The following is a 72,089-nucleotide window of genomic DNA, read 5'->3' on the forward strand; positions in this document are numbered from 1 at the left end:
ATCCCTATAGTGCACCCAACAACTAGCACCGAGCCCCTGATGTAGCCATGCACCCAAGCCTAAGGCTCAATGGTGCCTTCGGCCCAAGGATGCCTAGATTGGTGCCCAAACCCTAGTTCCTAATTTTGTGCAAAAATCTTTAATTTAATTATTTTTTAAATTATTTGAATTTAAAAGTTTAATTATCTTATTTTATTTTATTAGAAAATAAAATATCTTTTAGTTGATTAAGATATTTTAATATCTTAAGTTTAAATAATTATTTGAATTTGATTCTTTAATTATTTAAATCAACTAAATTAAAAAGATGACAAAAATGGTTATTTATTAAAAGATTGTTTCTAATTTATAGGTTGGGCATAACAAAGTTCCTAAAGATTAGCAAGAAAGCCTAAAGGAGAGGAGGAGCATTCTTGGAGAGTTTTGAAAGCTACATAGGCTTAGATTGCAATTTTATTTCTAATTTTTCAAGGGTTGTAAATTTTAGAAATACCCAATAGTACTCGGTTCATCATTTATTGTTTATTTATGTATATATTGTATTTATTTAAAAAATATTCATTGATGTTTGATTGATTACATGATCATGCATTAGTCAATTACATGCCATTCATGAAACCCCACACAATTTCTCATTAATCATGCATATTTTAGAAACATGTTCATCAAGGATTGTCCTATTTGTTTATATGAATTATTTTGGAGAAACCAATTGCATGTAAAGTAATCAGCATTAAATTAGTTAAAATTTGGTAACTCACACCATAATAAAGGCAATAGAATTTATAGGCCTTTAAGATAACCAATTTTATGTAAAAAGCGTTTTAGTAAAGTTAGATGAATGTAATGGGTAATTCTTTAGATCACATTAATTATAGAAGCAAGCTCTTTTATAATTATGAATTTTGTAATTAATTGCATTCATAGGGTTACTAATAAACTAGTAATTAATTTGGAATTAATTGATTAGTTTAAAACACATTAAATCTAAAATAGTAAGTGGGAGAAGGTGAACATCTCAATGTGACCTATGGTCTCCATTATTAGTACAACACCGTGGGTTATGAATAGGGCCTCGAGGCGGCTTTGTTTCCGTCCCCCTAAGGAAGGTTTCTAGACATATTAATACCAAGGTTGGCTTCTTACGAAGATAGGACGGAGTGAAGTATTTTAGGCTTGACTGACCCTAAGGCAGTACTCTCTAAGTTAAGTCATGAATTCCAGAAGAATGGGTTACACTTACAAAGATGCAATTAAGCTTTTGGTGGGGAATTTTAGGGAAGTTGAAGCTGAGTTTTGAGGAGGTGAAGGCCAAGCTGGTGAGGAGGATAACCTAGGATAAGATCATCCAGCAAAGTTAAGGAATTCTAGTTTAAGTTCTGTGGTTTCAGTTGCTGTTTTGTTGAGTTTCTGAACTTTAGGTTCAACTATGGTGAATTCTTTGTTTAGGGGTGCATGTGATTGGGTTATGTGTGTTCGGGATGCTTGGGATGAGTTAAGGATGTTGGTAGGCTTATTTCTATGTTTGGTATAAGTTTGGAAGAGTTTTGGTAAGGTTTGGCTTGGGGAAAATCGGAGGAAAAATGCAGGAGTTGCTGTGCTGTGACTAGCGTTGTAGCGCTAGTCACTGGGCGCTATAGCGCTAGGCCATGTTGTCTGGGGCATTTTAGGCTCTGTTTGTAGCACTGTAGTGCCTTCCTTAGAGCGTTGTAGCGCTACCCTATTTCCAGAAAAGGGATTTTGGGTTATTTTCAAGGGTTTTTGCCCGGGGGTTCGGGGTTTGATTCCACCACCCCGTTTGGTGGAATTAGGGCTTCCGAGGGCTCGGGATTGGTCCCGAGGATAGGTATTAGACTTGAGGTTTTGTGGTGATTTTTATATATGGTTGTGACTAGGTGTACACTAGGGCTCAAGAGGGATCATGCTTGAGGATCAATTGAACGAAGCTAGCAAATCTAAAGGTAAGAAAACTACACTTGATTATGTGTTTGTGATGGGACTAAGAGCTCCCGATAACTGTATAATGTCGTAGATGGTATTACGCCTTGAGACATGTGATAAACAGCCTAAGGGTGCCATAAATTATATTCGCGCACAAGGCGCGGCTCGGCCACTAGTAGCCGAGGACAGCTTAATATTCACTGAGCTCGATATAAGCGGGCTGGAGTCATTGGGATAAATAGAGGGTGCGGCTTAAGGGCGTTAACCCTAGTTATCATATGTGGATTGGTTTTTGATATGGAATGATATACTTGGTATGCTAAATACTTGGATAACATGAATGCTTAAACTGTTGAGTACATGCTTATGCGGTATGAGATATCTGGTTGTCTGTTGATTAATTGTGCTTTGTTATTGTGTTTTCTGAATGGGCCTTGGCTCACGGGTGCTACGTGGTGCAGGTAAAGGAAAAGGAAAGTTGGAACAAACCTGAGATGGAGAGCTGCGGGGCTGAATGTACATAGTCAGCTGTTCGGCCGCCACGATCGAGGAATGGAACAGGACGAGAAGTGCTTATCCATCTGTTTTTCCTTAGAATGGCTAATCACTGTATTTAAATCTTGAATCTTTTGTAAACTATCTTTAATTACTGCTTTTGGGATCCCATGTAAAAAGAAAATGTTTATTTAAAAGAAACGCGACTTTTGAAACCAAAATCTTTTAACCCAAGCTCAACTATAGTTTCAGTAATACGTTTCTAACTAAATGACTTGATTAACAAGTCTTGCACCTTTATAAAGACACAGTGTAACGGTCTTGGCTTTCCAGGGTGTTACAACTTGGTATCAGAGCGTCCTAGGTTTAAGGGTTCTTGAAGACTGGCTGGACATGTCCATTCACCGCGAAAGCCAAGCTCGACTCAAGGTTTGGTAAATTGTGTATACATGACTATGTGCTTAAACAATTTGAATGAGATATGATTGTTGATATCTGCCTGATTAATAGGGAGCATGAGATACTGATAGGGCCTGGCCCTTGACTATTGCATGATGGTATTGAGGCATGCTTATCAGCACTGCTATGCATGTGAATGAATATATGGATGAATATTTGGATAAATTGCTATATCTTGATTGCTTGTGAATGTTTGGGGTTCTAATGGTGGATTATGGAAGGATTATTACCCTGTCATCATAGTCTGATTGCCGAGTCGTTGATTGTAGTTTGACTTGGATAATCATGCGTCCGAGAAAATCTATGCGACTAGTCGGCAGGTCTGAGACTAGAGATGATGATCAGGGCCAGACCCCTCTGCCAGTCCCTGAGAAATGGTAGCAGCTTATGGCAGACATACAGGCTTGGCTACAGAGCCAAGATGAACAGATCCGGATTCTACGGCAGCAGGCTCCATCTGGGAGTGTTGCCCCTATTGTACCACCTGCAGTGGTACCTGTTGTATAGCCGGTAGAGGTTGGGAATAGATGGGAGCCGTTGTATGAGCGGTTCAAGAAACAACACCCCCCAATCTTTGAGGGAGGACCAGATCCACTGAAGGTTGAGCAGTGGATGACCATGATTAGTACCATCCTGGACTTTATGAGGGTAGAGGGTTATGAAAGAGTGGCTTGCGCCACATATATGCTGAGAAAGGATGCCCAAATCTGGTGGGAGGTGGCATCACAGACCAGGGATGTTACTGCTTTAACTTGGGAAGGATTTAAGGACCTATTTAGTCAGAAGTACTATAATGTTGCCATTAGGGCAGCGAAGATAAATGAGTTCGTGGGGCTGGTTCAAGGCAACATGACAATTACAGAATATGCCCTAAAGTTTGATAGACTTGCAAAATTTGCACCAGATCTTGTGCCTACCAACGCAGCTAGGCAAGACAGATTCATTAGATGGCACAATGCTATGATAGCCCGAGATGTGAGAATTAAAACAGTACCTGGAGGGACAACTTATGCCCAGGCTGTAGAAAAGGCTCTTACTTCCTCGGAAGTAGAAAATAAGATATGGAGGGAGAGTGCAGTAAGGCGGGAGGGACGCAGGGTGGTGCCTCCATATTCTGGTTCTGCTAGGGGCGTAGGCCCCAATGATTTGAAGAGGAAGACTCCTGATGCTTCGATCGCTCCTGGTCCTGATAGGAGAGGTCGGAGTGCTCAGGGTGGCTGTCACGGAGGCAGTGATGCATGAAGGACTTATCCTAAATGCACGAGGTACAGAAGACGCCATCTGGGCGAATGTCAGGCTAAGGCCTGTTATGTGTGCGGGGTGGTGGGACACCTCAAGAAAGACTGCCCGACAATGAAGAAGGGAGATACGGGGAAGGTGAATAGCTTGACTCCAGCTCGAGTGTTCACTTTGACGCAGGCGGAGGCCGAGGCTAGCCCCTCGATAGTGACAGGTCAGCTTTCTAGTGCTGCCTCTCCTTTTATTGTATTGATTGACTCTGGTGCTACACATTCGTTTGTTTCTAGTAAGGTGATTGATAGACTATGTAGACTTAGTGAGTATTGTACTTCAAGGTTTGGGACTATTTTGCCTACAGGGGAATTGGTAGTATCTAGGAGATGGATTAGAGCACTGCCAGTGATAGTTGATGGTAGAGAGTTGTCAGTAGATTTAATTGAGCTGAGTATGGAGGACTTTGATATGATTCTGGGTATGGATTGGTTGGTTAGATATGGAGCTACTATTGACTGCAGGAAGAAGATGGTGACTTTTGAGTCGGAGGGCGAGGATCCCTTTGTTTTTTTGGGAGCGGTGCATGGACCCCACGTACCCAGGATATCAACGCTGAGAGACAGAGTTCTGTTACAAGGAGGGTGTATAGGTTTTCTCGCTAGTGTGGTGGATACCACCAGGGTATCGCTAGTAGGACCGGAAAAGACCAGATTGGTTTGCGAATTCTTGGATGTGTTCCTTGAGGACTTGCCGGGGTTGCCACCGCGTAGAGAGATTCAGTTTGTCATTGAGTTGGCGCCGGGGACAGAGCCAGTGTCGAGGGCACAATATAGGATGGCACCAGTATAATTGAAAGAATTAAATATACAGTTGCAGGAGCTTCTGGATTTGAGGTTTATCAGGCCTAGCTACTCGCCGTGGGGTGCTCCAGTTCTATTTGTGAAGAAGAAGGATGGGACTTTGAGAATGTGTATAGACTACAGGGAATTGAACAAGTTGACTATCAAGAATAAGTACCCCCTGCCAAGGATTGACGACTTGTTCGATCAGCTGCAGGGTAAGCCGGTGTTCTCGAAGATTGATCTTCGATCTGGTTATCACCAGCTGAGGATCAAGGACGAGGACATACCGAAGACTGCCTTCCGAATGAGGTACATGCACTATGAGTTTCTGGTCATGTCGTTTGGCTTGACCAATGCCCCAGTAGCCTTCATGGACCTGATGAGCAGGGTGTTCAAGGACTTTCTGGATCAGTTCATTATTGTCTTCATCGACGACATCTTAGTGTACTCTAGTTCAGAGGCAGAGCATGAGATTCATCTTTGACAGGTTTTGCAGAGGTTGAGGGAGCATCAGCTGTACGCCAAGTTTAAGAAATGTGAATTTCGGTTACCAGAAGTGACATTCCTTGGACATATCATGGGCGCAGATGGGATTAAGATGGATCCATCTAAGGTAGAGGCAGTTAGGGATTGGCCGAGGCCAAGGAACGCCTCGGAGGTGCGGAGTTTTCTTGGTCTAGCGGGTTATTACAGACGGTTTGTGGAAGGCTTTATCGAAGACAGCTACACCGATGACAGAATTGACATGGAAGAATTTGAAGTTTATTTGGTCAGACAAATGTGAAGACAGTTTCCAAGAGCTGAAGCGACGACTTATCTCTACGCCTGTGTTAAGTCTTCCTTCGGGCGAAGGGAAGTTTTTGGTCTATTGTGATGCATCGAGGTTGGGTTTAGGCTGTGTATTGATGCAAAATGATAGGGTCATAGTTTATGCATCATGACAGCTGAAGGAGTATGAGCAGTGGTATCCTACCCATGATTTGGAGTTAGCAGTGGTGGTATTTGCAATGAAGATTTGGCGACATTACCTATATGGGGAGAAGTGCGAGGTGTACACTGACCATAAGAGTCTGAAGTATTTCTTCACATAGAAGGACCTGAACATGAGACAGAGGCGTTGGTTAGAGTTGGTGAAAGATTATGATTGTGATATTCTTTATCATTTGGGGAAAGCCAACGTAGTGGCAGATGCATTGAGCGGGAGAGGCCCAGGTCAGTTGTACAGTTCCACCCAGATCTCGAGAGAGCTAGCTGATGAGATGGTCAGAGCAGGGATAGAATTGGTGGTAGGCCGGTTGGCCAATATTACTCTGCTAGAGCAGATTAAAGAGGGACAGTTGGTAGACGCTCAGTTATAGGAAGTCCGAGAGAATGTCTTAGCGGGAGTAGCTAAGGACTATTCTGTTTCTGAGGTTGGTTTACTTTGGTATCAGGGGCAGATTTGTGTTCTAGCTGATGAGGGGATCAGACAAGAGATACTGGATGAGTCTCATACGATGCTGTACTCACTTCATCCGGGTACCACGAAGATGTACCAGGATCTACGGATGTTATATTGGTGGTCCGGGATGAAGAAGGATGTGGTGGAATACGTAGCCAGATGCTTATACAAAATTGACATCTAACCATGACTTCCCATATAAGATTGATTTACCAAGAATCCTATCAATTATAGTCACTTCCTTGCTCCAATTAAAATCTTTTATCTGAGATTCACTAATTGCTAGTTGCCTAAAAAATGCATAAAAAATATAGTCCGATGTAGTACAATTTTGAAATGAAGGCGAGCAACTATGACAAATAGCCTTCCTTCTCAAATAATAAAGTGCTACAGAAATATGCTGCAATATGAAAAATGAGGGACAAGAAAAATCATAAAAAAGTATAAAAAGAATAAAAATTTTCATAAAGTATAAAACAGGATAAAAAAGAAATTTAATCTTACAATATCATCAAGGAGGCCATTCTTGTCATATAGATCATGGAACCACTTCTTATAATCAATGCACAGATCACTATATAGAAAACCAGGCATTGTTGCATAAAATGGATAGAATGGTTCTATTTTAGACCTACAAAAAAAAAAAAACAAAAACAAAAACAAAAACAAAAACAAATGGTATTAATATATAAAACAATATAATTAACATAAATACTCAATAAGTAAACCAATTTACCTATGCTTCTTAAGACCAAGCTTATATCATGACATAAATCTTTCTTCCAACTCCATTGAAGGCATATCATCAAAATTGCTCTCAAAAGGAAATCGTCCAATGAAATGTGCTTCCTTTTTTCTTCGTTCATTGGACAAAGCCAAAACAATTGCCAACAAATCATGGGTGTATGGAGAAGAAACAAATTTGCTTGGTTTCCTTCCCCTTTTCTTTCTTGAGTATAATTTCTTAACCTCATGATTGTCATTTGATGATTGAGATAAAATATTTAAAGTTGGAGTAGTCTCAAAATCTTTGTCATCGTCAATATCAATTTTGTTTGTTGTAAATTCTTCAAGATCATTTTGAATTGGTTCCACATTGGAAACCTAAAAATCAGAATTAGATAAACAAATTAAGAAAAATAAACGAACATTTTGTAAAAAGATAAAGCACAAAATAATAAAAGGTTTTTCAATTTAAAGATAGGTTAAAAATCATACCGGAATAATTGCTAAAGGACCAACACATTCTACAGTGTTGAAGTCATTCATACTTTGATACAAATCATCTTCACATAAGGATTTCCCCTCTTGAGAAGAAGACTTCCCATCTTTGCTCTTCACCTTCTCCTCTTCTCCTTCTCTTTCTCCAGGAACTTGCTTGTTTGCATCATGTTTCTTCATAAAAATCTCCATAAAATCAAAGAATTGTTTCATTCCCTCCTCAATATCATTCACCTTTGTTTTAATATCAGCAATATCTTTTTTCATTACAATATTATCTTCTTTGATTTCCTGAAAAAATTAGAAGGGAAAAAATATATAATGAACAATACAGAAAAAACTAAAATATATAAGAAATTGCAAACAACATATTTTCAAAATGCAAACTAGACAATAAACAAAAACAAGGACATAAGTTGGAAACAATAAAAAACGAACCTTCAACAATGAAATAACTTCTTCATTAGAACTACTTGAAGTAGAACTTTTTCTCTTCTTGGTTTTCGAATTATGATCATCTTCTTCTCTCCCTCTTTTAAAACTTGAAGAGACAGAAAGCATAGCATGATGAAATGAATTTCTTTCATCATTAGAAAATGTTAAAGGGGCATAAACCTATACATAAAACAAAATAAAAAAAATTAATACAACAATTCTAAAATAAGAGAGCAAGATAAAAAAAAAGAGATAAAAACAAATTTTTACCTTTGATATTTTGAAAACTTTTTTCCAAATTGTCTTTAAGTGACAATTCTTCTTCCCTATCTTCCAATTCAAAATTCTGGGGATTTTTGAACCAATGTGAATGACAAACGATGATGCCAACAAAGGAATAACCTCAAATCCCCAAACTTGGAAGGCTATAGGGAAGCCACATAGCTCATATCCTGTCTTTAATGAATCTAAGGCACTTGTGAGGTATTTTATTGTTTCGTTAAAAGACTGGCGACCCCAAGGATATGCCTCAAACTTTTCTTCATCATCAACTAAATTAAAAAAAAAATTGTCTACCAACCTATCACCTCTTTTACTTCCTAATATATTTTCAACCATGTATACTTTGACTAATTTAATGACATCTTCAGCATCAATATCAATTCTTCTAGAATTAATGAAATCTTTCAACTGATTTCTTGAAATTGATGATTTTCCAGAGAAGTATTTAACAAGTAATCTACTATTATCATTGCTAACACTCATATCAGAATGAATGTCATAACAATTTAAACTTGTTATAATACCGAACTCTTCAATGCCAAATTTTGTTTTGTTACCTCCAAAATTTAGATGCAGCTCATTTCCATTAGAGCTACCGTCCTCATGAAGAAGAAGAGCATGCATGATCATATGGGATGGTTCAAGCGATGCATCCAAATCCAAAATAAACCCAAAAGACAAGATTGTTTCAATATTTGTAGTTCTTCATTACTAAGAAAACTTTAAATGCACCCAATATCACTCCAATAACATTGTGCTCGAATATTAGAATGCACAAAAAGTAATTTATCTTCACTTAAAGTACTGCACAGACAAATAAAAAAATGAAAAAACATATAAGTTAATTATATAAAGAAGCATTATAAAATATCAACAAAAAATAAAAAATAATTGAATTTACAGATGATAAAACTTTTAAATACGTAAAAAACCATAAAAAATACTTACTTGAAACATATCGTTTAATTTTGGATGAACAATTGATAATGACTTCTTATCTTTGTTAATGGAAGATTTTCAAGACATTTCTGAAATATGCAAAAACAAAAATAAACAATTAAAAAAAATAACAATAATAATAAAAATGTATCTAACATTACTGAATAAATAATGCTCAATTAAAACAACTTCCTTGAAACATTAACAATAATATAAATTTGTTAATAGAAAAATATCAAAATTAAACCACATGCACAAGTATTCATAGAAGCACATAAAATGATTTGAACTACTTAATTATTCTTTATTTTGCATAATAAAACTACTTGTACAAATGAACAGTAAGAAACAAGTCATCAATCTATTTTCATATTTTAAACAAAAATTATATAATGATATTGGAAATAGGATTTTGGAATCATTAGTATAAGTTGGAAAACTATGGGATTGCGTCGCAGCACAATAAATGTAGCGCTGCGGCGCTAAAGGGACAGAAAAAAATGGGTTTGGGCGCGCTACGGCGCTCAGGGGACAGAAAGATATGGGCTTTGGACGCACTGCGGCGCTCAAAACACGGGGATAACCTACTTCGGGGTGCACTGCGGCACTCAGGGGACAGTAATAAAATGGGCTTTGGGCGCACTGCGGAGCTCAAGAGACAAATGACATATGTGCTGGGGCGCGCTGCAGCACTACATGAATAGATATCTGTTTTACAACCTAAAATACTACAATTTAAGCTATCTAAAACTTGGGGTTTAAATGTGATTTTTTTCATTATATTTGGATCTGCAGAACAAAAGTAGGAAAACTTGAATCTTCTGGGGTTTTGAAATCAAGGGGATAATCCCAGTCATGAGAAATAAGAATGAAGCATATGTTACTAAAAAAACACCTTTACTCTCATATCTAGAGAACTTAGGAGATAATAGTTCTAATTGTCTTCATTATAAACTCCCCTCTCTAGTAGAGCTAAACCCAATCAATAACAAAGCATAATGGTGCCAATTCTTAAGATATATAAGTGAATCCAAAGCACCCAACTAGTTGGAACTGCATCAACTCTTCCATATTTAAGCCTCAAAGCCTCCTATAAAAATAAGATTCCCAAGATTTTAATTATGTAAACAAAATAGGAATTCAGGAACACCCTACTATTAAATGAAAATCACAATCAAAATAAAATCCTAAAGAAAGGTCAAGATCTAATTGAGATTAAACTGACTACACATTAAATTTAAATGCTCTAACAGTTGTCTCTATTATCCAAGGAACTCAGATAATTTAGCTAGCCTCGGGACTAGTTTGAGACAATCTACCTAGAATTCCATTTCAAATTGGCGCAAAGTTAGATCCTAACTCTTCCTATGTGGTTGGTTCCCAATATTGTCTGAGTTTTCATCTGCATTGGATGAGAGTTATCATTGGTTTGTCGATAATAGTAAGGACTTTAATAACCCCCTTCCCACAGGGCTCAAAAGCAAAAACCTACAGTCTAGCCAAAGACTGGTTCTTATTTTTATGCTAATTAAGCCTTGAAAATCAAATTTTAAGCATTTAAGGCTCATGGCTTAAATTTTAAGTTTAGTAATTTAAATCTAAAGCCTTGACATTTAAATTTGTAAAGATTTTGGTTTACATTTTATAAATTATGCTATATAATTTAAAATGATAGTTTAAAGACACTTGCTTTAAAATTTAAACCGAGGGGTTTAAATTTTAAGCATAGAGGTTTAAATTATAAACATAGTGGTTTAAGATTTAAGAATAGAAGTTTAAATTTAAAGTTCAGGAGTTTAAAATTTCAACAAAGTGGTTTAAATCTTAAGCCTAGTGGTATAATTTTAAGTCATTTAAATTTTAATTCATTTAAGCCTAGGGGTTTAGATTTAAAGCCATCTAAGCTTAGAGATTTAAATTTTATCCTAGTAGTTAAATTTTAACCCTAATGGTTTAAACCATTTATATCAATCTTTAAGTTGAAAGCTTCAATTATTGGGAATCTATCTGTAATGGCCTAATAAAATCCCCAAAAGCCAAATGACTATAAAACTATTTTTTTTTTCTACTAAGATTTTAAAGGCATTTCTGAATAACATGCAACCTAAAACTTGGGGTTTAAATGTGATTTTTTCATTATATTTGGATCTGTAGAACAAAAGTAGGAAAACTTGAATCTTCTGGGGTTTTGAAATCAATGGGATAATTCCAGTCATGAGAAATAAGGATGAAGCATATGTTACTAAAAAAAAACCTTTACTATCATATCTAGAGAACTTAGGGAGATAATAGTTCTAATTGTCTTCATTGAAAACTCCCCTCTCTAGTAGAGCTAAACCCAATCAATAACAAAGCATAATGGTGCCAATTCTTAAGATATACAAGTGAATCCAAAGCACCCAACTAGTTGGAATTGCATCAACTCTTCCATATTTAAGCCTCAAAACCTCCTCATATAAAAATAAGATCCCCAAGATTTTAATTATGTAAACAAAACAGGAATTCAGGAACACCCTACTATTAAATGAAAATCACAATCAAAATAAAATCCTAAAGAAAGGCCAAGATCTAATTGAGATTAAATTGACTACACATTAAATTTAAAATGCTCTAACAGTTGCTCTATTATCCAAGGAACTCAGATAATTTAGCTAGCGTAGGGACTGGTTTGAGACAATCTACCCCGAACATATATAAATTATAAAGTTATAATTAACTACATTTCATCTATTCATATGAATATGCAAAATGCAACATGGCAAAAGTAATATTTTGATAGATCCTTTGTAGTTTCACTAGCTAAAGTTACAAGATCTATCTTGTCCCCCTTCTTCCCTACTAAGCTTTTTTAAAAGATGAATATATATTAAATGAAAGTTAGTCTCTGTAGCTGTTAAGAAATCCAGTACATCTTTGTTTATATAGGTCAAGGATAAAGTGTGGTTATTATATATTTGATAAAAAAATTATAAATTTAAATCTCATCTGTTGGATCTCATTTCAATAGTTGAGATTATCAACTAATAAGTATAATTAACTACACAATATTCTTGTCATATATCTCTACTATATATATACACACACTTGCATATGCTCTTTCTTATTAAAAATATCATCAATAGCTATTCTAAACAAGGGTACCAAAAAAAGATCCATGATATTAGGTTATGATATGGAATCAAAATTTAGTTTTTGTGTGATGCATTTTTTGCTTTTTCAAATTTTAAGCTTTTCACACGTTGGTTATTTCAAGACTCTTCGAAGTGTTAATGATGATGAAAATAAATGTGATGCTGAAGTTAGTTGCTCCATTGTGCCTTACATGGAAAGGCCTGGGAGACAACTTGGCTGTAAAAGATCTATTGACTTGTAAAAGATCTATTGACTTAAAAACTGTTAAGAGATTTATTTGGTTGAGGAATTTCATCAAATAAATGGAGTGCAATATATTAAACAAGTTTATTTTACATACCTTACAATAAGATAAACTAGGTGCTTCGAAGAGGCACTGCAATGGTGGAGCACCGCTGAAATCTTTGCAAAGACTTTCATCTAAACAAACAATAAAAAACACTATATAAGCACATAAATTATTCATAGAAAATCTAATGGAACTTTCATCAAAGAAATAGGCTGCAAAGAATTGAAAAAAACTCATTTATATACTTCAAGAAAAGCAAGCTTCAACAAACACTTGAAAAAGAGGATCGGCTCTGTAGTTGGGGAAGAACTTCAATCGTTCAATGTCGTTGCCGTTAGGATCGGGGGTGAGGTTCGGCGCCGGAGACAGAAAAGGTTGAAGATGGGTATGGGGGAAAATCGCCAGAGACGGGGAAGGTTGAAGACGGCAGAGAGAGATGAATATCAAACATGAAAATAGAGAGAAGGTAAGGGAAAAGTGAACATATACCGCATAAATGCATAAATAAAATTATAACAATGAATTGAAATTAAAAATGACTGTAAAAATGAAAAAAAAATATGGTAACAAACAGCATATTGAGTAATTTTCCTATTTTTATTTGAATATAATCAAATTTTATTTATAAAATTAAAAAAATATAAGTCCTAAACCCCTTTCTCTCTCCCACCCTACCTGATCCTCTCCCTCTCTCTCGTTTGGTCTCTGCTAGCCCCGAACGGCTGCCCTCCGATGTTCGCCGCCGCCGCCGTGCAGACACCGGACCAGGAGAACCATACACTACAGAAACTCTAGCCCCGCGAGCCCTTCGTTGTTGTTCTCCGCCGCGAGCAGAAGCCCCGGGTTCGTATGTCGTCGCCGTGGCTTCAGGCCAATTTCTGGCCTCCTCTGACATCGTCTCAGGCGAAGGGTAGCATGGATAAACTCAGGTTCTTAAGTTAGAAGATTTGATTTATTTTACATCCTAAAAGTGAAGACTAGAATTTTGTTGTTTCCCTCAATAAACTAACAATTATTCAATTTATTCTCATTGGCAATAACAGCAGTAGAAAATGATAGACTAGCTTAGAAAGTCTTAGAAGATCTTGTGATAGATGTTGATCTTGTTGTGACTGAGGTGGTCATGCCCTGTTTATCTGGTATTGGTCTTCTAGGCAAGATCATGAGGGCAAAAACTTGAAAGGACATTCCTGTAATTAACACTTATAAGATTAATTATCTGCAATTTCTAATTTTATACTACATGAATTCAATCTAATGAAGCTTAAAGCTTTATTGAGTTCGCAATTTTTTTTTTGTCTGGCCATTCTGTTGCCTGATTTCCTTCTATAATTGTCTTAATTAATTTTCTAAAGCCTTAACAAATTTATAGAAATGTGGGGTTTTTTAATTTTTGCCAACCAGGGAAGAGACATAAAAAGAAATTTCTCCTCACTAGCAGTGCTTTAATTACTACATTTTTCTTCTTTATAATAAAAGGTAAGGTTTTAAATGACTTAAGGAAACAGTAGAAGGAATATTGGCCCATGTACTAATTCAGCTAAATGATCATTCAATCAGTGGAATTCTTGTTACTTTTATAAGAAGATTGTACGCCCTGGTTTTCCCACGGGCTGTTTAGCAGGACGAGCCTCAGACTAAACATGATTTAGTCCGAGGCTCCCACAGGCCGGAGGCTCTATTTCCAGGACGGGCCCTTGCTAGCTCGAGGGGGTCCTGTTTCCAGCTCGCACTTGTTGCCCCAGGAGCAGGGAATAACATCCGACGGCCACGGACGGATAAGCTCGGGTTATGAACTGCTCCGGTAGCGAGCTTCTTAGGAAGCTCCGACCCTATGGGAAGTCAACACGCAAGATAAACGTGCACATTCCTGCCATCACGTGTCCGATATCCCCCTGACTTCTCGGACACGCAGCAGGAACGTGCGTATTCAGACACCCACGAACGAGTTGGGCCGTGCGGCCCAATATCTCCTTCCATACTGATTAGACCACACTTGTGTGTCAGGTTTAGGAATTAATCATGAATATCACAGACTTGATATGACAAATGGTAAGGTCACGGGATGACCTCCCTACCAACTTCCAGGTGCCTTCTCCTATAAATATGGAGACCCTGGGAGTTGATAGGGGTTGGAAAAAATAGTCTTTGAAGAACTATATACTTTGTAAACCAATTACCCAGAGAATATCAATAATATTGACTAGTGGAGTAGAAGGATTTTAACCTTCGAACCACTTAAAAACGTGTCTCGAGTCACCTAGTTCTTTCCCCAAAGATTTCCTATCTGTGACGGTTCTACTTTTAGTACTAATCTCTTTCTCTTCTTCTCTTAATTATCTGTTGCCGAAGAACCGCGTCAACAGTTTGGTGCTTTCATTGAGAGCAAGTCCGATTAGTACTACCACAAACATACAACTATGGTGACCACTCGATCCAAACATGGCAACGAGACAGAACAGCATGATGGGCAGGAGGCCCGCCATGTTGCCCTCCCTGATGAGCAAGTTCCTGAAGTCCAGCAGAGGCCAGGGAAGCAGCCGGCGGGCCAAGACGACACTGGTAGTTCAGCGCCCCGGCCGCCTAATCCGAATCCATGTTATTACACTGCGGTGGAGATGGAGAATGCTCAGCTGAGGAGCCAGTTAGCAGCAGCCGGTCAGCAAATCCAGGATATTCTAAGTCGACTACCCCCTCTCACAACCAACGGTAACGTTGGAGAGAGGCAAGGCGAGGCTTCTAAGTCTCGCCGGAGTAATCGATCCAGGCATAGCCGTTCGGGTAGACTCCCTGCAGCCAACTCCACCCCTTCACCACACCATCAAGAGGCAAACTTCAGGGAAATGCCTCGGACCGTACAGCAGCAGTACTGCCGTTCGGTTAGGACGTCAACCCCTAGCTCTCAGCCTTCCTCGAGGACGCCCAGAAGAGATCGAGGAAATTCCCAAAGAAGGGCCGAGGAGATCCGGAGACGTCAGCCCGTCCCCGAAGAACGTCCAGTTCCTTGTCGAGATCGCCCAGCGCGAAGCCAGCAAGCCGACAGGGCCGAGAGGCCCCCACCAAATTTAGTTCGTCCGAACGGCACTAGGATCGCCTCTCCGGTCAGGCATCCTCCTTCTCCCATCAGATATCCGTCTCCTCAGCCCGTCCGAGACGTCCCGACCTATGGAAATAGTAGGAGAGACCCGCCATCGGCCGGGCCTTCCCGGCTAAGCAGGGTGCCGGAGGAAGGATCAGGTCATGGCCGCCAAAGACGCACTCCGAGTCTGTCCAGCAGGAGTCACTGGACCGGTAGTGCACGGAGTGATCTTTAGGGAGGAGAGCTGCGCCAGCGACTGAGTTCAGCACAAAGTCACCATACTGCCCAGGGAGGCGACCTTCGAGATCGCCTCAACTCTCACAGAGAGGATCAAGTTAGGGATGGTAGCCAGGCCCGCTCAGTTGGGGTCCGATCCGAAGTACGTAACGACGGGAATGCCCCAAATGACCTATCTCAAGATAGGAGGGGCAACAACCCGCCTAATATGTACAACGGGTCCGGAGCTGTTGAACAGCCCCGGAATAACCCAGGATCTCAGGACAAAACCCTAGAGCGCTTAACTCAGATGGAGGAGCTGATGAAGAAGCTCCTGTCGGAGAAAGAAAAAGACGAATATGATTCAGGGGATGAGATGGAACTCTTCGCCCCCAATATAGCAGCAACGGCATACCCTTCTGGCTTTCGTATGCCTCACTTGTCAAAGTTCAACGGGGATGGAGACCCATCTGACCACTTAGGGATGTTCAACACCCTAATGATGGCTCATAACATCGGACCTGAGCTTCGTTGCTTGATCTTTCCTTCCACCCTAACTGGACCTGCCAGGCAGTGGTTCAAGCAAAGTAAAAGGCAGTCAATCAGCTCCTGGAAGACCTTTTCGGCTGACTTCAAGAGGGCATTCCGCGCCTCTCAGGCCGCCAGGGTCCAGGCCGACTCCCTAGCTAACGTGAGGCAGCAACCTGGAGAGACGCTAAAAGCCTACTTGAGCAGATTTGCAAATGTCGCTGCTCGAGCCAGAGACGCCTACGACAGCTCCAAACTCATGGCTATGAGGACCGGGATCCTAGTAGGCGGAGATCTGTGGAAGGATATTCAAAGGAGGGGGGTCAGCTCGGTTAGTGAATTCCTTAACAGAGCCCAAGAGTGGATAAACTTGGAAGAAGCTGAAGCTTCAACTGCAGGGACCAGCCAGGTCCTTGAGAAGCCCGCTGGGGTGGGAACAGAGATCGTAGTGGCGACTCCCGACGTCGCGTAGAGTAACCAGACCGGTGGCGGCAAAAGAAAAGGAAATGGTGAAAACAGCTAGCACGGTCAAAAGAAGAATAAGTCCGCGAAAAAATTCAAGCCCGTGTTCACAACGTATACCGAGCTCACCCAGACCAGAGAGAATATTTTCCTGGCCAACGCTACGCGAGTCCCCTGGAAAAGGCCGGAGCCAATAAAACACCCTAAGGGAAAGAGAGACGCTTCCAAATTCTGCCGTTTTCATAACGACGTTGGGCACAATACCGACGACTGCAGGCACCTCAAAGATGAAATCGAGACTCTCATTCGAGCAGGTCCGTTGGCACAATACTCGCGGAACAGGGTCCCGACAAGTCGACCCGCTCCGGAGATCCCAGCCAGTCAACCTGGACCTCGGGTAGATCAGGACGTCCTTCCCCCCGTGGTCGAGGGAGAGATTTCCACCATCTCTGGAGGACCACACATGGCTGGCACGAGTAGAGGCGCCCAGAAGAGGTATGTGAATGAGTTGAAGGCCCACAATGGAGTGGAGTTCGTCCCGGAACAGCGTCAATCAAAACAACAAAGATTAGAGAAACAACCGATTATCTTCGCGGAGGAAGACGCAAGCCATGTCCAATTCCCTCATAACGATCCCTTGGTCGTAGCAGTCCAGCTCGCCAACCGGAGAGTAAGGAGGGTGTTAGTAGACAATGGGAGCTCGGTGAACCTCCTATTCCGGTCCACCTTAGAAAAAATGGGTCTGACCGTCTCCGAGCTTAAGGCAACCTCGATGATGCTGTATGGTTTTTCAGGGGAAGGATCAGCAGCGATACCCTTGGAGACGAGTCCCGAACAGTGTCCAAACTACTCGAATTCGTAGTCATTGACTGCTCCGCTGCTTACAACGCCATTTTGGGCCGACCTACACTCATTTCTTTCGAGGCTATCACTTCCGTCCGGCACCTCGCCATGAAATTTCCTACTTCAACAGGGATATGCACTATCAAGGGCGATCAGCTCGCTGCCAGGGAATGCTACAGCATTTCCATGAAGGGAAAATCTAAACCCGGGCAGGTGACGATGGCCGTTCAGGGCGAAGAGGAATCTTGGGGACCTAAGGCGGCCCCCGAGATTGAAAAACCTCGGATTCCCAAAGGCGAAAAGCTCGCCCTAAGCGAGGACATTGACCCCCGAGTAGGCGAGGACAGGTCCGAGCTCCAAGCTATTGAAGAGCTCGAAGAGGTAAGCATCGATGAACAAAACCCGTCACGAACGGTTAAGCTCGGAAAGAACCTCTGCGATGGAAGAAAGGCGGAGCTAACTACGTTTCTGAAGAAGAACCTGGACGTATTCGCATGGTCGCACGAGGACATGATAGGGATCAGTCCGAGCGTAATCATGCACACGCTCCACCTAGACAAAAGCGTCCCTGCCAAGTCTCAAAAGCAGAGGCATTTAGGGACAACCCGAGCCGAAGCCCTTGAAGAAGAAGTGGCCCGGCTCAAAAAATGTGGCTTTATCCGCGAAGCCAAATTTCCCGTTTGGGTTGCCAATCCCGTGTTAGTTCCAAAGCCCAATGGGAAGTGGCGGACCTGTATCGACTTTTCCGACCTGAATAAAGCCTGCCCCAAGGATTGCTTTCCATTACCAAGGATCGATCAGCTGGTGGATGCCACGGCGGGGCACGAGCTTATGTCCTTCATGGACGCGTACTCAGGCTACAATCAGATCGCGATGAATCCAGCAGATCAGGAACATACCAGCTTCATGACCCCGACTAATGTCTATTGCTATAAGGTCATGCCGTTCGGTCTTTAGAATGCCGGGGCTACCTACCAAAGGCTGGTAAATAGAATGTTCGCGGACCAGATCGGGAAAAACATGGAAGTGTACGTTGATGATATGCCTGTCAAGTCTAAAATTGCCAGCAACCATGTCACTGATCTGGAAGAATGCTTTAACATACTGCGAGAATATGGCATGAGGCTCAATCCTCAGAAGTGCACTTTCGGTGTCGCATCGGGGAAATTCTTGGGTTTCATAGTCAATACCCGAGGAATCGAGGCAAACCCCGACAAGATCAGGTCACTGCTCGAGCTTCCTTCCCCCAGGTCGCGGAAAGATGTCCAAGGCCTCACAGGAAGAGTGGCAGCACTGAACCGGTTCATTTCCAAATCGACCGACAAGTGCCTGCCCTTCTACAACCTGCTCTGGGGAAACAAGAAGTTCGAATGGACAGTAGAATGCGAAGGCGCATTCCTCGACCTAAAAGCGCACCTGGCCGAACCACCTGTGCTATCAAAGCCCAAGATAGGAGAACCTCTTTTCCTCTACATGGCCGTAACTGAGGACGCAGCTAGTGCCGTTCTGGTGCGAGAAGAGGACCAGACTTAGAAACCGGTTTATTACATCAGCAAGAGACTCCTCGGAGCTGAGTCAAGGTACCCATTGATGGAAAAACTGGCGTTCTGCCTAATCACGGCCTCGCGAAAACTCAGGCCATACTTCCATTCCCACTCTGTACACGTCATGACCGATCAGCCTCTAAGGCAGGTTTTGCAAAAGCCTGAAGCCTCAGGACGCTTGCTAAAGTGGGCGGTCGAACTCAGTCAGTTCGAGATTTTCTATACTCCCCGAACTACCATAAAAAGTCAAGCCTTGGCCGACTCCGTGGCAGAATGCGCGGGATTCCATGAGATCCCATCAGAAGACTCATGTAACGCCCTACTTCCTTAGAGCCGTTACTAAGTGATTTTTAAGACAAAACAGTGTGCAGAGAACTCGCTAACCGAGGTTTTGAGACAAAAGTGTGACTAATTATACTTTAAGGCTGTAATCTTAGAAAATGCGTCGTTTCATTTAAAACTGCAAGTATTAAACCTTTGGGATCCCAAAATAAGGTTTGAAAACTATTTACATCTTGAAATAAGTTTACAGTTGATAAATCATAAAATCATAGATTATTACAGCCATTTTCAAATAAACCCCCAACCAAAGCAGTTGGGCAGGCCAAACATGTACGCGTCGCTTCACGCTCTCCGTACTCATGGTTGGTTGACTCAGTCTTTTCCCTACCTGCAACACGGAGCACCCGTGAGCCGAAGCCCAGCAAGAAAACTCATGCAGAACATAACATATGCAAATATATATGGTTAATCATATCAGATAATCCACAAATAAACAAGTCAACCATTAGACTAAGCAAACACGACCATGCCGCCCCAGAGCCTTACTGAAGCCTGGGGTATCGGTTCTCACCGCGAGGATAACTCATGTATCCCTTGGGTCCCACCCTGAATATAGCATAACACATGAATCCACCGGGCCCCGCCCTGAATATAGCATCCCATGTGCTAGGTGTTACTTTCGGCCCACGGCCGCCCCGGCTTACGCCGTACTCGGCCCACGGCCGCCCCGGCCTACGCCGTACTCGGCCCTTGCCGCTCATTTCATCATAATCACACATATAGTACATTCGAAATAATCATTCACACACATCATGATTCATTTAAGATTAAACATTTGCACATAATACAATCTGGGGCCATGCCCTACAATCACACAGTGGGGCCATGCCCTATTATCGGGTGTTACAGTTTTCTTACCTTAATTCCAAATGCTTTAAATAGAAAAATGACGGCCCCCGAGCACGATCCACTTCCCGAGCACTAGCTTAACACCTAGTCACAACCAAGATAATGGATACCAATAAGATTAATCTCAAATGAGTTTCTAAACCAAGTTCTAGTCCCCGGAACATTGAACTTCACCAAAAATATAAAAAGATTCAATCCCGAGCACCCGAGGTTAAATTCCCAAGCCCAAATTCTCAAAATCCCAAAATTCCTTAAGCGCCGCGGCATGGCCCAACCATGCCGCGGCATGGCCCCCAAACAGAGCCACAAAAATGCCCAGAAACAGGTAAGGGCCGCGGCCCTACAAGGACCATGCCGCGGCCCGCCCTCCATCCTCAGCACAACTTAGCCTTCAAGGGCCGCGGCCCTCCAAGAACCATGCCGCGGCCCGACCCTTCGAACCCAGAAAAACCCACCATTTTCAAGCTTAAAACCTCACCTAAAGCCATCCCAAAGCTCCCAATTCAAAACCAATTAATAATCACAACATTAGGATGGTTTAAACAACACAATTCCACCAAAAATCCACCTTAACACTCACCAAATCCCAAATTCCAAATTTCTGAAATTTCAAACCTAAAACTCAAAACCAACCATGGAAATTCTCAATTTCAACCATCAAACTTTAATTTAAACCTTACCTCAGTTGTAGAATCATTTCCCAAAGGATCCCATGACCTATCTTCAAAGTTTCAAGCCTCAAACTCCACCTTGAATATCAAAAACCCATAAACATTCACAACCCAACAAAATCTCAGAAATTTAACTTGAGAAAAAGAATTAATTGCTTACCTTTACCCTGATTTGTTCTTGATTAACTCTTGAGCTAAACCTCCAAATCCCACCATCAATTTTCAGAAATTCAAGCTTGATTTCTCCTAAGATTTCTGTGGATTTCATGAAAGAAAGAGGAAAGAAAGAAGAAGAGGAGAGGGTGGAGGCTGGGTCGGTTTCTCTAAGTCTCCAAATGGTTTATTTGTTTTGTTTTTATAACTTAAGCTGGTTACCTCAAGGTTCGGGGTACCAAAATATCCCCGAGGCAAAAATGGTAAAATCCCCCAGTATTCCCGCCTAGACATCCTAACCTCAAATATATCTCCAATTATTTATTTTCGTAACCCAATATCAAAAATACTCCTTGACTTGTCCAAAGTCAATCATAATGCCCCGTTGTGACTTTTCCCCGCTATCCAGCTCTAGGATCGCCTCGTGCCGAAAGTAACCAATCACGGAAATACCCACATACCACTGTGGTCTCAACAATCATCACATATTAATACAGTTATGCCCAACATGGCCAAAATTACAATTATGCCCTTCAAACACAATCCGGGCCTACATGCATACTAATATACATAGTCATGCATCTCAAATAATCAAATAGTCACATAACATGCTTTAAATCATAATCATGCATTTAATTCATAAAACCACACATAAATCCCAACCTGCCCTCCTGGCACACTAATCAAGGCCCTTAAGCCTTATTAGCGAATTTGGGTCGTTACAACTATCCCCTCCTCATAAAAATTTCGTCCTCGAAATTTATCCAAACACGTCAGTCAGCAAACCCGCAACTCTGACCCTGAATCCCAAGGTCCACCGCCTTTACTTTACTTTTCAAGAACACCCTTTCAGGCGCAACAATCTTGCCCCACAAGATCTTGTCTAACGGCCATACACTCGATAGCCTCTCGTTTACACCGCAACCCTGCTGAAGCCTCAGGGTCTGCCTAGATTACAATGACCAATTCATTGTCTTATTCCTGATTCCAGAGATACTCAAAAGTCATCACCTCTACCAGGTGGGATCAACTTGTAGGCCCCGCTGGCCTAACCCTTAGTACAACTTCAGAATTTTATGTTGAATCAAGAGTCAGAACTCTCCCTTCTTTCTCTGAATACCTTACAGATCCTCGTCTGCTCTTACGCAGAGATGCAACTCTTTCCTTCCGGAGCTTTGTTTCCTCGTAATTTAACAATTTACCAGCTCTTCATTCTCTCAAATAGACAGACACCCCTGCCTTAAGAAGTTTCAACTACCTCTTTGGCTTTCTCTCTGAACTAAAGCCAAACCGTAGTATTCACTACCCTTCACCTCTTATCAAGTCCTTTGTCGTGTTACGTTAACAAGACGCCAGCATTTGCCACTACGACCAACTCAACAGGGAATACACTTCCCTAAATACCTCAAGTATTCGCCTACTCAGCGCTAAAATTCCTTAAGATATCCGATAGGCTTTCAGACTGCCACTACACTTGCAATCAACTGATAATCCCAGATTCCCACTCTGTTCTTTTCGTTCTCTAAATCCAAATCCAAAATTTAAAATACTATAGGGTCTCAATTCGATATCATCGACGCTCCATCCTGAAACCAGTTCACTTGACCCAACCACATTAATTCCATCAACTGAGTTAAAACTTTTCATGTCCAAACACCTTGCTCAAGGTCTAAAGTGGTCTATTCCCATCATACACTACCACATCACTTAACCCCTCAGGGTCCAAAGGAAAACACTAGATTCCGTCACCCGCTCGACCCTCCCGGTACAACATACCCTAGGAGGTGGAATGATATCCATTCAGAATTCTCGTTCATAAACCAAATCTAATTGGATCCTTCATCCATTCCTGGTATCCCAACTTGTACTACCTTAGCAGGGTCCTTCCCTGCTTCATCTCAAGCCAACACTTTGAATTCCATAGCTCAGTGACACTCACCAGATAATCATACCTGCTAACGTTACACCAATCTCAGTCGTTGCCTTATAACTTCCATCACAATCTATGGCGTTATTCCCTGACTGATACAAGCCTCACAGCTAGGAGCTCCGCCTCCAATTATATCTCCCCTCGCTCAATCGAGGATTCAAACACTGATCATCTGTCTGTTACTTTTCACCACCTTTGTATCTCAACGCTATCTTTCTTACTAATACCCAAGACTTAAGTACCTTACGCCATGCACAACAGTCGACTTAACGTTCCAAGTATATCAACCATGATCCATTCTTTCATCTCCCCCAAGGTTCAATCCATCCTCGCGTCAATATAAACCTGGGCGTGCCCAACTCATGATACACTCCCACATTTCCATAACCCTACCATAGATCAGGTCCTCTATGAAATCACTCTTTACTTAATCATAACACACACAAATTCCATCATCGTCCGTAACCAATCAAATCTTACCTTGTCTTCCGAATTTCTTTCTGATTTGACACCACTCAATCCGTCTAACCTCAAGTTTCGCTGTTCTTCTCATCTCTGATGTAGTCGTCTCCGGAGGTGCTTGTGCAATAGATGACGTGCTTACCAGTCTTGTTATGCTTTCAATTCTTCAGACGCTCTTCATTAGCTTCTTTGCGGCTTCAGATCAATTCTTCTCTTACTGTCCTTTCTCCTTGCAGGTGTAATCTGAGAACTCCTGACGACACCCAACTAACACTCCGTAGAACCTTACCTGAGACTCTGCCTTCTGGGTACTAACGTCTTCAGCATAATAATCAGTTGCTCACCATTTCCGTCTGGGAGTAATCCACATGCACTGCTCGTGAGCTTGAAGGGGACTTGCCCACACCGTTCATGCATTCTCTGTCTAAAGAACTTACCTGTGCTACTGTAGCTGGAACCATTCCCGAATCTTTATTACCAACTCCTCACACTCTAGCCGGCGCAAACTAGACAATCCACGAAGTGTCTCTATCCTTGGTTTCCAACTGGCAATAAACAGGTCATAGATCAACTCTTGGGGACATCGTCCCATCTTGCATCCAACATTGTACTTTTCGTCCTAACCCGACGATACTAGCAATCCTCGCAGTATACACACTAGCTACACCAGGCTCAGATTCCTTCGATTGCTCCAATAGACTTTCTGTCGGCCAAAACCGTCTTCTACACATCCCTTATACCAATCCTATCTGCCAGAGTTTCTAATTCCTTCTCAATAAGTATTACTGTCCTCAGCCTCTCAAATGGCACCATTGAGGCAACCTCTCTATGTCCATCTCCCTCTCGGAACATTCTCAACACCGAGCCCTTCCAGTTCGTTACATGCCCAACGCATAAGCTCGTCAGTTAAATACTCATCCTTGAGGACTCAGCCTCGAACCTCGAATGTATCGATGCATTCCAGTTCTCCGTTTCCCGCACCATGGGAAATCCATCCTAACATCTCGAGTCATTCCATGTAGAAGTCATGCCATCACCTGACCCCCTCTCAGGTGGCATCCTCTTCCTCATGTGCATACCAATTAACCTCCTGGTTCTTGTCGACATCTCGATAACTACCTTTTCGATCAGGCTTCTTTCCAATCCCAATCTAGGTGCCCAAGCACTGTCTGGAGTCCTTTTTCCCTCAAAATTGAGAATCCGACCTCGCTGCGTACTATCAAAACAAGTACCATCTTATCAGTCAGACTTTTCCCCTATTTCTTGGCAATCCAGAAGCCACAACACTAACCGGGGTTCTTTCAACTTGATTATCACGAATCTATCTTTACTAATACCATCAAAGGAAGCACCGCCCTTGCGGCTCTAGCACTCATGCTCTAATCATCAACCATCAGTTCCTCGAACAACATGGCCCTCTCCGCCATCCACATGCAAACGATAAACTCATACCTCAGAGCAGTCCAAATACCTTAGACTATTCCCGATCTCAAATCCTTAAATGGGTCGCCATCAATTCCGGATACATCCATCAATAGAACTTTCCGAAATGAATTACCCAAATCACCAAACCCATCGATCTACGCTGTTGTTACCCCCAACAGTCCAAACCAAACTTATAAGTCCACCAGTCTCCACAGTTCAAATCATGTCTTTAAAATCTCTTCTAACCATTCGTCATCTAGGTTCTTTCCAACCCATTAAGCCAGTACCTCAGCCCGAGTACAATTCCAGGCATCCCTCCGCCTCAACATTTAACATAACCCTCTAATCAGGATCTCTCATCCTCTTGACCATGGGTGGAATTAACTCTGCTCATCTATTGATAAATTCCTTGTCAACTCGAACCTTCCTCAACACTAGAGGATAACACCCTATACCCCTTTCATTTAGTACCCTTATCTGACCATACTTCACAGTAAACCAACACTTGTAACCTTACTGTTAAAACATCGAAATCAGCTATTTCCTCAGAGAAATCCGCTGTTCACTTATCCCATCTAGACTAACAACTCCACAGCTTACCCACACACTAGTGACTCACTGCTGCTGCTTTCAGGGATAACTGGAGATCTCAACTCCAACTTATATCTAGAATCCCCTTTCAACACAATATCAGGTCCACAAAACCCTTCTAGGAACAACCAACACGAGTTCATCTGCCAAAGCTGACCAAACTCCTGAACCCTGTGGTTCCTACTCTGAACCAAACCGCATCCAGATCCAAATATCCACAGATGTAATGTACACACAAGCATATACTAGGTCAAATCCACAATAATATACATTTAGCTACCAGATTCTATCATCACTAAGTATAACCATACTCATCATGCTTCATACAAGCCAATATACAGATATAACATATGAATTAATTCAAAAAAATTAACCACATACACTCAATATGCGAACCATTATGCCAATATTCATCCATATGCATAATAGTATTATTCAGCATGCATCAATCTCAACATGCAATAGTCAAGGGCCAGGCCCTATCAGTATCTCATGCATATGTCATCTCATTTCTCATGCTCCATATAGATAAGCAGGCAAACAGGGCAATCAAACATATATTCAAGCATATTAATCATTCATACCAACCAACCCTGAGTCGAGCTTGTCACTGACAGCGAGCGTACATGTACGGTCGATCTCCAGAACCAATAAACCTTGGCTCGCTCTGATACCAAGTTGTAACGCCCTACTTCCTTAGAGCCGTTACTAAGTGATTTTTAAGACAAAACAGTGTGCAGAGAACTCGCTAACCGAGGTTTTGAGACAAAAGTGTGACTAATTATACTTTAAGGCTGTAATCTTAGAAAATGCGTCGTTTCATTTAAAACGGCAAGTATTAAACCTTTGGGATCCCAAAATAAGGTTTGAAAACTATTTACATCTTGAAATAAGTTTACAGTTGATAAATCATAAAATCATAGATTATTACAGCCATTTTCAAATAAACCCCCAACCAAAGCAGTTGGGCAGGCCAAACATGTACGCGTCGCTTCACGCTCTCCGTACTCATGGTTGGTTGACTCAGTCTTTTCCCTACCTGCAACACGGAGCACCCGTGAGCCGAAGCCCAGCAAGAAAACTCATGCAGAACATAACATATGCAAATATATATGGTTAATCATATCAGATAATCCACAAATAAACAAGTCAACCATTAGACTAAGCAAACACGACCATGCCGCCCCAGAGCCTTACTGAAGCCTGGGGTATCGGTTCTCACCGCGAGGATAACTCATGTATCCCTTGGGTCCCACCCTGAATATAGCATAACACATGAATCCACCGGGCCCCGCCCTGAATATAGCATCCCATGTGCTAGGTGTTACTTTCGGCCCACGGCCGCCCCGGCTTACGCTGTACTCGGCCCACGGCCGCCCCGGCCTACGCCGTACTCGGCCCTTGCCGCTCATTTCATCATAATCACACATATAGTACATTCGAAATAATCATTCACACACATCATGATTCATTTAAGATTAAACATTTGCACATAATACAATCTGGGGCCATGCCCTACAATCACACAGTGGGGCCATGCCCTATTATCGGGTGTTACAGTTTTCTTACCTTAATTCCAAATGCTTTAAATAGAAAAATGACGGCCCCCGAGCACGATCCACTTCCCGAGCACTAGCTTAACACCTAGTCACAACCAAGATAATGGATACCAATAAGATTAATCTCAAATGAGTTTCTAAACCAAGTTCTAGTCCCCGGAACATTGAACTTCACCAAAAATATAAAAAGATTCAATCCCGAGCACCCGAGGTTAAATTCCCAAGCCCAAATTCTCAAAATCCCAAAATTCCTTAAGCGCCGCGGCATGGCCCAACCATGCCGCGGCATGGCCCCCAAACAGAGCCACAAAAATGCCCAGAAACAGGTAAGGGCCGCGGCCCTATAAGGACCATGCCGCGGCCCGCCCTCCATCCTCAGCACAACTTAGCCTTCAAGGGCCGCGGCCCTCCAAGAACCATGCCGCGGCCCGACCCTTCGAACCCAGAAAAACCCACCATTTTCAAGCTTAAAACCTCACCTAAAGCCATCCCAAAGCTCCCAATTCAAAACCAATTAATAATCACAACATTAGGATGGTTTAAACAACACAATTCCACCAAAAATCCACCTTAACACTCACCAAATCCCAAATTCCAAATTTCTGAAATTTCAAACCTAAAACTCAAAACCAACCATGGAAATTCTCAATTTCAACCATCAAACTTTAATTTAAACCTTACCTCAGTTGTAGAATCATTTCCCAAAGGATCCCATGACCTATCTTCAAAGTTTCAAGCCTCAAACTCCACCTTGAATATCAAAAACCCATAAACATTCACAACCCAACAAAATCTCAGAAATTTAACTTGAGAAAAAGAATTAATTGCTTACCTTTACCCTGATTTGTTCTTGATTAACTCTTGAGCTAAACCTCCAAATCCCACCATCAATTTTCAGAAATTCAAGCTTGATTTCTCCTAAGATTTCTGTGGATTTCATGAAAGAAAGAGGAAAGAAAGAAGAAGAGGAGAGGGTGGAGGCTGGGTCGGTTTCTCTAAGTCTCCAAATGGTTTATTTGTTTTGTTTTTATAACTTAAGCTGGTTACCTCAAGGTTCGGGGTACCAAAATATCCCCGAGGCAAAAATGGTAAAATCCCCCAGTATTCCCGCCTAGACATCCTAACCTCAAATATATCTCCAATTATTTATTTTCGTAACCCAATATCAAAAATACTCCTTGACTTGTCCAAAGTCAATCATAATGCCCCGTTGTGACTTTTCCCCGCTATCCAGCTCTAGGATCGCCTCGTGCCGAAAGTAACCAATCACGGAAATACCCACATACCACTGTGGTCTCAACAATCATCACATATTAATACAGTTATGCCCAACATGGCCAAAATTACAATTATGCCCTTCAAACACAATCCGGGCCTACATGCATACTAATATACATAGTCATGCATCTCAAATAATCAAATAGTCACATAACATGCTTTAAATCATAATCATGCATTTAATTCATAAAACCACACATAAATCCCAACCTGCCCTCCTGGCACACTAATCAAGGCCCTTAAGCCTTATTAGCGAATTTGGGTCGTTAAAACTCACATCAGCTCGCCTCCTCAGGTTCATCATGGAAGATCTTCGTTGATGGCTCATCTAACGAGAACGGCTCCGGGGCCGGAATCATTCTGATATCCCCAGAGGGGCATAGATTCCTCTCGGCGCTAAGGTTTGGGTTCAAGGCATCTAACAACGAGGCAGAGTACGAGGACTTGTTAGCTGGACTTAGGATAGCTAGCGAGCTAAAGGCGAGCTCTGTCCAATGCTTTAGCGACTCCCAGCTCGTGGTGAATCAGGTTCTAGGCGAGTATCAGGCGCGGGGTCCCAAGATGGCCGCCTATTTGGCAAAGGTAAAGTCCGAAATGTCTGCGTTTGGGCGGGGGTCGATCGAATAGATACCTCTGGAGCAGAACGCCAACGCAGATGCTCTCGCCAGGCTCGCCACCTCGGGAGAGACAGAAACCCTGGGGTTGGTGCCAGTTGAGTTCTTGGAGAAACCTAGCATAGATGGAGATCGAGCAGATATTGAAATGATTGACATCAGGTCGACCTGGATGACTCCCCTTATTGAGTATCTCGTCGAGGGTAAGTTACCCGAAGGGCGCAATGACGCACGACGAGTCCTTTATCAAGCTCCGAGGTATACGCTAGTCGAGGGGGTGTTGTACCGACGTGGGCATTCCTTACCTCTCCTCCGGTGCGTTCTTCCAAGTGAAGCGAAGGCCATCCTGCAAGAAGTTCATGACGGATTCTGCGGAGATCACACTGGGGGGCAAAGCCTGGCCTTGAAGATCCTCCGGCAGGGTTATTACTGGCCGACTCTGTCCAAAGACTCGATCTCATATGTAAAAAAGTGCGACAAGTGTCAGCGGTTCGCTGCGGTTGCCCGAGCTCCTCCGACCGAGCTAAAAATGATTTCGTCTCCCTGGCCCTTCGCCATTTGGGGGATAGATCTAATAGGCGCCCTGCCCACCGGAAAGGGCGGGGTCCGTTACGCCGTGGTAGCCATTCACTACTTCACCAAGTGGGTCGAAGCAGAACCGTTGGCGACAATAACATCGAAAAAGGTGCTAGACTTCGTGGTTAAAAGCATCGTATGTCGATTTGGCCTACCTAAAAAGATTGTCTCCGACAATGGTACTCAATTTGACAGCGATCTGTTCACCGAATTTTGCGAGAGGCACGGAATTGTGAAAAGCTTCTCGTCCGTGGCCTATCCCCAGGCAAACGGCCAGGTCGAGGCTGTCAATAAAACTCTGAAGGCAAGCCTCAAGAAGAGGCTAGATGAGGCAAAGGGGATCTGGCCAGAACAGCTCCCCCAAGTTCTGTGGGCCTAAAGGACCTCACATCGGACTCCCACGGGTCACACTCCTTTCTCCCTAACCTTTGGAAGTGAAGCAGTCCTCCCCGTGGAGGTGAAGGTCCTGTCACACAGGGTCCGGTCCTACGACCCAGACGGGAACCACGAGCTCCTATGCCACTCCTTAGACTTAGTGGATGAAAGGCGAGAGGATTCACAACTCCAGCTCGCCCATTATCAACAGAAAATCACTCGCTACTTCAACACTAAGGTCAAAAGACGTGCCTTTAGCGTCGGTGATTTGGTCTTGAGGAGAGTTTTCCTGGCCGGGAAAGATCCCAAAGATGGGGTTTTGGGACCAAGCTGGGAAGGACCATACCAGGTCATCGAAGTCATCAAAGAGGGAACTTATAAGTTAGCTCGACTTGGTGGAGGGGCGGTCCCGCGGACTTGGAATGCTATCCACCTAAAGAAATACTATCAATGAGCCATTTGTAAGGCCTAGAAGGTCACCTTCCATGTATAAATAAAAATCAAATGTTTCTCGTTATTTGCAAGTGTAATTTTAAAGTAACCACGAAAGACCCTTTCCCAGTTACTTGGGGGGCATATGGTACCTGGATATAACCAGGTCTCCTTAACGACTTAGGTGTTAATTTTTATCTACGGATAAGAGTTATCACAAACTAAGTCCTATCCTGGTCTTAACAAGGTCACAAAACTTAGAAGTTAACTAAAATTTGTTGACCGTGGTTCTTCTTTAAAGAGCCCGGGATACGGATAAAAGTTGACGCGAACTAAGTTTTTCAAAATAAGTTCCTGGTCTTAACCAGGTCGCAAAACTTAGAAGTTAACTAAAATTTGTTGACCGTGGTTCTTCTTTAAAGAGCCCGGGATACGGATAAAAGTTGACGCGAACTAAGTTTTTCAAAATAAGTTCCTGGTCTTAACCAGGTCACAAAACTTAGAAGTTAACTAAAATTTGTTGACCGTGGTTCTTCTTTAAAGAGCCCGGGATACGGATAAAAGTTGACGCGAACTAAGTTTTTCAAAATAAGTTCCTGGTCTTAACCAGGTCACAAAACTTAGAAGTTAACTAAAATTTGTTGACCGTGGTTCTTCTTTAAAGAGCCCGGGATACGGATAAAAGTTGACGCGAACTAAGTTTTTCAAAATAAGTTCCTGGTCTTAACCAGGTCAGAAAACTTAGAAGTGAACTAAAATTTGTTGAACGCGGTTCTTCTTTAAAGAGCCCGGGATACGGATAAAGTTAACTCGAACTAAGTTCATAAAAATAAAGAGATGAATTGTAACCAAATGCATAAAAATATATATATGTCAAACTGGCTGAGAAAATTGTCTCGAGGTGGAAACGCCTCACATAAAAAAGAGAATTACAATAGAAAGAGAGTTCAAAATACTTAAACGAGAAGTGTCCTAAGCCCCATCAGTTGGCCCTTTGGAGGTCGCGGTCTCATCCTGCTCCGCCGCGACAGAGGCCTCTCCAGTCTCCGATGGAGGAACCTCCTTATTTAGGCGGGCTTGGAGCTGCGGCAACAAGAATGCCCAGAGGTCCGGCGGCATGAAAGAAAAGTTCGCGTCCGGATTGTGGGACCAGCAGTGATAGAACAGGTCTTGTAAGGACTGCTCCGAGACGACCCGCTCGGCTTTCAGGGAGGCCTGGGCTTCGGCCTTCGCCGCCTCAAGATCTGCCCGCGATGCGGCCAGGGAGTTTTTAAGCTCTTGGTTCTCGGAGCGGATCTTCTCTAGCTCGGCTTTAGAGGCTGCCAGCGCGTCTCTCGCCTCCTGAGACTCCTGGAGGGCGGTCTGGCGATCAGCTTCCAAACCCTCGAGCTGGGCCTTGGTCCTAACAATGCCTCTGTATGCGGCAGCAATGCCCTGCAAGAAAAGAATGATAAATTAACAAACTGGAAGGAAAAAGGCGGCGTGTGAGTGTTAAAGCCTTAAGAGAAGGGGGCACTTTACCGTTAAGGTCATGTCCATAGCAGACTCTATAACTCAGACCGGGCTCGTTGTTTCGATGGCCCGGAGCTCCTTCTCCCTGATATTGTAGAAATGGCTGACGGCGTAGCTAGCCGACTCATACACCGTACCCCGGAATGCTTCGGGCATCTTCTCCAGAGCCCGGGGGTCGACCGGGATACGCACATCCGGGGCTGCCGCGGCCAGATTCCCGACCTCTATTACCCCGTCCTGGGCGGCTAATGGAGATCGTTGGGGTGGCGGGTGCATGAGCCCTGTCCTGGCAATAGGGAGGTTCGCCCCCGCGACCTGGGATGGCGGGGCTTTCTCCTTCTCCTTAGCCGGGGATTTGGTGGAGGCCCCAACCGAGCTCTTGGACTCGCGGAGCCTCTTTAACCTCGGCCCTGCTGGGGGGTTCCCACCAAAGACAACGCCCCGCAGACTATTCCCGGGCTGGGACATCTCTTCTGCTAAGAACCAAAAACATGGTTATTACAAGGAAGCAATCATGCAGAAATAGAGACAAAAGTTTCAAAGGCAATAAGTAAGCAAATACTAAGGGAGCCCTACCCCCCGAGCTGGAGGAGCCTAAGACGATTATCTCGCGATCTGTCGCAGGTTCTAGGTCCGGCTCTTACTCAGGACTGGACTCTCCTACGTACTGCCTAATCCCCGGAGCATAGATGCCCCTCTGGAGCGCAGGCCACGTGTGCAAGTTGGTCCCGTACTCCTCAAAAAGGACCGACCTAAAGGCTAGGGTATTATCTACTACTACGGTACCCTTAGGCCGACTCTCTTGGTTGTCCAGCATGAGCTGGTCAACGCAGTGAAGCAAGAGCGTGTCCAGGTCCGGATTCCTGGGGTGACGATGGACGAGTTGCCTAGGGTTGAACCTAACCAGCCGGGGGTCTGCAGTGGCCCTATCTACATTCTTAAACAAGTAAGGGTTACCTTGGCCGGAAGGACCCGCGGCTGCTCCGGATTGGACCCTCTCCTCGCCCATACCTTGGGCGACCTCCAAGGTCCTCTTCCTGTTTATCACGAGAGGAACTTCGTCACCTTCCTCCTCGCCTTCGTCGTCTGCGACCTCCTCCGCGACGATCGGTCTGTTGTCGCGAGCTGGGAGAGGACCCCGGGGCCTTTTCAAATTCAAAGTCTGATTTGGGAAAATCAGCTTGCAGAATACCATCGTCTCGTCCGTCATGAGCACGCAGTAGTCTTTCTCACTGGGGGGCAAGTTCGCCAATGTATCGTATTGACCCCCGAGGGTCACAGACTTTCCGGTCCTCGCGTAAATGGCTGCAAGGTTGGTTGAAATCAGAAGTGGAATAAGGGAGGAGCTAAAACAAGATAACCTTTAAAAGGCAAGATAAATCAAGGATCACTTACGAGGACGGTTGAAGTAGTGATGGTCGCAATTGCGAAACCCAGTTGACATGAAAAACTGGTCTTTGAAGTCGTTTGGATGGCTCGGCAGCTCGATGACTGCTGCTGTGTTAGGGAAGCGGGTTAAATAATAGAACCCGTCGCCTCGCCCCCGCTGGTCCGGGCTGGCTTTGAGGCAAAAGAAATATAGAATATTAGCCGGAGTGGGGACCTCCCACTCATGCTTTTGGAACAAATACCTCAATCCCGCCAGCAGACGGTATGAGTTGGGGGGGAGCTGAAATGGGGCCAACCCCACGTAGTTCAAAAAATCAGCAAAATACTGATCTAGGGGGAGGAAGGCCCCTGCCTTGAAGTGTTCACCGCTCCAGGCCACGAACGACTCGTCGAGCGGCGTGCAGCTCCGCTCCCCATCCGCAGCAGGTCGGGCGATCACGGAGGCCACCCCCAGAGGAATGTTGTGGTTGAGGAAGATTTTAGTGATCTTTGCCTGGTCGGTTATCTTCGAGACAATTCTCTCCGCCTCGAAAAACGCGTCAGGGGCCACCTCGGCTTGCTTCTCCACCGCCGGCCCAAAGTGAGGAATTGGCGAGCTGGGCACCACCGCCTTTCCTTTATCCTGTTGGGAAGACGAACTTCCTACGTTCTTCTGTGGCAGATTTCTCTTTGGGGCCATCTGGTCGCCTATCGAACAAAAGAAAACACTTTAGAAAAGGCGACCCAAGCAAGGGAGTGAAGCAAATATTAAGTACACGAGCTGGGGTAAGCCCAGCCCGTGGAGAGTGGTGCCACGCGTTCCAAGGAACACGCGCCTTTGCCCTCAACAGATCCCAGATTACTCGGAATTCGTGTGTCAGAGGACTCAGAGTGAAAAATTGCCTTGGGGGGAAAGTTTCAACAGGCAAGGTGTGGCAAAACCGCTTTTAAGGCGTATTCCCTAAGCTACCCGGTTTTTGCACCCAAAATTCCTAAGGGTCCTACCCAGAAATTGTTCCTAAGAGAGAACCATGGAACCCATATTCTAAGACGATGTCCCATGGAAAGTGTGCCCTAATCTAAGAAGGGCTGTCACCCTCCGTATCCGCGCGGCCCAGAAAACCTCTGCATGTGGCTACAGTAAAATTTTTTACCTAAGCTACAGTGGCATGCTTTCAAAAATAAATAGGGATAGAGGACTTACAGTATATGGTTAGATGGTGAGCGAGGTTGCTGCGCTGGTAGGAGCTTCGTTGGTACAGTGGCCTCCAAGGCTTTGAAGGAACTCGTACGCTTAAGCTTCGTGAACGGAGAAGATGAGAGCAATGGAAATGAGGGTTTCGTTCTTCGGAAGGTCAAAGAGAAAAGAAGGAAATTTGAGAGGTTTTGAATGGTAAGGTGGCCTGTGCGTGGGATGACCACCCCCTTTTATACAAGGGAAGGATCACGTGTAAAAGGCTCTTGGGAGATCCTCCACTCGAAATGTGAAACGACGGCTGGACAGTAGGCTAGGCCATTTAATGCGGTTCTCGTAGAGTGTACCGTCGCCACCCACGGCGTTCCACGTATCAGACGCCTGCGAAAAGCATGGAATATGAAGGGTTGTGGGGGAAGTCTAAAAGCCCCTACTATGGTCTCCCATATCTGACGTCATGGACCACGAGCAGGAGCTTGGGGGGCAGATGTACGCCCTGGTTTTCCCACGGGCTGTTTAGCAGGACGAGCCTCGGACTAAACATGATTTAGTCCGAGGCTCCCACAGGCCGGAGGCTCTATTTCCAGGACGGGCCCTTGCTAGCTCGAGGGGGTCCTGTTTCCAGCTCGCACTTGTTGCCCCAGGAGCTGGGAATAACATCCGACGGCCACGGACGGATAAGCTCGGGTTATGAACTGCTCCGGTAGCGAGCTTCTCAGGAAGCTCCGACCCTATGGGAAGTCAACACGCAAGATAAACGTGCACATTCCTGCCATCACGTGTCCGATATCCCCCTGACTTCTCGGACACGCAGCAGGAACGTGTGTATTCAGACACCCACGAACGAGTTGGGCCGTGCGGCCCAATATCTCCTTCCATACTGATTAGACCACACTTGTGTGTCAGGTTTAGGAATTAATCATGAATATCACAGACTTGATATGACAAATGGTAAGGTCACGGGATGACCTCCCTACCAACTTCCAGGTGCCTTCTCCTATAAATATGGAGACCCTGGGAGTTGATAGGGGTTGGAAAAAATAGTCTTTGAAGAACTATATACTTTGTAAACCAATTACCCAGAGAATATCAATAATGTTGACTAGTGGAGTAGAAGGATTTTAACCTTCGAACCACTTAAAAACGTGTCTCGAGTCACCTAGTTCTTTCCCCAAAGATTTCCTATCTGTGACGGTTCTACTTTTAGTACTAATCTCTTTCTCTTCTTCTCTTAATTATCTGTTGCCGAAGAACCGCGTCAACAAAGATATATCAAATAATTAGAGGGATATTTTCTTTCATGGAAGGTTGCTTGTATTGATTGTTTTCCAGGGGAGTTTGATAAGATACAATATGTATATATTAGTGGGCTTGTGAGATTCAATGTCACATGACTAAAACCACTGTATCTTTCCAAGAACAAGGAACATGAAATCTCATTATCAATGGGAAAAAAGATAATTGTTGGGAAAACTTGAGAGTATAGTATAGTGGTGCTATTGTATTCTTATATAATTTTCATTGTATGTCATATTCATTGGCATGCTAAAAAAAATCTATGTCGCCACAACCTAGCTATGGAAACTTGTTATTGCTTTGTTTCGACATTGAGAGTCTGCAGCTGTAAGGTCTTTTTATAGCATTCATGTGTGTTGTAGTATTACTTAAAAGCTCTTAGCCATGGTTTTGGTGCTTCTTGCTTATTTTTTATTACTTTTTGAGGTGATGCTAAGAAAGATTCTATGATATGTTTTTGTATTGGTGGAAAGATGTCATTCGGTGATGATCATCATATGTTTGAAATATCAAGTATGACATAAGTCTAATGGTGTAAAAATTTATTTTTAGTTTACTACAACTGTTTTTTTTTATTCAACTATAGGCTAATAACAATGTTTTTTTTAAATGTTAGGTTTTATGTCAAATTAAATATCAAAATAATAAGGGATAATATGGTGTGCATTGTTTCAATCTCTTCAATTGGCCAATGCAACCAAACACTATTGTTTGATTTGCATATTATTTAGTCCTTTGAAATATTCAAGTTCTTTAAGATACAGGGAGGAAAATATGAAGAAAAGTACTTATTTTTAAAGTAACATATTGCCCTTATATTATTATTTTAAAATTTGGTTTGTAAAATTAATTTAGTAATTTCATATTTAAAAAAAAACATCTTTCCTATTTTCTATGTAAACATAATATATTTTTCCCCGTTATCTTTTTGTAGTTGATACTTTTAACTGATACACTTGGTGAGTTTGTTTTTTTCACAGTGATGTCTCTCATGATTCTAGGAGTATGGTCTTTAGGTGTTTATCAAATAGTGCTGTCGACTTTTTAGTGAAGCATATTCGAAAGAATGAGCTTCAAAGCCTTTGGCAACATGTTTGGAGAAAATGTCACATAGTGAGTTATAATCTATTTGTTTAATTATATCATGTTCCAATTCACGTTGAGGTTCAGGTTTCTTATTGTTGAACTATACCAAAAAAATAAGAAAGGCCCCAATATTTGCTTGGGGTGTCCTTTAACCAAATATAAGCCAAGAAAGTTTTGTATATCCTAAATTAGTATAACTTAATATAAAATACATTTTATGTAATTCAAATATCACTTAACTGACATAAATTTGCTTGAGTTATGCATTAATTTTTCATATTTTCATCATTCTAGTGGTAGTGGGAGTAAAAGTGGTATATGGATTGAAAAACCCTTAAAGTCAATAACTGTAGAACATTCAGACAACAACATGATGGGGATGATACTGACAGCATTGGTCTAAATTTCAGGAATGAAAGAGACAGTGGAACACATGTATTTAATTAAATTTCATGTAAGGGTCTTTTTTTTTCTTTGTACGAATGAAGTTTTATGGTTTGTGTATTACGGAAATATTAGCAAAATGTTAGTTTTCACAAGAAGTTTTATGTCTTATGCACCCATAATTACACCATCATCGGTGACACAACATCAAATATATTTACCATCTTTGCATAATTCTCATTTGATCTTGGTAGAGACATATCCATGCAAGAGCTTTTATGTATATTTAACTATAGAAGGAATGATAATTAGCAAGACAAGAAAACATGAGAATGAAAACTTACTATTGAGCTTTTGGAGAGCTCTTGGACAAAGAGACTAGATGTTGACAGCCCTCAAGCAGTGTCATGGGAGCAGTTCCAATAATTTGATTTGGGAAATTTTTGACAAAATATTTGGGAATTTTCAGATGGCACGGTTCCAATAATGGCTTGCAGAAAGTATTTTTGTGGTATGCTCTGAAACAATAACTATTAGCTATAATTAACATTAAATTAACCAACTTTGATCATTGTATATGTTATTGTGAATCAATTGTAGTCGTGGATGTTTATTGTGCTGGTTTGAATGAATGGTTGTTATGTGCTTGACTTTGCAGACTAGTATTCATTCATTCATGTCTTTTATTTGTGGGTTGTGAAAGATTTTGTGTCTCATATATGCAAACAAGTAGAATTAGATTGTACATTATTACTAATTTTTTATTATTTGTTTCATAACAAGCTACTGTTATAATCATGCTAGCATTTATGAATTTTATGAATTATTAATTAGTATATATATGGAAAAATTAAACATAAATTACTAATTTTATATATACTCATAGCATAAAAGTATAACTATGTACTCATAGTAATTTTACAAATAATCACTGTCCTTTCTTTATGATAAAATATATCCATTTATATATGGTTTCAATTATTTGTTTCTGTTTCTATGATTATTGAAGTTTTTCTGTTTTTATGATGCTCCAGTATAATAGAAGAAGAAAAAAAATGGTGTTACAGATTTGAAAGGTTATTGGTGTTACAGAGGTGCTTGCACCTTATTCCTCATTTGAATTTTAGTGTATTGGTGGTTTATAAATGATTCTCTTTGATTGCATCTATTCTCATGTTAAAAAGATAATAATTGTTGTTCAGTCAACTAACTCTATCATCATATATGGCTTAATTAGAATTCTATCTTTGTTTATGAATGGAGAAAGAAAATAAAATGTTTTATCTACTTGTTTTCGAAAGTTGAGAGAACATTTAGTCTATTCTGTCTAGACTCTTGGAGGAACTATTTCTAGTGCTTATAGGTTGGAAGTTTTGTTGGCACAAGTTTCCTTTTCAAACATGCTATGAAATAATTAGCTAGTTGCTTTAAGCTAATATATTTTTTTGTAGTTGATTGGAGTAAATGACATACATACATGGTATTGATTTCTATTTTTGGGTATCAATTGAGTTATGTATATATATTTATGGTTTTAACAGATTAATATTTTCAGTGACCTTGATGTATATATATAGTCTCTTCTGATTCAAATTCTTCTAATCTATTTTGCAGCCACAACTTGAGAGTGGGGATAAAAGTAAGTGTTCTATGTTACCACTTTTATGGTTATATGTTTTTGTTGTTGTGTCTTCGATATATGGTTTCTGTTGCATTGTTCAGTTATAATGCCTCCCTCGGCCCTTGACTGTCTCGGTTAGTGTTTTTAGATACTTCAATTTTTTTTAAAGCTACCATTTGAATCAAATTGAAGTTGTTAACATTAAAACAATTCTGCAGCATCTCTACATATAGATTATCCAATGTTGTTTGAGCTTCGAAATGACCCTGCTGAGAGGGTCTATCATTGTGGGGTGTTAGAGTTCAGAGCAGAGGAAGACATGATCTATATGCCTTATTGGGTAGGGGATTGATTATTTCTGTGTTATATTTGACCTGTAGAAATTTATCTAGTCTATTTTGTCTATCCATCGTATGTTGATGATTTTTTCTTATTAGAATTTATGCTCTCCAAATTAGATGATGGAAAATATGCTCTTACAAGAAAGAGACTTTGTGCGTGTGAAGAATGTGACTCTTCCGAATGGGACATGTGTTAAATTGCAACCCCATACAAAGGACATTTTGGACATTTCAAACCCAAAAGCTATGTGAGTCGCTGATCTTTATGTAATTTAAGTTTGTTATGTTGTTTTAGTGTTTCTCAACTAACCTATTTAAAATTTCACTTTCCCATTTTATTCAAAATTTCATGGCATTTCCTTACACGTTTATCTGCATCAAGTGTGCATTCATAATCATGGAGTTTTATCATTTCATATATTTTTTGAGTTCTTTCTTCTTTGAATTAAATTTGAAGTGGAGAGACACTATATAAATACGTGTCTTTTTATTGATATATATATATATAGTGTCTCTTCGCACATTAAGAGAAAGATTGGGAGGAATGAAAAAAGTTACCAGTAGAAAATAGTCAAATGCCCTGGTTAAACTTCATTGGTAGAGTGCAACTTTTATATCATAAGGATGATGATGGAGTATTGATTTCATGGGACACTCATCTGATGGCTAACTACTAATGTAAGTATATTTACAATAATTGAATTACAATTCTACTCAATTAATTTCTAACTTAATTTTTTATTTTGTTTTTTGTTGTGTGGTGGGAAGAAACTCTAAATGAATAGGCAGTTAAGCTCCTTAAGCGGATGAGTCAAAGCTAGGGTAACTTTTGAAATTAGAATTTAAAAACAAACTAATTATAGTTAAGGCATGCACTTATATAGTTAAGGCAAGGATTTTTACATAGTTTTTTTTTTTTTTTGCAAGAATGTATTTACATTTTAATCTTGTAAGGATATTTACATGGTTAAGACAAAGATGTATTTACATAGTTAAGACAAGAATTATACATTTTATTCTTGTAAGTTTAACTTTATAATATACTAAATTATGTTGATTTTGTATGCTGGGTGATTTTGTTTGGATTATAATGTAATTATACAAGAAATTTTGAATGAATATGGAGATTTAAAACATGGAAAAAATTTCCCATTTTCTGTGTGTGGTACATCAATTCAAAACATTATGTCATCTCATGTATCACATGACACAACGTTTGCTTAAAATATGTTGTCTCATGTTACAACAGTTGCTAATAAACTGTCGTATCATATACTGCATGAGACGATTTTTTCACAATAACTGTCGTCCTTTGTCATACATAAGACGACAGTTTTATTTGAATTGTCGTCTCTTGCTAGTACATGACACTACAATGCATGGTACAACATTATCAGAACTGTTGTATAAACATTCTTACCCCAGTTTAAAACTGTGGTACCGCGTCAATTTTTTAGAAGTGATTGATTGGACCACAACATCGCTGTGTACAAGCTCCAAAGGTTCTTTAGCTATATTTCCTTTCGTTGAGAAATGACGTTTGGTCATTTTGCCTTCTAGACAAGATTCTCAAATCGGAAGAGTTCCAACTTGTAGTTCTCTCCAAGGTCCATCTTTTGTTAACCGGTTTATCCTGTCTAGACTTATATGACCAAGTCTAAGATGCCAAAGTTATGTGGCATCCTCCTTTGAATCTTTTTGTCTTTTGTTCTTGTGGTTTTGTTACTTTAAACAATTCTGAGTTATTAAGCGTTCGTTCATTAGGTTTGAGCATCTAGAGTCTGTTTGTATGTTCTACTTGACAAATTTTGAAACCATACTTCGAAATAATAATTGCATTATTACTAATATAAATATCAAAAGATTGTTCATGCAACATAAATAAAGAAACTAAATTTATAGAAAATCCCGGAATAAAATAAACATTGTCCAAAACAAGATAATTGTTCCCAAATTGTAAACAGACTGTTCCTTTTGCTTTAGCTGAAACGAGCGCTCCACTTCCAACTTGCATGGTCCCCTCGCCATCAGCCAGCTCCCTTGATGACTCAAGTATCTGCATAGAAGAACAAACATGGTTAGTGGCTCCTAAATCTAAAACCTAGGATGACATATCGTCTTCCACTACACAAGCTTCAAGTACAAGTAAATAGGATTTACCATTCTTTTTCAGCTCCAACAGATACTTTTTACAATTTCTCTTTCAGTGACCTTCAACTCCACAGTGGAAACATTTTCCTTTTAGTTCTTTCTTCTTGGAGTTATTGTCATTCTTGTTCTCCTTGGCTTTTGATGTCTTCTTGCTTTTCTTGGACTTCTTGCCCATTCCTTTGTCCTTATCATTGCTCTTCTTCCTCTTCTTGGACTTATCCTCAGAGTTTGAAGGTTTCTCCTCTACCACATTTTCCTCAGCCAATTTTGTAATGGATTTGTTAAGAGACTCAAATGTCTGGAGTTCATTCAATAGTTGGGTCATGTTAAATTCCAACTTATTTATAATATAGTTGGCAGTGAACGCAGAAAAGGCAGGAGTGAGCGATTCAAGTATGATGCTTACTTGTGTACGCTCATCAATGATGGCCCCATGTATTTATACTTCATGCATCACATTAATCATGCTTAAAACATGTTTACATACAGAAACACATTTCTTCATCTTAGTAGTCATGTAGGTTCTAGTAGCCTTATGTCTACTTTGATCAGATTGCTGTCCAAACATGGCTTGTAGAGAATCAATTATCTCAAACGCAATTTCCATGGGTTCATGCTTTGTTCTCAGAACAACATTCATGCTCACAAGCATGTAATACTTTAACTTGTTGTTGGATTGAATCCTGGTATCATACTTGTCCCGAACATTCTTCAAGGCATTGGCAGCGGACTCTTCAGGACATTCCTCAGTTATGACAAATTTATGGTTCTCACATATTAACATAAGATTCAAGTTTGATTTCCATCTTATAAAATTATCACCATTAAGTTTTTCAAGTGAAAGTAATGCAGTTATAGGATTGCCACCGTTCGACATTACTGAAAGAAATAAAATACAATAATATTACTATTTGAAAAATACTAATTATTCAGAAAGTAAATATGATGCATGAACGCAACAATTAAAACACATAAATAAACATTTACTTTTCCACGATAAAACTACCCAGCAAATAAAGTGCTGCCTTAGGGTTGGTCAAGTTAAATTCGGATAGCTTATAAGACAATCTTATCTTTATAATTTAAAGCTCAAAATAACTCTTTATTTTCTCTTTTAAAAATAAAGTACCACTGGTTTGGTCAAGATGCAATTATCCATTGCAAAAGCTTAATTGCGTCTTTGTAAGTGTAATCCATTATTTCGGAATTCATGACTTAACTTAGAGAGTTCCGCCTTAGGGTCGGTCAAGCCTAAAATACATTACTCTTTCCTATCTTCGTAAGAAGCCAACCTTGGTATTAATATGTCTAGATACCTTCCTTAGGGGGACGGAAACAAAACTGCCTCGAGGCCCTATTCATATCTCATGATGTTGTACTAATAATGGAGACCATAAGTCACATTGATATGTTCACCTTCTCTCACTTACTATTTTAGAAATAATGTGTTTTATTAAACTAATCAATTAATTCCAAATTAATTACTAGTTTATTAATAAAATATGAATGCAACTGTTGACCCTGATTTTGGTCAACTGACACGGAGTCAAAATTGCTTGATGTGGACAGAAATGTTGAGATGAGAATAATGACAAAAACAATAAAACACACAGGAATTTATAATGGTTCGGCCCCAGAATCTGGTAATAACCTACGTCCACTTGAGCTGCTATTGATATAAGATTCAAATGAGTGATCAAAGAACTAGGGTTCAATGAGTTTCACAAACCTCTGAAGAACAATACAATATGTCGAAAGTGATAGCTCTAATACACTTGTAAAACTCTAATCTCCAATAATTAGAAAGCCAAAAGTCCCTTCCTTGAGCTATCTTTCTCTATTTATAGGCTCAAAGAAGATTACATTAATTTGTTACAGATATTATTTCCTAAATAATCGGATACTCAGGAAATCATGGGAGATAATTTCGGATATGATTATAACTGCATAAGATTTTCTCCAAATGTAGCGAGTATACGACCAGGCTGGTCGTATATAAAGATTGAGCATTGCGCCATAGACATCTCTCTGGTCGATGGTCGAACAAGACTCCTGCCAGATGTCAGCCACGTGTATTAAACGTTTGCCATGTCATCCATGCCTGTTTTTTGGATAACAGTAACTAATTACAAAATACATTTAATTATAAAAAAGTCTGTTTCTACAATTAATGTGATCTAGATAATTACCCATTACATTCATCTAGCTTTACTAAAATATTTTTTAAATAAAGTTGGTTATCTTAAAGGCATATAACAACTATTGTCTTATTATGGTGTGAGTTACCAAGTTGTAACTAATTTAATACTTAGCAGTTTACATGCAATTGATTTCTCCAAACAATTCACATAAACAATTAGGACAATCCTAAATAATCATGTTTCTAAAAGATGCATGATTAATGAAAATTGTGTGGGGTTTCATGAATGACATATAATTTACTAATGCATGATCATGTTATCAATCAAACATTTATTTATATAAATAAATAAACAATAAATGATGAATTGGGCGTTGTTGGGAATTTCTAAATTTACAACCTTTGAAAAAATATAAATAAAATTTCAAAATTAGCGTATGACTTGTTTTCAAGACTCCAATAATGCTTCTCCTTTATTTTAGGCTTTCTTGCAAATCTGTAGGAATTTGTTAGGCTCACCTAATTAATTAGAAATTAACTTTCCAATTAATTTATTTAATTAAAACTAACTTTTAATTAAATAATTATTTATGTCATATTTTTAATCTAGTTGAATTTAAATAATTAAATAATCAAATTCAAAAAATTATTTAAAATTAAGATAAAATCTTAACCAACTAAAAGATATTTCATTTTTCTAATAAAAATAAAATCAGATGATTAAACTTTTAAATTCAAACAATTTAAAAATTAATTAAATAAAAGATTAATAACACAAAAATAGGATCTAGATTTGGGCACCAAGATTGGTGCCCTAGACCACTAGGGGCGGCGACACAGGAGCCTCAAGTGCTCGGGATGGTGGCTATTGCATGCAGTAGGGGCGCGCACAGCAGGGGCTCGGGTAGGCAGGGGGTCACGGGGCTGGTTCGTGGTGCGCGTGCGCAAGCCAGAGACTCGGGCAAGCATGGGCGCATGCAACAGGTGGCTGCCTCGGCTCGCAGGACCGCGCGCAGGTGCGCAGAAGTGGGGTGTGGGCTGGTGTGCGGGCGCAGGGACACGGGCTGGGCGATGCACACGGCTGGCTGGAGAGGGCTCGAGTTGCTTGCTTGGATGGCAGCTCGAGCCCTCCTTTTCTCTTGTGTGCATATTTTTTTTAATTAGATATTTCAAAAATAAAATTTACAAGAGAAAAAACCATATGCCCTTTATGTTCGGAGTATGTCCTAAAAGCATGTAAAAGACATTTATTATTTCGATGAATCAATAAATACAATGGTTTATTATTGTTATATTTAGATTATTAAATTATTGTTTGAATAATTTTGTAAATATCAGAAAAATTCCATATTCATTATTGAGGATGTGATCTTGTATTAGTACGAGAGAATTAAGATCACGTGAATGAATAAAAATAGTCAATAACAACAAATTGAAGTTATGGAATTCTTTAATTGGGGTTGTAAGTGCGGTTTGCTGAGTATCATGATGATACAAATAATCTAGATTCAGATTATTGATGTGGTAAGATATCTCGGTAAATGTGCTTTATATAATATGATTATATATGACATGGACCGATATGAATAAAAGTCTTTATCCAAAAACCATTTATTAATAAAGACTTGTAATTCATATCATAACTGATGATCATTTATAGATCAACCTAAATTCTGAGTATTCATGAACTCCTGTTCATGTTTATTAAATCTTTTGATTCATTCGTTAATGTCTCTTCATAGAATGAGACTAATGACTTTTGTTTTGGAGATTTAATATCATGGATGACTGGGAACATGTATCAACAATACAGAATCTCATCTTTCATAACGGATCGTATATTAGTTCCCTTAAGGGTTAATTCTGGAACTGAATGATTTTGAGATTAAATCTATAATTGGATTATAGATTAATTATTCACTAGTGAATTAATGGTACTTAAGGAATAAGAAGTAAATTAGAAAGGTAAAATGGTAATTATTCCATTCTAATTTATGAACTAATTAATTAGAGGGTTGAACTATTGTAAGATGGTTATATCAATGGACGCCTTAGAATAAGATTTCTGTAAAAGTATATCTATAACATATAGAGTGCAATTCTGAATTTATAGTGGAGAAATATTAGAATTAATAAATTAACTATTATAATTAAAGAGTTTAATTATTTAATTACAATTTATTGGAGCTTAATGTTATAGGTCCATGGTCCCCGAAATGGCTCAAACAAACACTGACAAAGGTAAATACAAAAATAGGCAAAAATGACTTATTTGATAAGTAAAATATTTTTCTATGCACTAAGCATAATTATTGTATAATTATGTGTAATTAATTAATTATTTGATTTAACAAAAATATAATTAATTTTGAATTAATTTATTTTTTGGATTTTTGGTATTTAAATAATAAGAAAAAAAAATGGGAGAAATCACATGCCTTCCTTGGCATGTGGTACACGTGTAGCACAATGCTTAGTCATTGTGCTACACACATAAGAAGCTCTTGGTAGTTTCTTGGTTCCACAATTTTAGTTATTTAAATATTAAATAAATAATGAGATATTGTAATATGATTAAAATATTATTATTTAATCAAATCTGATAACTGATTAGTTATTTTCAAATTGTTTAAAATAACTAATATTTTATTTTTAATATATTGGATATATTAAATATAGGATATCAGAACGATACTTTTCAAGGATAGAAAAATATCATGAAATCTCTCTGAGAGAAAGAGAACAGTGCTACAAGCATAGGTCAATGTTCTTCAAAACTTAGGTCCAAACTTTATCAGATCTCATGTGTTGAGAACATCTGATAAATAGATTTTGCCTATTATTTTGTATAGCGAGCCCACACTCGTTCTTTGTGTGCTGAGAACATTTTGGAAGATCTTGGTGTGAGATCTCAAGGATTTTTTCCATACAAAAAGATAGCAGCAAGGAAGGACCTGAGATAATTTTCTATTATTATATTTGATTCAATATATATATGTATGTGAAGAAGTAGATCTAGAAATCTTGTGGGGTTAAATTAACAATTTTGATTGTTGTTCCGCTGCGTATAATCTCTGATTTGATCTATAAAAACCAACACTTTATGGCTTACACAAGATCTAGAAACTCAAATTCCTAATCCAATAGCACCATATAATTAACGGTCCATCATTCAACCATACATTAAAAAAAAAATCCATCTATTCATTATACATATCAACATACATATAATAAATGCAAGAAACCCACACATCATTTAATATATATATATATATATATAGACTGCTCTGGTAACAATTATTAGTATTAAAAGAGAAAATCAGAGATACGCAATGGGGAATGGGCCATTTTTCAATAATTATTAATATCAGCCAATAACACACAATATCAGCCAATAACACACACACACACACACATATATTAAATTACATACAATCAGATTAGAGATTACCTCTTGTAGCCTATCAAGTGTCATCGAATCTTTTTGTATAAAATCAACGATCTTCCTATCCAAGTTTTGAAGACTCACATCTTGATCTTCCAGACCAATCCTCAAACACACAAGGACTTGTGTGGTCACGTAGTATTCAAAAGGTTGATTTATGACTCTCTAGATTTACTCAACACATGAGATTTAGAGATGTTTGATAGAGAGAAGAGGAATTGAATAGTTTTTCAAGTTTAGGAAAAACTATCGCCTTTGTTTTGAGAGAGAGTCTGTTTCTAACAATAATTTCTTTTTAGGTTTATAAAGATAATTAACTAATTTAATTAATCTTTATTTTTATTAAAATAAAAATGATCAGTTATAACCTATTTAATTATTTAATTTAAATCATATTTAAAGAAGAATAATTAAATAAATAAATTATTTGAAATTCAAAATTCAAATCCCAGGGATAGGAAATATCCTTGCGTGGTGCCACTCACTGTGCATTACAGTGAGTGACGTGAGCCACATTAGGGTTTTCCCTGATTTTCTCATTTGTTTATTTAATTAATATTTAAGACAATATATTTATCCCAAAATAAATATCACTTAATTCAAAATTAACTTTATCTTAAAGTATCAACTTTAAATAAATAAATAAATGTCTTATTCTAAATAAGATAATTATTAGTCACTCTTTATAGATTAATCTAAACAAGATTAATGTTTATTTTAACCTATAGTTTTTCAAAATAAAAACTGTATAGTTAAATAATTAATTAATTAATTCATAATTAATCAATTGCCTATGACTATCACATAATTATTTCATTGCCCTAGAAAATTAATTCATTTGCAATTAATTCATTTTCTCTACAAATCTTTCTTTTGACATCCTTACCCCTCACATTGTAGGACAGAGGTGATCTGGGGACCATGGACCTATAATACGAAGCTCCAATAAACCAGATTATTAATCAAACTCTTTAATCCAATAATCTTATCTATTAATTTCATGATTACTCCACTATAAATATGGAATTGCACTATAAGTATTTATAGAATTATATTTACAACACATTTACTAAGATGTACATCCACATCAGTAATCCGAATCTAGATCACTTGCATCCTGTATGCTTAGTAAACCGCACTAGTAACCATTCATTAAAGATTCCTTACTTTAATATGTTATTGACTATTATATTCATTATATATGTTCTTAATTCTCCCGTACTAATACAAGATCATATTCTCATGAATGAATAAGGAATTTTCTTGATATTATCATATAATTAATTCAGACAATAATTATAATGTTCAAATATATAATAAATTTTTTCTTTTTATTTAATTCAATACAATGTCTTTACATGCTTTTAGGGCATTAATCCTAATAGGAGATTGTTAGCTCCAGACCAAACAGCTCAAGGCTGTGTCACTGAGTTTTGAACAGTCCAGGATCCTCTAGATCATTTGAAATGACAATGACAGAGATCGAGGTGTCCAGTGTCCAGATCACACTCATCAAACCCAAGCATTATCTAAGCCATGATGTCCTGCTCCAATTGTACCCAGTGCGAGAGTCGCATCTAGCTCGTGTTGGTTCAAGAACGCGCATATGAAAGAATCCCAACAGACACAGATGGCCAATATGCGCAATAAGTGCATATAATTTTTATATAAATTTATTGATCAATGTAAACGACAATAAGCTTAATTAGGAAATTTACATACCCATTTATTTGGGAAGTTATCCAGTTTTGTATGTTAACATTTATTGTATAGTTACCCAATATTTTCCATCAAAATTCCCTATAAATAAAAGGGAAATTGACAGTAAAAGGGACCAACATCTTGCATGCCAAAACTCTGCTAAAATTTTCATAAACAATCTCATCAAGGGTTCCTAAGCAAGAATAAGAGTGACTCGTGGACTAGGTGGATTTTTAACCATCGAACCACGTTAAAAATTTGTGAGTTTATATTTATGGTTTATCAAGAAGCTTAACCTCTCTAATCGGATTTTTCTAATCCCTTGTTGGCAAAAAACCGCGTCAACAGATTGGTGCTTTCATTGAGAGAAAGGTTAGGCTTGAAATTTGTAAAAGAATATTCGATACAACAGTAAACATGATGGTAACTCGTTCTATGTGCGACAATGAATCAAAAAAACCTAGTGATCATGGAGATTATCGTACGGATGACCCTACTAGAGAGGGCACCTCTGTGAGGTGCCGCCCTGGAAAACAACACGTGAACCAGGACGATTGTGGAAGTTCGGCTTCGCGCCCTCCGAACCAAAATCCTGGGTATCTGATTGCCATCTAAATGGAGAATGCCCAACTAAGGAGCCACCTCGCTCAGGATAACAGGTGAATAGAGGAGATAATGGCTCGATTTAGGGGTGCTCATATGATCCGATCCAACTTTTTTACTCCTAACCAATCCAATCCAATTAAAGGTTGGATATTGGAAATCATCATCCAATCCAATCCGATTTGGCCTAAAAATCCAATCAAATCCAATCCAATTGTAATTAGATTTGTAATGGGATTGGATCGATTATTTTATCTTTGAACCTAAATTTTAATATTAAAAAATTTAACAAGTAAAAAAACTATACTAAAAACTAGACATTATGTAGTAATAATACTAAATTAAGTATTTACAATTGCCTTATTAAGTCCTTGAAATATTAAGTTTACAACATTAAGTTCATTAAGTTTTTATTAATAATGTGTCAAAACTAATAACTAAAGGGCTATAATAAACATAAAATGAAAACAATAACAATAACAATAACATCTCCAAAGTGTTAAAAACTAAGAAAATTAAATATATTTATAATTAATATGATATATTTATATATGAAAATAATATAATTTTATTAATTATAATTGGATTGGAATGGTTTCTAATTGGATTTCCAAAGTCCCATCCGCCATCCGATCCAATCCAATTAATATCAAACTTTAAAAATCCAATCCAATTGTAATTGGATATCCAATATTTTGTAAGTGGATTGGTTTGGATTGGTTCAGGGTAATTGGAATGGATTGGATCCTGAGCACCCCTAGCTCGATTACCACTCCCTACAACCGATGAGAATGTCGAAGGAGGCAAAGTGGGTCCTACCAATCTCGGTCCCACAAGAATAATCGACCCAACGTGACCTGATCTGTAAGAACAACAACCCCAAGCTTTGTGCCTTCTGAATGGACTCCTAGAAACAACCCAGCTGCTAATAATCGCAGGAATGAACAAGTAGCTACACCCTCATAAATTAGCCTAGCCAGACAGGGAGAGTTGGGAATGTATCGAGAAGGGTAGAGGTCCATGCAAATCCACCAGCACCTCGACCAGCAGATCAATTACAAAGAAACAAATCTGTGTTGCCACCGATTCGGGAAATTAGAGTAGACAATGGGCGAGCTAATCTGGTGCATCGTGATGGAAAACAAATTTCCTCACTAATAAGGCACCCTTCATCACCTATACGTCATCTGACACCCCCTCGCACATAGAGAAGTGCTTCAGTCCGCGAGAATGAGAAGACAAATTTTGTATCTGTAGAAGATACATATGTCCCATGATCTCACAGGAACAATCAGGCCTTGCGACCTCAGTCGCAAGTAGTAAGCTTTGTGAATGGTAGCTAGTTTATGCAAGAGATCAACTAGCTGACGTAACAATCTACCACGAGCTCATGTCCTTCATGGATGCATATTCTGGATATAACCAAATTGCGATAAACCCTGTGGACCAAGAGCACACCAACTTCATGACTGAAGACGATGTATACTCCTACAAAGTCATGCCATTTGAACTAAAGAATGCTGGTGCCACGTATCAAAGGATGGTCAACACAATGTTTGTTGACCAAATCGGGAAAAACATGGAAGTGTATGTTGATTACATGCTCGTCAAGTCAAAAATTGCCGATAACCATGTATTCGATTTGGAAGAGTGTTTTGGCGTGCTAAGAAAGTATGATATGAGGCTGAACCCCTAGAAGTGTACCTTTGGGGTCTCATCGAGGAGATTTCTAGGCCTCATAGTTATCTCAAGGGGGATCGAGGCAAACCATGAAAAAAAAATCAGATCGCTGTTAGAAATTCCATCGCTTAGGTCGCAGAAAAAGGTCCAGAGCCTAACTAGAAAAGTCGTGGCCTTAAATCGGCTCATATCCAAGTCCACAGACAAATGTCTTCCTTTCTATAATCTGCTCAGGGGAAATAGACAGAAGAATGTGAACAAGCATTTCAAGATCTGAAAAAGCATCTGGCTGAACTCCCTGTTTTATCAAAACTAGTTGTTGGGGAATGTCTATACCTATTCCTTGCAATAACAGATAATGCGATCAGTGCTGTGTAAGTTCGAGAAGAAAATCAGGTGGAGAAACCAGTGTACTACACAAGTAAGAGGCTTATGGGAGTTGAATCCCAATATCCTTTGATTGAGAAGCTTGCATTCTCCCTATTTTGGCCTCAAGGAAACTCAGGCTGTACTTTCATTCCTACATTATACACATCTTAATTGATCAACCTTTAAGGTAGGTCTTGCAAAAGCCTGAAGCATCGAGACGTTTGTTGAAATGGTCTATCGAATCAGTTAGTTTGAGATTTTGTACAAGCCATGAATAGTAATAAAGGGCCAGGCGTTCGCCGATTTCGTAGCTAAATGTACCGAGTTCTAGGACGAACCTAAGATGGAACTGATACAAGAATTATGGAAACTCACGAAAATGGATCCGGAGCTAGAATAATCTTAATTACACCTGAAGGACATCGCTTCCACTCTCAGATTCGGTTTTCACACTTCAAACAATAAAGTGGAGTATGAGGCTTTGTTGGCTGGAGTTCAGATAGGAAAGGAGTTGAAAGCGAAAGAAATTCAATGCTTCAGTGATTCTCAACTCGTGGTTAATCAAGTGTTAGGGTAATATCAAGCTCGAGGAATCAAAATGGAAGCTTATCTAGGTAAGGTAAAAAGAGAGTTGTTAGAATTTGAGTTCTATTCTATCGAGTAAGTCCCTCACGAGCAGAACACCAACGTTGATGCTCTAGCCCGACTCGCCTCCACCAAAGAAGCAGAGACTTTGAGTGTAGTCCTCGTGGAATTCTTAGAATAGTTTAGCATAGAAGACGAGCCAAGAGAGGCCAGGAGGATTCGCTAAAGACCAACTTGGATGACCCCAATAGTAGAATACCTCACATCCGAAAAGTTGCCCGAAGACTGTACAGATGCACAAAAATTGCTATACCAGGTCTTGAGGTATGTTATAGTCGAGGGGATTCTATACAGATGAGGTCATTCCATTCCCTTTTAAAAATATGTTCTGCCTGAAGAAGCGTAGGCTATCCTGAAAGAGATCCACGAAGGATTTTGTGAAGATCACGCTGGGGGGCAATGTTTGGCCTTGAAGGTTCTAAGGCAAAGTGCCAACGTTTTGCCTCCATTGCTCGAGCTTCACCCATGGAATTAACCATGATTTGCTCACCCTGTCCATTTGCTATATTGGGAATCGACCTAATTGGCTCGTTGCCAACTGGAATATGAGGAGTTCGCTACGCGGTCGTTGTAGTCGACTACTTTACAAAGTGGGTTGAGGCCGAACCTTTGGCGACTATAACCTTGAAGAGAGTTCTGGACTTCGTAGTAAAGAACATAGTATGTCGTTTTGGGCTCCCAAAGAAGATCGTGTCTGACAACGGAACTCAATTTAATAGCGATCTATTCACGAATTTCTGCAAGAAATACGACATAATTAAAAGTTTCTCTTATGTGGCATACCCACAGGCCAATGGGCAGGTCGAGGCCGTAAATAAAACTCTTAAGGGAAGTCTAAAGAAATGATTGGAGGAAGTTAAGGTGTTATGGCCTGAACAACTCCCATAAGTGCTCTGGGCCTACAGGAACTCACATCACACCTCCACTGGGCATACTCCCTTCTCTCTAACTTTTGGAAGCAAAGCTAAGCTCTAGTTGAGGTTATGGTGATGTCACATAGGCAGAGAACCTTTAACCAAGAATGGAACCATGACTTACTAATGCATCCCTGGATTTAGTTGAAGAACAATGAGAAGAATCTCAGTTGCAGCTCTCACATTACAAACATAGGGTGATGCGTTATTTCAACTCAAAGGTCAAAAGCGGAGACTCGAGCTAGGAGATTTAGTGCTTCAGATAGTATTCCTAGCCAACAGAGATCCTAAAAATGGTGTACTCAGACTGATTTGGAAAGGACCCTATCAGATCGTGGATATCTTACGAGAATGAACCTTTAGATTAGCTCGGTTAAATGGAGAGATGGTTCCACGAACTTGGAACACCTTGCATCTTAACAAGTATTACAGATGATAAAATTCCTTGTAAGACTTTATTTATTTCATCTTTTGTAAGGCTACTGTATAAAAGCCATATTTCTTGTTGTTTCAATTTTAATAGTATAAGGTTGTTGTGTAATTTAAACATGATGACCGAATTTTTCAATTTATTGTTGTTATTTGGCATGAGTTGATTGTGTAAAAGTGATCTAGAATGTAATAAAATCCAGATCTAGAATACTTAGGGGGCATAGAACCCTCGATAGTCTTTGGAATATTCAGCAACTTAGAATTTGGAAATTTGGAAAATTTGCAACTTTTCAAAGCTCGAGTTTCCAAAGCAATTCTGAATGTGAACTAGGCTAAGGAAACTCAGAGCGAAAATAAAAATCCTAGAATTTAACTAGGTACAAAAATCCAGGAGCCAAACCAAGTCTGAGGCCTGAAACCTAACAGGTATGTGCAAATAGGTGGTCAAAACTCCTAGATATAACAAGGTCAACGACTAGAAACTAACTGGTCAAGCCTTCAGGAAAGGGGGAGCAAAAATATCAAACATAAAAAACCAACATATATAAAGAAAGTATGTATAAATTAAACGAGGATAATTAACCATGAAGCAATGCCCTAACGCAATTGTTTTGGCCTAAAACGCCTCTTTACCAGGGTTTGTAATACCCCCAACAATAAAAAATAATAAAGAAATAGATGTATGGGCTCTCTCATTGCTGAGCTTTGGAAAATTGTTCTTGGGATGACACCTCTTCCTCTCCTCCATCAACCCGGCCCTAGAAGCCATCTCCACTATCTCCATGAGCTCCTTTGCCAACCAGTCCTGAAACTTGGCGAGTTAGCGCCCCCAAACTTCAGCATTGAGGAATTAGAAATCCCTGTCATGATTATACGCCCAAAACCGATATAACATTTCCTCCAAGGAGCTCTCTATCTGGGCTCCGTGGCCCTTCTCCTAAAGATTAAGCTCCTCGATCTGGGCAGCATCCTCCTTGGCCTTGGATAGGGACTTCTCCTTGACCTCCGAAACCTTCAGCTTAAGGTCCTCGATCTCCTACAAAAGCCGATCACAGCCTTGGATCACCTCAAAAGCTTGTGCCTTAGCAATTTGTTTCGTTATTCTGGGAGGTTTCCAGAGCTGCCTTGGCATTTTCCACCTTAGCTCGGATCCAAGCAATACCCCGGATCTAAGCCATACAAAAATGCAACTGTAATGCCCTAAACTACAGGAACCGTTACGGTGTGCATTTTGAACAGTGCTAAAGTCACTAATCAAGTCATTTGGCCATAATCATATAACTAAGTATGATTAGCAGTTTAGGGTTAAATTTTTTGGTTAAGATACAATGTTTCACTAAAATGCTTACTGTATACATTGGGATCCCAAAAATATAATTTAAAGTTTAATTACAACAAAATATTTACAACCAGCCGACCTAAGTGGCAAAATAGTGTTTAACCCTAGTTCCTTTTTCAACCCTCGGTCGTGGCGGTCAAGAAGCCGCATATGTACACATCGTCACCTAAGCTCTCCAACTCAAGGATGGTCCAACTTTCTTTTGCCTTTACCTGCACCACATAGCACCCGTGAGCCAAAGCTCAGCAAGAAAACTCAATATGCTTATAAACAGTAATAACACTAAATCATAATGTGCATGCCTAGCAATAATAGACCTATTCATGCATGCAAATAAGTCAAAACAATGATGGTTGTGGATCCTGCCCTCCTGCAAGGATGACTATCAAATCAATCCTAATTAGATGAGTGATTTAACACTTTGAGGTTCTGTTAACCATGATGGGGTTTATAGCCCTAATCAGATGAGTAATTTAACACTTGAGGTTCTGTTAACCATAATGGGGCTTATAACCCTAATCAGATGAGTGATTTAACATTTGAGGTTCTGTTAACCATAATGGGGATTATAGACCTAATCAGATGAGTGATTTAACACTTGAGGTTTTGTTAACCATAATGGGGCGTGTAGCCCTAATAAGATGAGTGATTTAACACTGGAGGTTCTGTTAACCATGTTGGGGCGTATAGCCCTAATCAGATGAGTGACAGAGGAGTAAGTCCCTAAATTAGGTTCCGTACCCTCAAATGATTGACTGATGAGCAAGGCACTAACTTAAACCAAATGAGTGACTGGTGAGCGAGTCACTACGTGGGCTCAGCACCCAGAGCCATGTGACGATGCAGTCACCTGGGCCTTCTGGCCATGACTCTAAGTGACTAGCCATAGGCTAGACAAGCGCTTTTAGGTTTAATTGAACTTGAGGTCGGTCTGGCATTAATGCTCATGATGAGTCATTAAATGTAGATGTCGATTAGATCTAATCTTTATCGGCTTGTGTTAAACACGCTAAGACCGTTCTTAACTTATGAGTCAACACCATACGACTAGTGCTCAGTACTACTGCCGAACTTGACTAATGAGTCATAGCTTCACAGTTAATACTAACACCATTGCCAATTCTAACTAATGAGTCAGTGCCACGCACAAGTAAGCAATGCAACCAGGCATATATCATATGTCAAATATCCAAATGTAGAGCATTCAACATGCTTACTTAATAGTCACTAGCATAATTATGATCATGCACAAATGCAGAGACTGAAGCTCTGATCGAACTCATATTCAAGATTCATGTCATGCCCTAATCACATGTTTCTTATGCATCACATACTGGGTGCAGTTTTCTTACCTCTGGTTCGAGCGAGAAATAACAATTGAATGACCCTTGAGAACGATCGATCCTTTAATCCCTTAGCGGCCACCTAGTCATAACCAAATATAACCTCCAATTAAGGAAAATCAACCATAAAAGGTTCTTGACCTAAAACTCATTCCCGGGACCTCGAATTGTACCCAAACGGTGAGTAGATTCGATTCTTAGCCTTAGGAATTGAAACCCTGAGCCAAAAACCCTCAAAGTGCCTAAAACAGGAATATGGAATAGTAGGGTAGCGCTGTAGCGCTACCCCCTAGCGCCCTTGGCAAAGCAGAATGCCCCTGGCTAGCGCTGTAGCGCCCAGTGATGGGCGCTGTAGCGCTACAACCAGGGTTTTCAACCCTAGTTTTCCCATCCTTCGACACCACCAATTCCAACCTGAAAAACAAGCTTTCAAACCTCATTTAGACTCCCAAATGAACCTAAAAGCCATCTACACATGTCCTAGGCATCATAACCTACCCTAACTTTGCCAAAATCCCATTGAATTCCCATTATCCTACTCAAAAATCCATCTGAAAAACCAAAATGAAAACAGGGCAAGAACCAGAGTTTTAATGGCTAGAAACTCACCTCAATCTCAAAATCACACCCTCTTCAATGGTAGAGCATAACCCTAGATCATCAAAGCTTGGTTCCCTAGCTTGGTTCCTCAAAAAGAGCTTCAAAAATCAAAGAGAAATGAAGAAGAAAATGATGATCGGGAGAAGCTGAAGGTGGTGCTCTGTTTTGGAAGGTTTCTGCAGCTTTCCTTAGTTATATTTATCCTTAGGGTGAAAAGACCATATTGTCCCTAAGCTTAATTAAAACCCTAAATAGCAACCAAGGGCACAATCGTCCTTTCCCGCCTATTTCATTAATCATAATTAACACCCTCCAATTCCCATTATTCCCAATATTCTCAAATGCTAATAAATCATATCCCATTACCCTTTAATTCCCGGTAATGTTATAATCCTTAAATTACCTCGAGACTCACCCCAGGCCCCGAAATTAACCCCGTTATGACCAGACCGATAACTTGCATTCAAAGATCATCTCATGCCGAATGGCTCGAACAAATCCACATATAATGTGGTATTATTCATAATTCACCAACATGCATGAAAATACACAATTACGCCCTCAACGGGCCATATTACCAAAATGCCCTTATAATTAAAAATGGTCCCATATGCATGCATTTATCATCATATTATAATATAATTCATATAAACATGCATATAATAATTTAATGGCATAATAAATCAATTATGGCCCTCCCAGCCTCCTAATCAAGGTCCTAAACCTTATTAGGGATTTTGGGGCATTACAACTATCCCCTCCTTACAGAAATTTCATCCTGGAAATTTATCTGAACCACCCGGAATATAAATTCCGCACAACTGATTCCAGTTTCCCAGGTCGTTCCCTCGACCTCACTATTTCTTAATCATACCTTAACCCAAGGTACAATTTTGCTTCTCAGAACCTTATTCTTTCTGTTAAGATCTGAATTGGCTACTCCTCACAGGATAACTTAGCCTCAATCTTTAGATTCTTATAACTCAACACATGAGTCTCTTCCAACCCATGTCCTCAACATGGAAATATAAAATACACTGTGTACAACTAACAGTGCCAAAACTAAGGCCAATCCAAAGGTAACCTGACTAATCCTGTCCAGGACTCAAACTGGCATATTAATCTAGGGCTCAACTTGCTCTTATCTCCTCACCCCTTTCCATGGTGATACTTTAAGGAAGATACAATCTTCTACTTGGAACTCCATGTTCCTGCTTTTCAATTCATCAAAACTTTTCCATTTATTCTTAGAAGTGAGCATCCAAGCTCTAACCTTTTCAACAATCTCAATGATCCCTCGAACTACCTCAGGATCCAAAATCAACATCTCACCCATCTCATTCCAATGAATGGGTGATATACACTTTTGACTATACAATGTTTCATAAGGTGCCTCTCCAATACTGGATAACTCTCTCTCTGATTTACCATCGCCTGAGGATAATGAACTGTACTAAATTCCATCTATATACTCATGGCCTTATGCAACCTTCCTCAAGACCTGGAAGTAAAAACAGAGTCCTCGTCTGATAAGATAGACCTCAAATTCCATGAAGGCGTACTACCTCTCTCACACAAAATCTTAATACTGATCACTGTATTATTTGTCCTTACTGATTGAAGTGAACTCAATTTAAATATTGGTCCACAATGACCAAAACCCATTCACGCTGACCCACTATCTTGGGTAGCCCTATCACAAAACCTATCGCGATGTTTCCTTATTTCAACTATAGAATACTCAAAGGCTGCAATGGCCTTACTGATTTCTAATGCTCTGATTTGACCTACTAATAGGTTAAGAACTGTACCACATATACCATTTTGTCCTTCTCCACCCTAGGCCACCAATACAAAACCTTCAAACCCTGTTACATCTTCCATGAAGCCTGGATGAAAAGAATAAGAAAGTAGTATGAGATTCATCCATAATCTCCCATTTAATCCCAGTGTCCATAGGATTCCAAATCCGATCCTTATACCTCAATAAACTCATACCTGACACTGTATAATCCTTAGCTAATCCAGCTAAGACATTCCCCTCAATTCTCCCATCTATGGGTCACTTAACTGTCTTTCCCTTGATTCTCTCTGAAAGAGTAAACTCAAGTATACCGATGGCCACCTGGCCCATCAGAAACTCTACTCTAGTTCTGGTCAGATCCTTTAACCAACATGATGCATAGGCAATCCCTTTTTCCATGTCGCTGAGGTGTCATAACAACCTGCAAACTAATTTTGATCTGTAAGAAGACTCAGAACTCTTTCCCAAAGCACATATAATATCTTGCCCATCCAAGGAAACTCCTGCCCCTAAGGCGTTCCTTGACCTTGGCAAATCTCCAACCGAGAATATACCACAATACCAATTCTGATAGTCTTTGAATACTCTATTCATCTAATTCATCAAAACAACTTGGCATTAACCAAATTCTTAGAACATCACCTAGCAGTCCCAGCGCTCTTATCTAATATAAAAACAATCTTATGCATATTCTTCTCCTTGATCTCTAGCTGGTACTAACCAGATCAAAGATCCACCTTGGAGAATACCACCTTATCCAATAACTGAATCTTAAGCACTTATGGCTTTGCTGAAGTCGTTCAATACAGTGCCCTAGATCTGATTCCATCCCTGGCACCAATCCAATCACCATTCTATCTTTATGTGAATGTAATCTTGACAAATCCCTTGGAAATACATCTAGAACTTCACATCCTGATCCCACTGGTACAACCTAAGTGGTATCCACCACACTAGCTAAGAGTTCTATGCATTCTCCTGCAATAGATCTCTAACTCTAAATACAGATGTGTTCAACATATAAAATCCATGCATAGTGCCAACTATCACAAGGCTTCCCACTCTCAAACTCAAAATTTACTATTCTTTTCCTTGAAATCTAGCATTGCCTCACACTTGGCTAACCAATCCAAATCTAGGATCATCTCGAAATCAATCATAACGAACCTTATCATATCAATTGATGAGTTTTCTCTTCACCACAACCTAACTCACCACAACATAATCATGCAATCTGCATATCATCTTTATGCCGCTCTATATGCAACAAACAAAGAAACAACATGGTACCAAAACCAGTCAGCACAATACAAAGATCAAAACTAGAAAGCTGACCTGCCATCCCTGAGGAACTAGTCTCAGTCTTAGTCTCTGGCTGTATCAGAGTGAACACTCGAGTTGGAGTTGAGCTGTCCACCCCATTTTGCTCATCCTTCCTTCGCCTTGGACAATATTTCCTGAAATGCCCAACCATTTCACATAAGAAACATGCCTTTGCTCGACATTCTTCCAGATGGTGCCTCTTACACCAAGTGTATTCTGGGTAAGTCCTCCAGTTATTTTTCTTGCTCGCTCCAATAAATGGAGGTGTCACTACTTGAGCTCCGTGCCCTCCGGCACTCTCCTGCTCAATCTGATGTCCTGTGCTCTCAACATCAAGAGCCTTTTCTACCACCTGAGCATAGGTAGAGATTTCATGCACTGGGGCAACTCTAATGCCCTGAGCTATACAGGGATCAAATCCCTGGATAAACTTTTCCTTCTAAGCTACATATGTGGGTACCATATCAAAAGCAAACTTGGAAAACCCATCAAATATGTTAATATACTCGGTTACTGTTGCATTTCCCTGAACGAGGTTTAGAAACTCATTCATCTTAGCAGTCTTGGCTGCATCACAGTAATATTTTTCATTAATCAGCTGCCTAAATTCTTTCAAGTCCATCATAGTTGTGTCTCGTGTCTGGGACACTACTTCCCACCACGTTCGGGCATCATCCCGCAATACATATGTAGCATAGATCACCCTATCATGACCCACCAGCCCCATATTGTCGAGAATGGAACTGATCATGCCCATCCATTGCTCAGCTCTTAATGGATCTAGGCCTCCCTTAAATACTGGAGGGTAATACTCCTAGAATCTTCCACAAAGAAATTCCCATCTATTCTCAACCCTAGGCTGAGCCAAAATTGGTGCCACTCCTGGCAAAATAAAGGAAAATGTGTTCCTTGACAGGTTCCGCTGTTGCTTCAAACACCTAATCTCTTCCTCTTAACTCTACAATCTTAATTGCACATCTGTAAACATTTGCTAAAAATTCTGAGGGGCAGATGAACAACTCAACCCCTGGCTGAAACTCCCAGCCTCGGTATAATCATCACCATGTCTCATTATCTGCCTTGGATACATACCTGCTGGTTGAATCTGTAGTCAATAACTTGACCCATTAATCATGATGAGCATATCTAGAGCTTTCCCCATGGGAACAATTATACCACACCACATCCACAAGCCACTACAGTGCTAAAAACATGCCCATGGCATTCATACATCAATCATAATCCCTGTTCTTCAAACATACCTACCATGCCTCCAACTCCAGCATGCAAATATCACAATTATATATATTCATGGAGCAGGTAATCATATAGTCAAGAGCCAGGCTCTATCAGAATCTCATGCTCCCTAATACAATGTGCAGGTAAAGCATTTACATTCTATTTAAGCAATTAAGGACATAACTGCAGAAATAGTTACCATTCCTTGAGTGAAGCTATCTTTAATGACGAGTGTACATGCCCAGCTTGTCTTCAGGAATCCTTAACATTGGCTCGCTCTAATACCAAGTTTGTAACGCCCTCAACTTCAGGGACCGTTACGGTGTGCATTTTAAACAGTTCTAAACTTTCTAATTGAGTCATTAGGCCATAATCATGTAACTAAGTATGATTAGAAATTTAGGGTTAAAATTTTTGGTTAAGATACAACGTTTCACTAAAATGCTTACTGTATACATTGTAATCCCAAAAATATAATTTAAAGGTTAATTACAACAAAATATTTACAACCAGCCGACCTAAGTGGAAAAATAGTGTTTAACCCTAGTTCCTTTTTCAACCCTCGGTCGTGGCGGTCGAGCAGCCGCATATGTACACATCGTCACCTAAACCCTCCAACTCAAGGATGGTCCAGCTTTTTTTTGCCTTTATCTGCACCACATAGCACCTATCAGCTGAAGCTCAGCAAAAAAACTCAATATGCTCATGAACAGTAATAACATGTTACTAAATCATAATGTGCATGCCTAGCAATAATAGCCCTATTCATGCATGCAAATAAGTCCAAACAATGATGGTTGTGGATCTTGCCCTCCTGCAAGGATGACTATCAAGTCAATCCTAATCAAATGAATGATTTAACACTTTGAGGTTCTGTTAACCATGATGGGGCTTATAGCCCTAATTAGATGAGTGACTTAACACTTGAGGTTCTGTTAACCATAATGGGGCTTATAGCCCTACTCAGATGAGTGATTTAACACTTGAGGCTCTGTTAACCATAATGGGGCTTATAGCCCTACTCAGATGAGTGATTTAACACTTGGGGCTCTGTTAACCATAATGGGGATTATAGACCTAATCAGATGAGTGATTTAACACTTGAGGTTCTGTTAACCATAATGGGGTGTGTAGCCCTAATCAGATGAGTGATTTAACACTGGAGGTTCTGCTAACCATGCTGGGGCGTATAGCCCTAATCAGATGAGCGACAGAGGAGTAAGTCCCTAACTTGGGTTCCGCACTCTCAGATGATTGACTGATGAGCAAGTCACTAACTTAAACCAGATGAGTGAGTGATGAGCGAGTCACTACGTGGGCTCAGCACCCATAGGCATGTGACGATGCAGTCACCTGGGCCTTCTGGCCCTGGCGCTAAGTGACTAGCCATAGGCTAGACAAGCGCTTTTAGTTTTCATCGAACTTGAGGTTGGTCTGGCATTAATGCTCATGATGAGTCATTCAATGCAGATGTCGATTAGATCTAATCTTTATTGGCTTGCGTTAATCATGCTAATATCGTTCTTGACTTATGAGTCAACACCATACGACCAGTGCTCAGTGCTACTGCCGAACTTGACTAATGAGTCACAACTTCATAGTTAATACTGACACCATTGCCAATTCTGACTAATGAGTCAGTGCCACGCACAAGTAAGCAATGCAACCAGGAATATATCATATGTCAAATATCCAAATGTAAGGCATTCAACATGCTTACTTAATAGTCGCTAGCATAATTATGATCATGCACAAATGCAGAGACTCGAGCTCTAATCGAACTGATATTCAAGATTAATGTCATGCCCTAATCACATGTTTCTCATGCATCACATACTGGGTGCAGTGTTCTTACCTCTGGTTCGAGCGAGAAATAACAATTGAATGACCCTTGAGAATGATCGATCCTTTAATCCCTTAGCGGCCACCTAGTCATAACCAAATATAACCTCCAATTAAGGAAAATCAACCATAAAAGGTTCTTGACCTAAACCTCACTCCTGGGACCCCGAATTGTACCCAAACGGTGAGTAGATTCGATCCCGAGCCTTAGGAATTGAAATCCTGAGGCAAAAACCTTCAAAAGTGCCTAAAACAGGAATCTGGAATAGCAGGGTAGCGCTAAAATGCTACTCCCCTAGCGCCTTTGGTAGAGCAGAATGCCCATGGCTAGCGCTGTAGCGCTACAACCAGGGTTTTCAACCCTGGTTTTCCCATCCTTCGACACCACCAATTGCAACCTCAAAAAGCAGCTTCCAAACCTCATTTAGACTCCCAAATGAACCCAAAAACCATCTACACATGTCCTAGGCATCATAACTTACCCAAAATTTGCCAAAAACCCCATTGAATTCCCATTATCCAACTCAAAAATCCATCTGAAAAACCAAAACGACAACAGGACAAGACCCAGAGTTTAATGGCTAGAAACTCACCTCAATCTCAGAATCACACCCTCTTCAATGGTAGAACATAACCCTAGATTATCAAAGCTTGGTTCCCTAGCTTGGTTCCTCAAAAAGAGCTTCAAAAATCAAAGAGAAATGAAGAAGAAAATGATGATCGAGAGAAGGTGAAGGTGATGCTTTGTTTTGGAAGGTTTGTACAGCTTTCCTTGGTTATATTTATTCTTAGGGTGAAAAGACCATATTGCCCCTAAGCTTAATTAAAACCCTAAATAGCCACCAAGGGCAAAATCGTCATTTCCCGCCTATTTCGTTAATCATAATTAACACCCTCCAATTCCTGTTATTCCCAATATTCTCAAATGCTAATAAATCATATCCCATTACCCTTTAATTCTCGGTAATGTTCTAATCCTCAAATTACCCCGAGACTCACCCCGAGCTCTGAAATTAACCCTGTTATGACCAGACCAATAACTTTCCTTCAAAGATCGTCTCATGCCAAATGGCTCAAAAAATTCCACATATAATGTGGTATTATTCATAATTCACCAACATGCATGAAAATACACAATTACGTCCTCAACGGGCCAAATTACCAAAATGCCCTTATAATTAAAAATGGACCCATATGCATGCATTTATCATCATATTATAATATAATTCACATAAACATGCATATAATCATTTAATGGCATAATAAATCAATTATGGCCCTCCCGGCCTCCTAATCAAGGTCCTAAACCTTATTAGGGATTTTGGGGCATTACAACAACCAACGATTAATGAGGGGTTAGTTCGTGAAAACATGGAACTAAAGAATGAGGATAAGGATTGGACTTACGGTCAGAGACATCCCCACTATAGTGTCGAGGACAGACACCGAGGTTTTTGGTTTTATGGCCTGTTGCTCTCTGGTGCTGACCAGGTTTGCATGCCCTATCATATGGGTCACGATCTTCTAGAGCGAACTGTGCATGGGTTCTGGATGTTTCCCCAACTCGATGTAAGACATGGGATTGCAAATGTTGGGACTATAACTTGGATGATCTGGGGGATATTCACAAGATCACGATTAGCTGAGGGATGAGCATCTTTGGTCGTGACCACGAAGGACTAGGGCTGCTTCTGGTTGGAATTGGTTCCCTTGGTTTTGGCTGGAGATCCAGCGTAGCTCCAATTTAGGATGAAGCCTTCTTCAAAATCCTCGACCTCTTGATGGTAGGGTCGATGCTGAAGATGTTTTGGAGGCTCATATCTTCTTTTGCAAGAATGAACAAAAAAGTTAGAAAAAAAACTTATAACTCTAATTGTGTAAACAACCAGAAGTAACAAAACAAAAACCCCACCATCTGAACTAGAGGAGTAAACTACTATGATTAATTCCGAATTACGGATCGAGCTAGACACAACCTCTAGATCTTGGATTATAGTGGGGAGTTTCTAACATTACTACTTCGCGGGAATTACAAGGTACAAGTTCCTCATCTGAACTAGGCTTATATTCGACCGTCCTAATACCTAGGGTAAAGAAACCATGGCACAAGGAATTCCATGATAGGAGGTTTGTACCATATTGTTCAAAAATGGTGGACCTAAAGTGTAAAGTGTTATCTACTACTACAATGTACTTAGGGTAGGCAAAGTCATGGCGAACAACCAATTGGTCGATGCACTGATGCAAGGTTACATTCAGGTCTGGGTCTTCGGGATGTCTACTCACGAGTTGCCTCGAATTGAATCAAGTTAGTGAAAAATTGGCAGCAACTTGGTTTATTTCCCTTTCTTAATTGTCTTGGCTGGAGACGCCAGTTGCTGCCTCCGATTTGGCATAACCTTGGTCGGTATCCTGCTCGCCTTCGACAATCTTTCTTTAACACACCAAGGGTGCAACCTCCTCCTTTTCCTCAACCTCCCCAATGACTAGAGGTAGCCTCTTTGGAGGACCTCGAGGCCTGATGGCCCAGGGTTTGATCTTCCCTGATCAACTTGCAAGGCACCATGGTGGTATCATTCACCACTGCCTTGAACTCATTCTCCTCAACAGGAGCGCTGGCCAGAGTTTTGTATTGATCCCCAATGGTCTCTGGGTTGGGCACCTCTCACTCATTCTTGAGGAATAGATATTTTAACCCCACGAGGAGGCGATAAGAATTTGGTGAGAGCTGAAATGGGGAGAGCTTCACGTAGTTCAAGAAGTCTGCAAAATACTGATCTAGTGGGAGGAAGGCACCTGCTTTCAGGTGTTCATCACTCCAGGCCCCAAAGTCATCCTCCAACGGGGCACAACTCCACTCACCCTCCAATGGAGGTCGAGCGTAGAATTTGGGGTTCATCTCTATTCCATGTCTTAGCATTATTTTATTCACCTTGGATTGAGAAGTAATTTGAGAAACAATCCTCTCGGCCTCAAAGAAATTGTCAGGTCCTACCTCGATCTCCTTCTCCACTACTGGGCCAAAGTGGGGGATAGGGGTCTTGGGAGTGACCTGCTTATCCTTGCTTTGAGAAGAGGAGCTTGCCACAGTATTTTTCTTTTGAAAGGGCATGATGATTGTTTTAGTTCGCCTGATTAAAAAATGACTAATTTGAGGCAACCTAGGGATGTCACCTAGTTCTAATAATGGAAGAAATGGCGACTTAAGATTCTAAGGCTTTACTACTCGACCGAAATTATCTACTGGTTAAGTTTAGGCTTAATACCCTGACGCATTGCCTCACATGCACCCTTAATTCACGCGCCCTAATCTCGGGAAGGTACTGAAACTTTGGGATTCATGTGTCAGACACAGTGGTTTCGAAAAGCAGTTTAATGCAAAAACACCCTAGTATTGTGTCCCTTAAGCTACTTGGATTTGAGCCTATATGTAACGACCCAAAATCACTAACATGGCTTAAGGGCCTTGATTAGTGTGCCAGGAGGGCATAATTGGTTTATGTGTGAATTTATTAATTTAATGCATGATTATATGATAAGCATGCCTGTATGGTTATATGAATGTAAATGTGATTGTATGCTATAATTGTGAGAACCACATTATTATGTGGGTAAATTGGCAGCATGCGACTTGAGGCGATCCTAGGGAGCTAGTTGGCGGGAAAGTCACAACGGGTATATATCGGGTATTAGATGGTTATTTGGGTTATTGGGTTATGGAAATGAATAATTGGAGATATATTTGAGGTTAGGAAGCTTAGGTGGGAATACTAGGGAATTTTACAATTTTGCCCTCGAGGACGTTTTCGGTGCCCTGAGGCTTGGGATTGACTTAATTACCTAAGGAAAGACTAAGTAAAACACAGAACATGGTGGAAGCATTAAGAACCGACCTTCCCTCCTCTTCTTTTTCTCTCTCAAAGAAAACCACAAGAAACATAAGAAAAACTTGGCTGGGATTCAGAGAATTGGAGCTATAATCTAAGAGATTAGCTCAAGAATTAGCTGAGGATTCAATCAAGAATTAAGGTAAGTCATAAGCTTTGTGCATGGTGGATAAATTTTATGTTTATGGTTGAGTTTTGAGGTGTTTATGGGTTTTGACTTTGAAGGACTGAATTGAAGCTTGGAGCTTGAAAGTTAGCTGAGAAATCTCTTGGAGAGTTGGTTCATCGGAGAAGGTAAAAGCTAGGGCTCGGAAAATGGATCGTGCTCAAAGGGCATCTCTCATAATCAAAGCGTATGGAAATTAAAGGTAAGAAAACTGCACCCAGTTGTGAATTGATGATGGGACTAATGGCTCCCTATCTTGTATGCTTATTGAGGGATGGTATTATGCCATGTGAATAATAAACAAACGACCTAAGAGTGCCATAGTTTACATAGGCACACAGGGCGCAGCTCAGCCACTGGTAGTTAAGGATAGCTTATTATGCACTGAGCTCAATTTAAGCGAACTAGAGTCAGTGGGGTATACAGAGGGTGCGACCTAAGGGTGTCGAACCTAATTATTATTGTGACTTGACTAATCTTATTGATTGATGGATTTGTCGTGCTAAATAGTTGAGTGTTGGTTTGTTGATTCTCTGGTTATGTCCGTGGACTATGTGATTAATGTGGTATGTTAAGTATATGAACATGCTTTAAGGATCATTCAATTGTTATAATTGTTTGTACTATAACATTATGTTTTCTTGCTGGGCCTTGGCTCACGGGTGCTACGTGGTGCAGGTAAAGGCAAGGGCAAGCTTGATCAGCCCTGAATCGGAGAGCTCTGAGTGCAGAATGTACATGGTCAGCTGCTCAGCCGCCATGGTTGAGGAGGGGACAGGAACAGGAGAACCATAAATGTCTGTTTTGCCCTTAGAGTGGCTAGTAGTTGTCCGTACACTGGAAATTTTATAAATTGACTTTTAAATGTTTTTCTTTTGGGATCCCATGTGTAAAATGTTTAATTATATGAAATGTGTCTTTTGAGACCAGAACTCCTTTTAACCCTAGTTCATTAAAGATGTCAGTGACGTTTTAAACCAAACGACTTGGTTAGCAAGTCCCACACTTTTATAAATACACAATGTAACGGTCTTGGCTACCCAGGGCGTTACACTAAACCCTTCACCTTCCAAACTAAAATACTCGTACATTTAACCTCTAAACCTAGAAAACCTCATAAAAATGACCTCTTTTTATGCACTTAACTTAATCATTCCTAGTCCTATTTGTTTTGTCCTAGTATAACCCAAACTGAACCCGTGCAGAACCAAAATAAGGCAAAACACGATGGACAATTTCATAAACTTATAAAAAAAAAGAGTAAAAAGGGAAATTTAAACCAGAGTAAAGGTGTACTTATAGATTGGTTCTTGATCGAAGTTGTAAAAGGATGAAGAACGACAAAGATTGCAGAAAATCTAAGAGGTAACCGTTGCAGGAATTTCTGAGAGGAAAGAAAGTTAGAGGGTTTCAGAATATTTTTGGAGAGAAAGGAGAAAGGTAAATTAGAATGCAGAGGTGGTGAATGCCAGGTTTTATACTTCAAATTTGGGGACAAATCCAGGTCGTACGATTAAAATAGGTCAAGAACCGAGGGTCAGAATTAAGTAAACCAAACGACAACAAAAGGTTAACAAGACAACTATCACAGTACTTGAAACCCGAACAGAAGCCTATAACAATCAGACATGTGTCCCATACTCGAGTGAGTGGGTGGGCAAGTTTTGTCACAACAGAAGCCAAAAAGCCCCTACAATGCGTGTTAGAAGTGACATCATGCACGTGCAGGGACTTCTGGGGAAAATGTTGTACCCTAAAAATACGAGCTCAATTATCTTGCTCTGGTACAGCTGGCAGTTGACACATAATAAATAAAGGTTACAAGGCTTCAGAGATCGTTAGCTCCGGACTAAATAGCTCGAGGCTGTGTCATTGAGTTTTGGACAGTCCAGGATCTTCCAGTTCATTTCAAATGCCAATGACAGAGATCAACGTGTCTAGTGTCCATATTTTCCTCATCAAGTCCGAGAATTATCTAAGTCATGTCGTTCTGCTCCAATTGTACCCAGACCGAGAGTGGGATCTAGCTCAAGATGGTTCAAGAATGCGCATATGAAAGAATCCCAACAGACTCAGATGCCCAATATGCGCATTGATTGTAATTAGGGAATTTATATACATTTAATTGTTATATACATTTATTGATCAATGTAAACGACAATAGACATAATTAGGGAATTTACATACCCATATATTTGGGAAGTTACCCAATTCTATATGTTACAATTTATTGTATGGTTACCCAATATTGTCCATCACAATTCCCTATAATTACAAGGGAAATTGACAATAAAAGGAATCGACATCTTGTATGCAAAACTCTGCTGAAATTGTCATAAACAATCTCATCAAGAGTTCCTAAGCAAGAATAAGAGTGACTCGTGGACTAGGTGGATATTTAACCACTGAACCACGTTAACTTTTTTTGAGTTTATATTTATGGTTTATCAAAAAGCTTAACCTCTCTAATCAAATTTCTTAATCCCCTGTTGGCAAAAAATTGCGTCAACATATAGTCACTCTGATTTATGTCGTATATGTTTTCTCAAGAGTACTTAGTTTTACTTAACTTAGAAATTACATAAATTTCACAAGTTTTTACTAAGTATACTCCCTCACACTCTTATTGCTCTAAATGTTTATGAGCAAATTAATTATATTCACATGAATGTTTGTTTTTAACTTCATGTTTTTTGAAAACATAAAAAATTTAAAGTTACTTAAGCTTTGTTATACAAGTTAGCTTAATGATCATTTTTTACTTCAAAAATTTACAAGTCAGCCTACTTAAGCTTTGTTATACAAGTTAGCTTAATGGCCATTTTTTACCTTAAAAATTTACAAATCAGCCTAAAAACAAACACCTTGACTCGTGCTCTTATTGCCTGTGTTAAATTATATACCAGTATACCCTATATGCACCTCAAGTGATCAAGGGTTGAAAGATCCTTGGTCACTTGCTACTTGACCGAATTTGTTCGAGCAGTTAATTACTCTTGAAACACAAAGAATATATATAAAATATCCGAGCAGTTGAACACTGATTGAACTAACTGACCAGTTGAACACTGCCTGATTTTAATGACCAATTGAACACTGTTCGAGTATAAAAAATAATTAACACACATGCATATTTGTAGCAAGAATCGATCATGCTGCGCGTAATCTCTTTTATTACTCTATAAATAGGAGCCTATAGCTCATTTGTAAGACACAACATTTCTATCCATTAGAGCACTTGGCTAGAAACACCTTGAGGCTTGATAATTCCAGAAAGCATTTCCAATATCTGAGAGAGATCCCTCAGTGCTTGAGTTAGGGGGAAATAAGCTTTTGGACAAAGGTTTTATACCTTGTTCAAGTTGGTGATCCCCAACACTCTTCACTTAGGTTGTGTAAGTGAGAGTTTTCTTTGTTTTGTTCTTACAATTTCCTGTATTGCTTTTCTTTTCATTCCTCTTGTTTTATTTACTTGTAATTTTGTTTAGAGTTGTAATCGTCTCTTCTTTGTTCCAAACACTTTTACTTTATTTGTAATCTTTTGCTTAGAGTTGTATTTTTCACTATTCCATTCTTCTTCTCTTCTTCTTCTTCTATTTTGTTTATTTGTACTTTCAGTTATAGAGTTGTAACCTTATTTAATCAATCTATATTTATTTGTAATATTATTGCATAGAGTTGTAATATTCTTACCCATATCCATTGAGGCAATATATATTTTCCTAACAGAAGACTCAGTCAAAAAGATTCTGGACTTATCAAGAGGTTAAGGAATAAAATGAGCTCGGTTTCAAAAACGTTCAAATATCTGGCACTACAGCCGATATATCGCCTGGGCTAATATGCCCGAGGCTCGTCGAGGTGGCCGTGCGATGTTACGTGTTTTTCGTATCCCCGTATGGCGATATATCGCCCCCTAGTGCTGCGATATATTGGCATACGCTGATATATTATACACGTAATTGCACTTGTTCAGCCTAATTTGAATTGAGTAAACAGCCTTGACTAAGTCCTCTAACGATTTCACAGCTGCTGGTAGACCCTAGGTTATTCAAATATTACTCTTAATAAATTTATTCCTCAAAATACTTAATTATTCATTAAATATACACATGACAAGTGTCATTTCCTTATTGGGTTTATCTAAACCTTATATTATAATAAATATCACCTTCATAATCAGTCATATTAATTAAACCTTAGGTTATAATTAATATTCTTAAACTATAGGTTAAACTTATAAAATCTACAAGTGTTTAATACGAGTGTCCAACTAAATCCCAGTCTGAACCAAAATCCACAGTCATAAAAATACTACAACTATTACTATTGCTACTACTATCTAACTAGCTAAGTAAAGTTCTTGGACTCTACACCGCGACCTCGAATTCTACTAAACTGGGTAGTAGAATTTGTCCCGAGCGCTTAGGTTTAGATCCCCGAGCCCAAAAGCCTAATTTGGCTAAGGCTACCTAGATGGGCCGCGAACTGGCCCTAAGGGTCACAGCGCGCCCCCGAGACAGAGGTGCCAGCCCCCAACCCCTACAGGCATGTGGGCCGCAACCTGGCCTTGAGGGTCACGGCGTGCCTATGAGACAGAAAGCCCCCCAGGTTCCTGGGGCCACGCGGGTCACGGCGCCCATGAACAGGGTCGCGGCGCGCCCCCGCAAACGTAGAAAACCCAGCTTCTTTCTATATTTTCTCTGAGCTAAACCCTCCAAAATTCATCCTAGACCTAACCTAAAACATGAATTAAGCCTCTCAAACACTGCCAAACACCATGAACAGCATAACCACAATAATAGCTAAGGAAAAACTGTTAGGAAAACTTATACATGATCTTTATTTATTTTCATGTAGATCTAATATTAAACAAGTTAATATGAGACAACCTAGAACATGTTTCTAAAATTGAATTCAAATAGAAATAATGATAATAATACTTACATTATATGCAGCGGAATAATAGAGTCCTTCCTTCAGTTTCTCTAACCCTTGTATCCTTTCTGTCACAGAGTATTACCA

At 40.0% G+C, this 72,089-nt stretch overlaps 1 protein-coding gene and 1 long non-coding RNA gene across 4 annotated transcripts; both read left to right on the top strand.

The window, feature by feature from the left end:
* The first annotated feature begins 13,265 nt into the window (after nt 1–13,265).
* LOC133803745 (uncharacterized) lies at nt 13,266–38,064 on the top strand. The gene is made up of 3 exons (XR_009878128.1): nt 13,266–13,638; nt 37,506–37,549; nt 37,840–38,064. It is a non-coding gene; the product is annotated as an uncharacterized LOC133803745 (long non-coding RNA).
* Nucleotides 38,065–38,443: 379 nt separating this feature from the next.
* On the top strand, nt 38,444–39,943 carry LOC133804280 (uncharacterized). 3 transcript variants are annotated; one of them, XR_009878397.1, is made up of 4 exons: nt 38,444–39,118; nt 39,202–39,234; nt 39,319–39,440; nt 39,538–39,943. XR_009878397.1 is itself a non-coding variant. In XM_062242431.1 (3 exons), the coding sequence occupies exons 1-3, from the start codon at nt 39,144–39,146 to the stop codon at nt 39,691–39,693; spliced, it is 348 nt and encodes a 115-aa protein (XP_062098415.1). In that variant the 5' UTR covers nt 38,444–39,143; the 3' UTR covers nt 39,694–39,943. The 3 variants fall into 3 exon arrangements, 1 of the variants encoding a protein (XP_062098415.1); XR_009878398.1 differs by lacking the exon at nt 39,319–39,440 and having other exon boundaries at nt 39,559–39,943; XM_062242431.1 differs by having other exon boundaries at nt 38,444–39,234; nt 39,559–39,943.
* Nucleotides 39,944–72,089: the final 32,146 nt, after the last annotated feature.

Source organism: Humulus lupulus, chromosome X, assembly GCF_963169125.1.
Source record: "Humulus lupulus chromosome X, drHumLupu1.1, whole genome shotgun sequence".
Taxonomy (NCBI): domain Eukaryota; kingdom Viridiplantae; phylum Streptophyta; class Magnoliopsida; order Rosales; family Cannabaceae; genus Humulus; species Humulus lupulus.

What these genes read in the sequence shown, in the direction of transcription:
- LOC133804280 (XM_062242431.1), top strand. Translation starts at nt 39,144, where the DNA reads ATGGTTATATGTTTTTGTTGTTGTGTCTTCGATATATGGTTTCTGTTG. An exon ending in CTCGGCCCTTGACTGTCTCG is followed by an intron (nt 39,235 to 39,318) that starts GTTAGTGTTTTT and finishes ACAATTCTGCAG; the next exon opens with CATCTCTACATATAGATTAT. An exon ending in TGATCTATATGCCTTATTGG is followed by an intron (nt 39,441 to 39,558) that starts GTAGGGGATTGA and finishes TCTCCAAATTAG; the next exon opens with ATGATGGAAAATATGCTCTT.